The sequence below is a fragment of the Triticum aestivum genome, chromosome 1B (genome assembly GCF_018294505.1).
Source record: "Triticum aestivum cultivar Chinese Spring chromosome 1B, IWGSC CS RefSeq v2.1, whole genome shotgun sequence".
Classification (NCBI taxonomy): Eukaryota; Viridiplantae; Streptophyta; class Magnoliopsida; order Poales; family Poaceae; genus Triticum; species Triticum aestivum.
The window spans coordinates 163,804,974-163,877,062 of NC_057795.1; the positions used below are offsets into that span (position 1 = coordinate 163,804,974).

Consider the following 72,089-nt stretch of genomic DNA (forward strand, 5'->3'; position numbering starts at 1 on the left):
ATACTGACGACCATTGTTTGTCTATATAGCTGTGTTATTTTCTTCCCTCATGCAACTGCAACATGGGGTCAGCGACAAGTAGAGGGCGTTCTGCTATGCTCGGAGTAGAGGCGAGCAAGAGGCCGGCCTCCCAGACTGACGCCGACATAGTCACATAGACGAGGAGTGGGGGATCTGCGTGGATTTCAACAACAGCAGGGGTTGTGGTGCCCAACTTCAGCCATGATATGAGCATCAAGTGCTACCGTCAATGGTGAGAACAAAGAACCTGATCCCCTCAAATATTTTTGTTTTGTTTTTCTGTCATGTTCAACCGTAGCAACCATGTCTGAGTTTGGTTTAATGCGGTCTTCAGAGCTAGCTTAGTCAATACTAAAAGTTCCATGTTATTAAGTGCTTCACCAGTCACCACCGGAGCCTCTTTGTTCAGATGTCTATGCCATATAAGTAAGTTGTTGTGACCATCATTTATGGAAAATATGCAGCAACCTCTGTATCTGCTTGTGCTTGGTTCTTAGGCCTTGTGCTTGGGATAAACACATGCTTCTCAGTTCTGGCAGTGTTTGCACTTTGCAGTTTTGATAGCCTTTTATCTCTTGATAAGTTAGTAACCGTTGATAAATAGTACTCAATTCTATAGATATTTGAATTGTTATTATGTTTTGCTTACTACGACATTATAGATTTTGCTCTGGATATTTGAAGACTTACATGCTGCGTCAGTGTCCAGCCTGACGCATGCCGTTTGGGCCTTCCAACTTTTATTCATCTGCCTGTATTAGGAAATTTATGAAAATTATTTGTTCTTTTGTTTATCATGGTTTCTATTCTTTTTTTTCCGAGAAAACGCAAAAGCCTTGCGTTTCTTTTCATTGAAAAGGGGGAGGTTCAGTTACAGACATCTGAGGATGTGTGGATTACAGCAGGTGGATTAATGCACATCCCAGGTTTGGGGCAGCACAAGTCGGAGACCAGGTGCCCCAGCTGCCGCCCATGAGCGGGCCTCGTCCTGAATGCTATCTAAGAGCATGTTAAGGGATAGAGTCGTATTGTCGAAGACGCAGCTGTTCCTGTGTTTCCAGACCATCCAAGGCACGAGCAGCGCGACAGATTTCAGGGCCTTGCGAATGATCGGCGGCGTGTCTTCCTTGGCATGGTTCCACCAATCCGTAAGCGACAGTTCCTGTGTTGGGATCGGGGCCGGTATGCGTAGCCAGGTCAGGGTCTCGTGCCATGCCTGTCGGGCTAGGGGGCATTCCAGCAGCAGATGTCGCATCGTCTCCGGTTGCTGGTCACATAGGAGGCAGCGGGGATGATGCTGGAGACCGTGGCGCGCCAGCCTCTCTGCCGTCCAGCAGCGGTCCTGGTTGGCTAACCAGTGGAAGAACTTGACCCGCGGCGGCGCCCAACACTTCCAGATTAGCTTCCAGGAATGACAGCTCGTTGATCCATGGAAGGTGGCCGTGTAGCAGGACTGCGCGGAGTAGATGCCACTCGCCGTCCATCTCCAGATCAACCTGTCCGGTGTGGTGGAGAGCTCAGTGCGCTGCATGATCTGCCAGAGCTGCAGATACTGACCAATCTCGTGGAGGCCGAGGTTGCCTTGGATGTCGCGTGCCCAGGAGTTGCCATTGAGTCCGTCCACCACGGTTCTCGTCTTCCGTCGTCGCTTGGGGATGCAGCCGTAGAGGTTAGGCATGAGCTCGCGCACGGATTGGCCACCTATCCATCGGTCCTCCCAGAGCAGGGCGGTCTGCCCATTCCCCATGAGCGTGAACGTGGATGCCCAGAACAGGGCACGTTCCGTGGGCGAGAATTGAAGGTCCAACCGCTGCCATGCTCGCTCCGGGTCCGTTCTGGAGAACCATAACCAGCGTAGTCGCAGGGCGAGACCGGCGCGCTCGAGGTCTCGCACGCCCAGGCCCCCAAGCTCGATGGGGCGGCAAACTCTGTTCCAGTTCACGTGGCAGTGTCCGCCATTGGCAGCGGCGCGTCCAGCCCAAAGAAAACCACGCTGAATCTTCTCGATCTGCTTGAGAGTTTTTTTGGGGGGCGCGAACGCAAGCAGTTGGTGCACTGGGATGGCACTCAAGACCGACTTAACCAGCGCGAGGCGCCCGGTTTTAGTCATCAGCCAGGCCTTCCAGGTCGGTAGGCGCGCTGCAACCGCATCAACCATGGGTTGTAGCTGGGCGGCAGATGGGCGGCGCGTGGACATGGGGATGCCGAGGTAGGTGATGGGGAGAGTCGCCACCGGGCAGCCGAGGTGCGCGATCATCTCCGTGGCTGCTTGGTCGCCGTGCAGGATGGTGGCGGAGCTCTTGGTGAAGTTCACCTTCAGGCCGGAGGCCCTGCCGAACAAGGCGAGGATCTCCCTGGTCGCAGTGGTGTCATCCGCCGTGGCGTGGCAGAAGACCATGACGTCGTCGGCGTAGAGGGAGATCGCCGGGATGTGGCGCTGTGGGTGTAGCGGCTGCAGGATGCCCAGGCAGTGTGCGCGTCGTAGGAGCCGCCCCAGGGTGTCGACCGCGAGCACCAAGAGCTGCGGGGACATGGAGTCGCCCTGCCGGAGCCCTTGCCGGTGCCATATGGGTGGGCCGGGCTCGCCGTTCAGGAGGATGCGTGTGCTCGCAGAAGACAGGAGGATGGCCGTCCACTCCAAGAATCTGTTCCCGAATCCATACTGGCGTAGAACCTCAAAGAGGAATGGCCATGACAGGGAATCAAAGGCGCGCGTGAGGTCGAGCTTGAGCATGACTCTAGGAGCTCCCAATTGGTGCAGCAGCTTGAGTGACTGCTTGACAAGGACGTAGTTGTCGTGCAAGCTCCTTCCCGAGATGAAAGCATTTTGGTTGCGGCTAACCAGGTTGTCCAGCTTGGCACCGAGGCGGATCGAGAGCACCTTGGCGAAGATTTTGGCCACAAGGTGAATCAGGCAGATCGGCCGGTAGTCGCGCAGCCCATGGGTGTCGGCTTTCTTTGGCAGCAGCGTCAGCAATGCTTGGTTCAGCTTGTAGAACCCCCTTCCTCGCAGGTCATAAAGTTGCTGGAACACGTCAAGGAAATCCTGCCTGATGGTAGTCCAGCATGCGCGTAGGAATTCTGCTGTGAACCCGTCTGGGCCTGGCGCCTGCGGGCGGGGAGGCGCTTGACAGCCTCCCAAATCTCCTCGGCGCTGAACGGCGCATCGAGGTCGGCGAGGTCGGTCGGCTCAATGAGCTGTGACAGGTCCAGCGAGTGCTCCCGGGCGGTCGCCGTGCCCAGCAAGGTCTCGAAATGGGCGAAGGCCCCCTCGGCCATGTCAGAGTGGTTTCTATTCTTACATAAGCCAACATCCACAGGTGTTGGTATTTCATTTCCGTTCGACGTCATTAAATTACAGTCTTACCTATTTTGAAATAGTTCCAGTGTGTGCTTGATGCATTGTTCCCCTTAGTTTTTGGAGGAACACATGCTATTCCTGGTGCTTTTGGTTGTGAAAAAACTTCCTTTAGTCGGGCACTTTAATTATGAGGTATTGAGGTGATCACCTTACTGCCATGTTGTTATAGCTGCTGAAAAAGCTCCTTTTTATAGTATTTTCTTGGTACCATCTCCATAATACTACTGAGTTTAAATCTCCACAATACTACAATTTTGAAGTTGTGGTTTATGTGGGATGCGGTGAAAGAGGAAATGAGATGGCCGATGTTCTCATGGATTTCCCCCAATCGACAATGACATTGACCGATGAACGTGAAGAGAGGAGACACTCCAAGTGTGTGGCGACCTCACCATGGTCTCCTTTTTACTCTAAATTGAGAGCTGACAACAACAATCTGACGACCCACCTTGGATAGAAGGTACACTGGGGATGTGTTCTGGGGGACAAGGAGGAGCTTGTGATTTCGAGGTCGGCCTGTCCGTCTAGATTTTCGGCATTGTCGTCATGCTCGCCAAGCGGGGAATCATGTGCGGACGACACGGTAGGTTTTTCGGCAAATCTTGTGCCACTGGCTAGAATCTCGCCTCGCTCAACCCGTTGGCTCTCATCACCGACGCACGAGGAAGACTTGCATTCCGGAGTTTTCTCCCGTGGCAATGCACGGGCATGTGTGCTAGTACATATAAGTAAACCTAGATAGATTACCCAGCCCTAACTCATCAACTTCATCGAATAAAGGATTTCATATTTGATTAAAAATAATATTTAAGCTCCATCTAAAGAAATAAAACCTTGCGAAATAAAAAACCAACCCCTACATAAAAAAAACATTTCCTAACTAAAATACTATGTCCTTAATGGCACCTAGACATCTCCACAAGGAATGTCCAGCATATGCATTAATTTTTCAGGAGCATAGGTATTAATATTTCTAAATACTTACATTTTTTCAAATATCACAACAGTTACTAGATAGATGTATTGGAATAGTGATATGTGACAAGCAAGGCAACTTTAGATAGTAAAACCTAACAAGTATTGAAAATAACACATATCCAATTAAGTAATAATCATCTAAATTCTATTCCCAAAACACCCAATAGATGTTTCAATAATTTTAGTTCTACATTGTATTTTAAAAACATAACTATCCCGTGCGTTTGAAGGGGAGCCTTGGCGCAGTGGTAAAGCTGCTGCCTTGTCCTGGAAACAGCCTCTTACAGAAATGTAGGGAAAGGTTGCGTACTATAGGCCTAAAGTGGTCGGATCCTTCCCCGGACCATGTGCAAGCGGGAGCTACATGCACCGGGCTGCCCTTTTAACTAGCCCGTGCGTTACCCAGTGGACCATGACTAGTAGTTTCTAATAGTCAATGTTGCTGGTTATAGATTCTCATCTTTTCGTATTTCTCAGCTGGGGTCCTGTCCTTGCGCAACAAGTTTAGTGCCTGGTTCCTCACTTCATGAAACAATCTTGTGGTCTCCAAAGGATGATCTGGGAGCAGTTCTGGCACAAACGCCATCAAATATGCACAATAACTTGATATTTGTTGGGCAACGGTATGGTTGAGTACAGAAGTTTCTAGCTCTGCAGTCTCAAGAGACTGTGCCATGACACAATACTCAGTTGCAACATGCCAAATCAACATGGTTCTGGCAGGAGTTTCGTGATTGCATTCCCATAAGGGAATTTCTTCACCTTGAAAATTCCGTCGCAATGATGATATTCCCCACGACAGTTGACCATTGCTCTCTTTGAGAGTTTGAGCAACGGCCAACTTGATGTTGTTTGTCAATGGAATGCGATCTGCGCTCTTAACACCACGATGTTCAAATCCTCGAGGGAAAGCTGAAGTATAGGCATGAAGGGACTGAAACAAACAAGACAAAGACCCCACCAGGTCAGCAATGAATGATTTTCCGTGCAAATCCTTAATTAGTGAGTGCTGGCCAATCTTATTCTGCCAATAACCAAATAACTGTGGGAGATTTTTCCTGAAGTATAGTCCTGGAAGCGGAGTACGGAGCACAAATCTTGGAAGCGGCTTGCCGTTCCTAAAGACAATCCGATTGGCAAGTTCTACCTTAGCCCAGTCGGATGAAATAAGAACATAAAGCTGTAGCAGCTCCAGTGCGAAACTCAGCATGACAAGTGCTACACATATCAGTATGCCTGTTCTTCCCCATGGCACCGTACTAGGTGAGCTGAGAGACTCCTGTTTATAGTGCAGGAGATGCTTGATCAATGCAGCTATTCCTGAAGGATATATGGCACCAACACAAAGATAGCTCATGAAAAAGTTAATGCCACCATGTCCACTGAATAAGGAATGAGTGGTGGAGAAGAAATGATCGTAGGTGAAAGCCAGCTCTGTCTCAATTATCCTATATGCAGCTTTGTAGTTTCTCTCCACATCCAAGAGTAATCCTTTGAAAACCAGGTCATGCGTTTTCTGAAGCTTTGCTTCAGGGCAATCGGCCCCAAAGAAACGCCTCCGTAATAGCTGAAACAAGGCAAAGGAAAGGCACAGTTCCTTCAGACGTAGACCTTCACTTCCACTGAACGGACCTGATAAGGAACTCCATACCATACTAACTGTAATATGGTTCGGTTCGTCCTCATCATCACTTTTCTCCTCCCCTTCATCATAATAATCATCCATTTCCTTCATCTCCTCCTCCTCCTCCTCCTCCTCGTCATCATCGTCCTTCTCCTTCACCTCCACGATCTCCTCCTCCTTTTCTCTATCATTTTCATCATCCTTTTCATGCTCCTGCTCCTCCTCCTCCTCATTCTTCTCGTCCACCTCCAGTACCAGCTTCTTCTCCTCCTTATCATCATCATCGTCATCATCATCATCATTCTCCTTCACCTCCACAATCTTCTTCTCCTCTTCTTCTTCATCATCATTCTCCTGTTCGTCCTTACGGTGCTCTTTCTTCTCATCGAAAGAAAAAACAAGGTAGTTGTACCCTTCAAGAGATACTGGATCATAGGTTGGTTCTACCAAGTGCTCAGTCTTCATATGCGTTTGGAGGTATAAGCTCCCCTTGTCTGAGAAGCTACTTGCCATGATATTCGCCCAAGTCCTTCCACCATTCATGGTCAGAAAGAAGATCAGCATGAATATCCCGATCAGGGAGTAAATGAGAGTGTACCAACCTCTAAACCCGGATGTGTGGGGGATGGTTATGGCCATGGACATGTAGCTCGCCACAAACAGGACATGCCGGAAGAACTGGCCGGCATACCGCTTGTTGTCATCAACATTGTAAGCTGTCATCGTGTTCACTCTCCCCAAAGCGACGACAACAAACAGAGTAGTGAGCAGAGATTTGGTCTCTTTGAACCGAGAGTTGTACATAACACCAAGGGTATATGCCACCAAGGGTTGGCTGGCAGAGTATGCCATCCATAGGGGGTACTTGATATAGGCGCTATTGATGCTGCGCCTGCACCGGCTGCCCACCACCTGTATGGCGCCAATGACGACGTAGAGTAACAACAGGAGCTCAATCTGGGTTCCCACCATCTTCTCGCTGTGCCACCATGAGGTATGGCCCCCTTGCGCCTGTGCAGGTTCTGGTGCCGGTGCAGCTTGCGGCAGCTCATTATACAGCTGGTTTGCAGGATCGAGTGCCATATTGCCTTGTTCAGCCAAGCACCTTCTGCTATAGTGCTGTTAATTCAGCTTGGCTAGATGGAATAATCAGCAGCTAGTGAGGACAGGCAGCTCGATCGAGCTTGCTGAGTATGAAGTTCCAAGTGTGAGCCAAGCATACAAGATGTATATATACTAATATTTTCACTATCTCGCATGTCGTACTCCTTCCTCAGTAGTTTCGCTGGAACTCGGAAGTATCAGCTTGGTATTGGAGGTTAATGACGGGTAGTGAAATGGATGGCACCATCATTGAGGAAGAATCCAATGATATATACATATTACTAATGTGATGCCGTTTCGGCGAAGTTGCATGCTCATGTAGGCGACAAACATGTTTGGCCAGAGGGCATACTTCTTTCCCATGATTCTCCGAAAGAAGAATTTGTGTTTGACGGACACCAATATGCTATGGCCTAATGGTGTATACTCTATTCTATTCTGTGTATAGTGCACTCAGGCAAAACAGAAGGTTCCTCGTTTTATTTTAATTGCTATGCCTCACATCCCTTAGAATGCACTCTAAAAACAAAAAAACAAAAAAAAATATTGGGTGTACTGTAAACAAAATAGGAGGGAGTATTGGCCACTTGTGCTCGCCTCCCTGGTCGCCCCGTGAGCGACTCCGGAGGCCCTCCGTGCCGCTACCCAACATCCTACGTAAGGTTCACTAATTATATGAACTTTTGTGGAAACAAGAATATACGTGAAACAAAAAATGGCTTTCGCGAACAAGGAAAAAATCTCTCTCATATTCACTAAAATCCTGAATCATGGCGAACATAGGGGGAAAAAGAATGGTTCATATAATTAGTTTCCGCTCTCGCTCTCGCCCTCGCCCCCGCCTCTCCCACCTCACCACCGCACCTCCACCTCCCCACTGCTCCGGCGCTCCTCCACCACCTCCCCTCCGTCGCTAGCAGCCACCACATCTCCGCCGCAGAGGTGCGCCTCGGGGGCAACCGCGCAGGGGCCACTCCCTCTGCGCCGGGCGTCAGATCTGACGGAGGCCGGGTTTGGGGTTGCGCTCCGGATCTCACCGGAGAGGGCTGAGATCTCTCCACTCGGCCCGCTCGTGAGATCAACCCATGGCGAATCAAGGAGATGGGGGAAGAGTGGCCTCAGATCAAGAGATCGAGAGACTGCTGGAGGAGACGCGGAGGCTGCAAAGGGCGGCGACGAGGGCAGCCAGGGATGCGGTGATCTCTGCGGGTCGCGTTCGAGATGCTCGGCTTTACTTGGCCCTAAGGGCGATGTCGAAGATCAAGGAGAGAGGGACAGGCTCTTCGCCAGAGGTCAACCTCTTACTGCAGATCTCATTCTGGATTGGGCGATGGAGGAAGCTGCTTCGACCTCCCGAGCGCAGAGGAGGAAATGGAGGGTGTTCAGGGAGCTGCAGGTGGAAGAGCAGTGACGGATTTTCAATCTCAGAGGGAGCCGCAGATTAGTTTGGATTTGCAGGATGATGGAGGATTCGTTTTCTCTCTGGTGGTCAGGGCAAGCCTGAGAGCTGCCGAGTCACCCTCGCTGATCTGCGGCGACAGCGATCAATCCTTCCAGCCTTGCCGTCCCCCTCACTGGATTCGGATCACCGATAAGGGAAGAGGGGCTCAGAGAGGGAAAAGGGGGAGGAATTTGAATTCCATACGCTGTCTGGGAAACGCATTTCCCCTTTCCGCCTTCCCTAAGACAATCACAGAAAGTAGCAGCGGGGTTGACATCACCTTTTTCAGCCAGCTGTGGGAGGCAGATTATAGGGTTCCCACCCCGCCGCCAGCCACCACATCCGCAGAAGGCACCGACCAAAATTTCGAGGGAGAGGCCATGGCTGAGCAAGGGACAGGGAGGGGGAAATCCAAGAACAAGAGTGGACGGGGAGGGAGCAGCAATCCACGGCCCCCTGGTTGGGGGCTTGATCAGAATCCTTCCCCCCAATTCAAATTCCCGTTCGGATACCCAACTCCACCATGGGGCTTCCCGAATCAGCTCCCAGGAAATTATCCTCCACCACCAGGACAATGGCAAGGCCCTCCACCCCCGTGGGCTGCGCAGCAACAAGGGTTTGGATTTGGAGGTCTGGGAGGCATTCCACCGCCAGGGCCAGGAATCCAGGTTCAGCAACCCCAATCGCAAGCGCAGATGGGCGGACAGGGGCAGCAAAATTTCCCCAAAGGGCAACCAAACCCTGCAGGCCAACAGAAGCAACAACAACAGAGAGGTCCGAGCAAGCAAGCAGCAAAGAGATCTGCGAAAACCCTGCTCGACGTTGCGGCAGATCTGAAAGCTTACTCTGCTGATATCTGCCTCAACTGTGGAGATCCTGGTCACCCAGCTGTGGACTGTGCTAAGCCCAAATCCTGCCAAATCTGCAAGATGATCTCTCATGCTGCTGATGTATGCCCAGTGAGGAAGCAACCGCACCAGACAGCAAGATACATTGGAAGCGCGGCCCCTGGACTTGGCTTCTACCATGTGGAGCTGCCTGATGTCAATGCTCAGAGAATTGGGACACTGCAAAACATTGGAATCGTCCATGTGGAGGAGGGCGGCATTACAAAAGAGGAATTAGCTGCAGAATTCACCATCATCTACAAAACTAGATGGCCATGGCAGATCAGGTCATTAGATGAATGGTCCTTCCTAGTTAAGTTTCCTCCTGAGATTCCTGTTACTCAGGTAGCCGGATACCCCTGCTTTGGGCTCTCAAAAGAAGGGGTCACAGTAAATGTAGAGGAATGGAATGGAAAGGTAGAGGCTCAAGCTGAGGGTCAACAAGTGTGGGTCAGGCTCCTGAGAATGAATCCCAAGTGGTGTGAATGGGCTGTCCTAGACCAGATTGCCTCAGTTTTTGGGCTCTTGGTTGATGTAGACTGGGAACACATGTTCAAAACCTTCTATGAATTAATCAGGATCAAAGTGGTGTGTAAAGACAGTAGTAGGATCCCTCTAGAAAGGCTCTTCTTCCTGGATGGGGAATTCTACATGATAGGGATAGAAGTAGAACCAAACACTGATCAGGGGGCTCTGTGATGAACAACCAAGCTCCTACCAGTGACATTACCAAAGATGCTCCTGGCACTGACAAGAGCCAAAGCTCAAAAAACTCTGACAATGGCTCTGATAAAGGATCCAGGACAAGCACCTCCTCACTAACCTCACTTGGGAGGGGGGTTGGAACCCAGATTGGAAATCAATGTGGACTACCAGGGGCAGGAATGGAGGGTGAAATGCTTGCTTCACCAACTAGGCTGATGGACAGTGTGCCACCTCCGCTACATGAAGCTAGGAGGGAGCTTCTTGATCTCATCACCAAAGATCTGCCAGATGAAGAGCAATGCTTCAACCTGCTTAGAGACATGGACCTGGTTGATGACACTGGGCACTACAACTATGATATAGCTGACTGTGAAGTGGCTGAGGGTGAAGACACTCTTCAAGATCTCTCGGATTCAGGGGCTCCAAGGCCAAGACCAAGAGACTGTTCCACACACAACACAACCACTTAAAGAGAAGAAGAAATGGGGGCCAGTTCCTGTTACCAGACACAACGAGAGGGTTGATACAGGGGGGAGAACCATCTTGGAGAGGGCTCAGAAGCTCAAAGAGGTTCAAAACCTGGAAAAACCTAAAAGCAAAGGTAATGCCAACAAAAACTCTTTCTCTCTTCTTCAAGATGATAAATTTAGCACTGTGGCTGATATTGTTAGAATTGACACTTCTGAAGCCCTAGCTATCAAGGTCACTAATGCAACTGACATGGAAGGTGATGATATTTCTCAGAAGACCCTAGGTTTCTCTTCTGAGATAACATCACCAAGCCATGTAGTTGACAATAGATTTGTTGACAGTAGTTGCATTTCTAATCTTTCTCTAGATGACATGATCATTGATGAGGAGGTGTGGACTAAAGTCTGCAACCATATAAGGGGCAAGCACTCCAAAAAAATGTAGGATTAAATGAATTGTCTCTTCTGGAATGTTAGAGGGATAGAAGCCCCTGGTAGAAAACCTCTCATCATTGATACTGTTAACAAGCTCTCACCTGCTCTGATTGGTTTCCAAGAAACCAAAAAAGAGGTGATTTCTGATTCCTTTCTGAAATCCATAGTAAGTAATAGAGATTTTAGTTGGGGATCCCTCCCTGCTAAAGGTACTGCTGGAGGTATTTTAGTAGGTTTTGATAATAATATTTTTGAATTAATTAACTGGGAGGTTAGAGATTTCTCTGTTTCAGCCTTCCTAGTTTACAAACCTAAGCAAGTTAAAATTAGGATCATTACTGTCTATGGTTCCCCCTATGAAGAGGGTAAGGATGACTTCATTTCTGAGCTACATTCACTCTTTATTGAAGATCATCCTCCTACTCTCCTAGGGGGAGATTTCAATCTAGTTAGATACCAGGCTGATAAAATTAATGGTAGAGTAGATCCTAAATGGTGTGATAAATTTAATGCCTGGATAGATATTTGGAGTTTAATGGAAATTAAGATGTCTAGTAGAAAGTTTACCTGGGCCAACAATCAGACAGACCTCATCATGTCTACCATTGATAGGCTGTTCCGTAACACTGAATTAGACAGTATCTTTCCTCTTTCATCCTCCAAAGCCCTCCCTAGGATTGGGAGTGATCACACTCCAATCATATGGGACTCTGGAGTAGGGGTGACCCCTAGGACCAATATTTTCAGATTTGAAAAATGGTGGTTGATGAGGAAAGATTTTAAACATCTTGCAGAAAAAAACTGGAATGAACCTACTAAAGGTTCTTCTGCCATAGAAATTTGGCAGATCAAGGTTAGGAGGTTTAGGAAAGTCTCTAGGGGATGGAGCAAGAATGTTGAAGGTGAGCTCAGAAAAGCTAAAAAAGATCTCATGGATGAATATGATGTATTAGACATCAAAGCTGAGACTTCTGAACTTTCCGAGGTAGATCAGCAAAGGCTCAAATTCCTTAACCTAGAAATCTCTAAGCTTTGGCTGAAAGAAGAAACCAAAGCCAAGCAGAGATCCAGGGACAGATACATTACAGAAGGAGATAGGAATACAGCCTATTTCCAAGCTGTAGCTAACCAAAGGAGGAGAAAAACAATGGTCCATCAACTCGAAGGCCCTAATGGCTTAGTCTCTGAGGAGAAAGAGATGATGGACATTGCCTCCCAACTTCTATAAAGATCTCTTTAAGAAAGAAAGTAGAGAAGGTTTCAAACTCAAGGATGATTATTTCAAGCCTGAAGAAAAAGTCTCTAAGGATGAAAATTCCTTACTTCAAGCTGAGTTCACAGAGGAAGAGGTCAAGAAAGCTGTTATGGGCTCATACTCTGATGGGGCCCCTGGCCCTGATGGACTCTCCTTCATGTTTTACCAGAATTTCTGGGATCTGATTAAAAAGGATCTCATGGCTCTGTTCCATGATTTCTATTTAGGAAAATTAGACATCTATAGACTGAATTTCGCCATCATCACTCTCATTCCAAAAGAGAAAGATGCAGTCAATATGAAAAAGTTCAGGCCAATCAGTCTACTTAATTGTAGCTTTTAATTTTTTTACTAAAGTCCTCACCAATAGACTTTCATGCATTTTAGACAGGCTCATAGCTAGTAATCAAACAACCTTCATTAAAGGGAGGTACATCCTAGAGAGTGTGGTTACTGCACATGAGATTTTGCACTCTGTTAACAGCTCCAAAAATACTGGCCTAGTACTAAAGCTAGATTATGAAAAAGCTTTTGACATGGTCAACCTAGATTTTTTGGCAGAGATGCTTAAGCTTAGAGGGTTTGGAGAGCTTTGGCTCTCCTGGATTGATAAAATCACGCATGGGGGTTCAGTTGCTATGAAGCTCAATCAAGTAATTGGAGAGTTTTTCACCACTGGGAAAGGACTGAGGCAGGGAGACTCTCTGTCTCCCCTTCTCTTCAACCTGGTAGTAGACTCACTCACCAAAATGCTAGATAGAGCTGCCACTGCCAATTTGATTAGGGGGCTTGGGAGTAGGATCTACCCTGGAGGAGTCATTTGCCTGCAATATGCAGATGACACAATCCTTTTCTCTGAAGCAAACCAGGAAATGGCTAATAACCTCAAACTGGTCCTCCATTGCTTTGAAAAGGTTTCAGGGATGAAGATTAACTATAGTAAAAGTGAATTAGTACCAATAGGGCTATCACAAGATGACACTAGTATCTTTGCTGAGATCTTTGGCTGCCCTATTGGTAATTTTCCTATTAAATACTTAGGGGTGCCTCTCAACTATGATAAACTTAGGAGGGAAGATATTCAACCATTGATTGATAAAATCCTTAAAAGGATTGCTGGTTGGAGAGGTAAGCTTCTCTCATATAGAGGAAGGCTGATCCTAATTCAAGCTTGCCTAGCTAGTATACCTATATATCTCCTTTCTTTCTTTAAATTTCCCAAGTGGGCTCTGGATCTCATCAACACTCAAATGGCTCACTGCCTCTGGAGTGATTTTGAGGGAAACAGAAAACTCCACTTAGCCAACTGGGGGATGATCTGCATGAAGAAAGAATATGGGGGATTAGGCATTCCAAACCTTAAAGAAGTCAATATGTGCCTCCTTGGCTCTTGGCTCAAAAGGTACATTCAGGGGGAAGGGAAACTGTGGAAAAAGGTAATTGATAGCAAGTATAACACCAGTTCACCAAATATCTTCTTGAGCTCCTCCACCAATGCCTCCATCTTTTGGAAAGGGGTGGTTTCTGTGATCAAGAGCATCAAATTTGGATATAGATGGGTAGTGGGGAATGGTTCTAAGATTAGGTTTTGGGAAGATACTTGGATAGGCACAGCTCCCCTTGCTGTGCAATTCTAGGATCTTTACCTCATTTGTGAGGAGAAAAATGTTACTATCCAATCTACCTGGGATGGGGAATCCCTCAAACTTTCATTTAGGAGGTCTTTTTCTCCACCTATGATGGAGAAGTGGTATGAGCTACTAGAAATAGCCAAAAGTATTAACTTCTCTGATGATACAGATGCCCTGATCTGGCAATTAGAAAACAATGGTGTTTACTCGACTAGCTCTCTTTATTCAATCATTAATTTCTGCGGGGTGCAGCCAGTCTTCATTCCTGCTGTTTGGAAATTATCTGTTCCCACCAGGATTAACATTTTTCTGTGGCTCCTGGGATATAATAAGCTTATGACTAAGGATAATCTGCTTAAAAGACATATAGATAGAGGTAAAGAATGTCTTTTCTGCTCCTGTGATGAAAGCATCACTCATATTTTCTTTGATTGTGTGGTGCCCACTGCTATCTGGAACATCATGCACAGTTTCTTTAAGAAACCAGACACCCTCTCTTATGAATCAGTAGCGAAACTATGGGTTTCTAACAAGAAACATCTAGTTTTGAACATGGTTAATGCTGCGGTTCTCTGATGCATCTGGAAATTTAGAAACAACATGATTTTTGACTATCTTCCTTGGATTGATTTCAAACAGATAGGGTGGAGCATCCTGCAGGCGCTAAGATCATGGATGATACTTCTGCCCAGCAACAAAGAGAGCTGGGAGCCTTTTTGAATCACCTGCTGCATTACCTCAAACAGCCTCTGAGGATAAAAAGTGGATAACCTCTCTGGACACGCAAGCTTGCTTGGGGGGTCTCAGTCTGTCAGACGATGAAGGACCAGCGTCCCCTACCAGCGAGAAGACAGGGAAGCACAACATCATCAGCCCAATCTCAGTTCTGGAGATGGGGGTGTGGTCTCCATCACCCGGGGCGGCGCCGATGAAAAGGGTCAAGAAGATGATGTCCACGGGCTCAGTGAAACCGAAGCTGCAGATCGCGATGTAATTCGTCTCTAGTTCACCTTCGGTTGCCTGCGAGCAACTCTCATTCGAATAGTTTGTTTTTATCTTCCTAGTTTCTTGTTTGCCTTCTGGTACATGCTGGACATGACGTTTTCGGACCTATCTGGTTTCATTCTGAGTAATGGAACTAGAAAATGACTGATAAATATATTCCTAAACGAATATCACATAACTTTTGTACATGTGCATCAAGGATTTTCTTGTTGGAGTTGAAAGTGATGAACAAAACGTGAACAAAAAAAGATAGAATCAACAAATTTCGTATAATTATAACCTTTTCATCTCTAAAGTGTTTACGCATGTACTTTTGTAGTTTTGTTTATATCAGTCCACTTTTTAATTCACTATGGTTTATCTTTCTGTTTGTAGATTTTTCAATGATATCATTCGCTAAAGCAAGGTCTGAGCTCACATGAAAGCACCACAGCTTCAATGCGCCTCAAAATCTGCTCAGTGATTGTAACGTAGTGTCAAAATCTGCTCAGTGACTCTGTCTGCAGGCTGCACTGTCTTATGGTTCCTGATGTGGACAGTATAACTCTGCTCAGTGACTGTGTCTTCAGCCTGCACTGTCGAATGGTTCCTGATTTGTACAGTAAAACTCTGCTCTGTGACTGTCCGCAATCTGCGGGCAGCACGGGGGTCGTTTCTGGCAGCGACGCACCGGCAGCAATAGCCGACGGAGTGGCAGAAGGGTTTTGGTTATCCATCCCGGCCGGAGTCGTAGGCATCGGTGGTGGCTGCGGCAAGTAGGGATGGCAGCGGCGGGAAGGGGTGGCCGCGCAGGCGGGAGAAGGAGGTGGTGAAATTTTTACTCGGCGCGGTTTGCGAGTTCGGCTAGGTCCGGTTAGTCATGTAGTTTACTCCTCATAACTGATTATAGGGATTGGTTAGAGTTGATCTTCACTAAGGCTTGACTCATTGACTAACTGCAGCATGACTAACTACAACAAGGACTATAACTAACAACCAAGACACTGTGAGTTTTAGAAAACAAAAAATTAGAAGACAGGCCGCCTTTTCAGCAAGGGTCCAGAAAGTTGTGAAAAATCATGAGAGAATGTGCACCTATCTGTCAGATTCATGAATGTACATAGCAACTCCAATGTGAGCCACAAGACTCTCATATGTCGGGAAGCCTTCTTGTGGTGCTGGTATGAAATTTTCCTTTCCCCCAAAAATCAATTTGCAATAGGAGCTTCAGTTAGTGACATTGTGCCTGAAGGACTTCCACTGGTTCATTCTCTACTTTGGCAATATCATCAATTGGCTTGTTTATAAGCTCATTCTCATTTTTCCTGTTGAACCCACACATAATGGGCCGAGATAATGATGGAAAAAGTATACCTTCTAGCACTGTTGCTGTCGTTCCTGAAAGGGCAATTTTCACCTGTTCGTCATTCCTGACTTCACTTGCAAGGGTACCGAATGTGTGCATCTGGCCATAGAACCGTCTTGAGTTTTGCAGTAATCTGGCTTCTTGTAGTTGAAGGTGAACGTAAGCTCCTTGATGTACTGAGAATATGCCACCTCGTCTACCCCCACCGTTTAGTGCCTTTGAAGGTTATTCCAGCTTATTATAAAAGCCAACAAAAGAACTGGCCCTGAGAACTCCTCAACATAGAGGTTTATTATCCAAAATAGAAACTTCACTGGTTGACGCTTGTGTAAATCCTTCAACTACTTCGGATAATGCATCACCACAATAAAAGGGACTAAACTGGTGGGGTTTGACGAGGTGGCATATTCTCGGTACATCGAGGTGGCATATGCATCACCACCAGTTTAGGGACCATTACGTAGCTCGATTAAGCATAGGAACATCAAAGTTTACAACGAAATAATCAATGACCAGTTGACCTTGATGAGCAACTTAACAGCACCAACAGTAATTTCCCCTTCCGTTGAACCGTTGACTTCTGGAGTAAAAACAAGAGTCCGTGTGGCCGAGGCAGTTGCAACATCACAAGCCTGTGTAGCAAGCATTAACAAAAGCGTCTCCTCTAAGCCAACAGTTACAACACGGCGCCACAACTGGAGTATTCCACTAACATCACAGATAACACCACCTGCTTTGCTATCATGGAGCACAAGACGATCCTGAATGGTGGAGGTGCAAGCTGTGATTTCTCCACAGAAATCTCCATTGAGGACCTTGATTTCAAGGGTAGCCTCCACAGCATATTTAACTACTGCAAATTTCACCTCCAGGTTGCTCAGCCTGCTATCAAGGTCGGCACATCCAACATGACTATGTTCCCTCACTCCCCTTAATATGCCATCGATCGTACACAGTCCCTTGCTAAGTTTTTCGTCTTTCTTCCCTTGCTCGTCGATGATATTAAGATCTACCTCAATATATATACCATCTAGTAACACGAGTCCACGAGTTGGGCCAGTCAAAATCAACGACTGATCCTATGAGAAAAGGTCACACAACAGATTAACAGTACAGTCATCTGGATAATGCAAATGGTAGTTAAATAAGCATAGAATGAAATAAGTTACCATACATGCCAGTATGAGACTATTTTTAAAGGTCTAAACTGACATCTAATTGTATGTGAGCATGTTCAGTTCCACTCTGCTCAATGCCTTGATCAAAACATATATTCTTATGATATTATGACCATTCCTTTTGTTTATGATCGTACTAAGGGCCTTTTTTATTTCAAAGAATTTTCATAGAAATTTTGGAGGATTAAATCCTTAAGATATTTACCTACGTGGGTTGTTTGATTTGTAGGTTTGAATCACATAGGAACTTTTTGATTCCTTCGCACTACATTCCAAACTAAATTTCGATTGACTCAAACCTCTTGGAAAGAACCCTTTGTACGATCATATTGAAATTGGATGAAGTGGTAATGAAGCATTACATGAAAATGTAAAAGAAGGAGAAGAAGGTGATGATGAGAGTGACATTGACTACCAGCCTTTATCAGAGCACAGTTCTGCTAAAGAATCAGAGGCAGAACAAGTAAGGAAATTAGCAAGGAAAATTAGGAGGCAGAAGAGAGCAAAGAAATTAGGGGATGTTGTTGGGCCTGTCATCAAAGATAATAATGTGATTGAAGGATTGTCTGGTGATGAGAAACTGGATGGCATAGAAGATGATGTTGTGTCATCAGATGATGACTGTTCTTTTGATGAGGAAAGTGATGGTGAGGGGGCCACACAACTAGTGAGAAGGAAAAGTGAATGGAAGAAATATGACAGCAAATCAGAAATGCCTACATTTGAGATAGGAATGGTTTTCAGAGGAAGACATCAAATGAAGAAAGCTCTAATAAAATATGGCATTAAGAAGCATGTGCATATTGCTTTCGCAAAGGATGAAAATCATAAAGTTGGTGCAAAGTGTACTTGGCCTGGCTGCAACTAGATGATATATGCTTCTAAAACTAGTAGAAATAAGTGGCTACAGGTGTGTACCTTTCTAGATGAGCACCATTGCATTCCAAGAAGAGATAACAAACTGGTCACATCATCTGTGATTGCTACAAAATATGGCAGGCTTATAAGAGCAAACCCAAGTTGGAAGTTAGAAGATTTGAGAAAAACTGTACTTGAGGACTTATTTGCTGATGTCATAGTTGCACAGTGCAAGAAGGCAAAGAGAATGGTCATGCAGAAACTGTTGCATTCCACTGAAGGAGAGTACTCCAAATTGTTTAATTATCAGTTAGAGCTCCTGAGAACTAATCCTGGAAGCACAGTAGCAGTGAAGTTGGACCAAAATGAAAAGGATGGGTCATATGTATTCCAAAGATTTTACATGTGTTTTGATGCCTTGAAGAAAGGTTTCTTAGCAGGTTGTAGAAAAGTTATAGGCCTTGATGGGTGTTTTTTCAAAGGTGCTTGCTATGGACAGATGTTGTGTGCTATAGGAAGAGATGCAAATAACCAGATGTATCATATTGCTTGGGCTGTTGTGGAGAAAGAAAATTATGAGTCATGGTTCTGGTTTCTTGCAAAAATAAACCAGGACTTGAAAATAAGCAATCAAGGAGATGGATATGTATTTATGTCAGACCAGCAAAAGGGATTTATAGGGGCAATGGAGGACATTTTTCCTAAAGCTGAGCATAGAATGTGTGCAAGACACATATATGCTAATTGGAAGAAAAAACACCCAGACCATGATCTTCAGAAAAGGTTTTGGAGATGTGCAAAATCACCAAACAAAGTGATTTTCAACTACAACAGGGCAAGGCTTGCACAATTTACTATTGAGGGTGCAAAAGATATGATGAACACTGATCCAGTTCATTGGAGTAGGGCCTACATGAAGCTGGGGTCGAATTGTGATTCAGTTGATAACAACATGTGTGAATCTTTCAACAACTACATCCTGTTAGCTAGGTACCTTGCTATTGTCTCGATGCTTGAGTGGATCAGGTGCAAAATTATGGTAAGGGTACAAGAAAATAGAGGAAAGTCAGTTAACTGGAAAGGAACTATATGTCCCAACATTTTCAAAAAATTGAAGCAAAACATAAGGAGATCAGGTTTCTGTCATGTGCTGTGGAATGGGAAAGATGGATTTGAAGTGCAAGAGCATGAGAAATTCAAATTTACTGTTAACTTGCAGCTCTGGACTTGCTCTTGTAGATATTGGCAGCTGTCAGGTTTACCATGCTGCCATGCCATTAGTGCTATCTACAAAACAGGACAGAAAATAGATGATTATATTGCTCCTTGTTACTCCATAGATGTGTACAACAAGATATATGATCATTGCTTACAACCTTTGGAGGGAGAGGAGAGTTGGCCTATTTCAACAAGTCCAAAGCCACAACCACCTGGTCACATTAGCTTGCCTGGAAGGCCTAAAACAGAAAGGAGGAGAGAGGAAGGAGAAAAACCTAAGGGTACTAAGATGAGCAAAGTAGGTGGCAAGATCACTTGCAGTTCTTGCAAAAGGCAAGGACATAATAGATCAAGCTGTAAAAACAATGATGCATCTAAACATCATGGAAATGCACATTTGGTCAGAGAAGCTGCAAAACAAAAGAAGCAAGACAAAGAAGCTTTTGATGCTCTTCAGACTCACAAAGCTATGCTTCAAAAGCAGCTTAAGATCATACTTGTTAGTATTAATGAAAATTTGGTTGCATTTTGTTTGTACTAATGAAAACTTGTTTCCAGGCTGCTGATATAAAAGGCAAGGCAGTGGTTGTGCAACCTAGGCCACAGAAGATGGATGTTAGAAGAAAACCAGGCACTCTGAAGATCAATGAGCCTACTTCACAACAAAGATCACAACAAAGCTCTGAAACTAGACTTCCACAACATTATGTGTTCAACCTGGCTGCATACAAGGAGGCACTAAATGCTAAGAAAGGGCGATCCATTTGAGGCACTATTTTGTGCACAAATTTTGTGCTACACTTGTGCTATATTTCTGCTTATGTTCATTTGAGGCAGGATTTCTGCTAGTATAATTTTCTTGATTGAAACAAAGAGGACAACAGAGTTGGAAACATTAATACTTAAACATCTTCAGTACATTTGTTCCCTGCATTTGTTCAGTACATAACTTAACTGCATTTCACCACTACTGAACTTACAAACTTAACTGCATTTCTCCAGTACATAACTAGAAACTTAACTAGAAACTCTCAGTGGATACTGAACTAGAAACTTAACTACATCTTCACTTCTGCAGCCACCATCGGTGGGTGGGGGAGTGGTGTCTGCCCGAGCGCTGGCTTTAAATGGGTGGGTGGGTGCCTGTGAAATGCAGTGGCTGCTGAAATTTCAGACAACAGTTAACTTCAGAAAAATTCAGTTAACTTCAGACAAATTTAGACAAAAGTTCAATTAACTTCAGACACAACTTCCTATTTTGAAATTTTAAACTCAAATACATTTGTTGCCTGGAGCTTACATAGGTGGTTGACAACACACACAATGCATCCTACATAGTACATCACATCTTCAAAGCCATGATAACAACACACACAATGCAGCAAAAGATGGCAAATTTGTACATAAACTTGCTTCTCTGAAATTCTTTGGCAAGAACATCCATTTGTTGAGCATGATGCGCTTTCAAATCCAGCACATAAACATCAGCATCACCAATGCTGCACTTAGCATCCATGAGAGCATGCTCCAGCTGTGATTTCTCAGTCTTGAGCTTCCTAACCTCTGTCTTCAGCCGATTAACAACATCTCGCAGATCGCCCACTAACATACTGAGAAACTGACCCAGTGGATCATCATGCCACTTGAAGTACCCACAGTCTCGTCCCTAATCAACAATTTGTGCAATTTTGTCAACAGACTCGTGCAAAGACTATAACTTTGTTGCTCAAGAAAACAACGGCCGGCACAGATTGACTTACCAGAGACTGGCTGCAGTTGTAGTATCGACGACCGGGTTGGCAATGCTCCACGAAATCCACCTTGGAGCCTTAACGTTGAAGTGGCACAACTTCTTAGGCGAGTACGCCATCGGTGGCTCCTGATATGGCACCGGCGACTGCCCTGAGAAGGCCATGGACTGCGGCCGCCGGTGACTGCTTGATGAGCTAGCAGACGAGGCCATGGACCACGACGATGGTGCCGACGAGGGGCCGACGAGGGGCCGGCGAGGGGGCGGCGAGGGGGACGGCGACAAAGTGCTTCGCGGCGAGGGGACGGGGACAGACCTAGGGATTGCAACGAAAAATTGGGGAAAGTTGCATATGTCCAGTCAGCACAGTCCAGTCAGCAAGGAGAAAAGTCAAAACCGCTGAAATCTTGTCCAAAACCACCATGGGGGAGAATTGATCCGGTTTTGGAGAGTTTAGGGGCTGATTGATCCGGTTTTAGACTTTGGGGGGAAATTGATCCATCAGACATGATTTGAGGGGGAAAACGATACTTTCCTCAATTTTAAATGAACAGTTAAAATAAAGTCTCAACATTCATACCGAAGCATATAGTCATATAGAATAGTGAATTTGTGTGAATCGAAACCAAAAATTAATAACATTAGCATTACTCCATCTACGTTGGACGCACTTTCGTAAGCGACGATGAGGATGAGATTACATCGATATAGCATCCAACAATAAGAATGTGAGATCTTAATCAAATTAATCATATATAGTTTTCATTTTGGTTCACGTCGATTGGTGGAGAAATTGAGATATGGCAGATAAAATCGGCATACCGTAGAGCTAAACTAAAGCCCCCAACCTCCTCGTCCCTCTCCCCTCCCTCCTTCTTGCCGCAACCAAAAAGGCGTCACCGGCCAAAGCCTGGCCTACATCGGTGGTCGGGGGGGGGGGGGCTTCATTCTCCCCCTTGAGCGGCGGTGGTGGCACGGGTGTGACGCCCTTGATTCAATCGTACACTAATCATACACGCAAATGTGTACAATCAAGATCAAGGACTCACTTGGAAGATATCACAACACAACTCTAGACACAAATTAAAATAATACAAGCTTTATATTACAAGCCAGGGGCCTTGAGGGCTCGAATACATAAGCTCGAATACACAAGAGTCAACGGAAGCAACATTATCTGAGTATAGACATGAGTTAAACAAATTTGCCTTAAGAAGGCTAGCACAAAAGCAACATTGATCGAAAAGGCAAGGCCTCCTGCCTGGGAGCCTCCTAACTACTCCTGGTCGTCGGTGGTCTCCACGTAGTAGTAGGCACCCTCGGGGTAGTAGTAGTCGTCGGTGGGGTTGTCTGGATCCTGGGCTCCAGCATCTGGTTGCATCAACCAGAAAGAAGAAAGAAGGGGGAAAAGGGGGAGCAAAGCAACCGTGAGTACTCATCCAAAGTACTCGCAAGCAAGGATCTACACTACATATGCAACATTATCAAAGGAAGGCTGTATATGTGGACTGGGCTACAGAAATGCAAGAATAGAGAGAAGGTCTAGTCTATCGAAGACTAGCATTTTTTGAAAACCACCATCTTGCAGCAAACAGGAGGGAGTAGAGTAGCATAAAGTAAAGTAGTAGCAGTGTTGTTGTGACGCCCGGGTAATTAAGCTACAGTGAACCTCTGCTAATGATGCCACGTCACCTCGTTTACTGATGGTAAACTCGTGTTAGTTCAAAACGATTCAAATTCAAATTTAAAATATAGGCAAACAACAAAAGTTTTCAAATAATAAAACTAAAATGTTCTGGTGGTGCCAAATAATACGTAGGTAATTATGGTGGAGAAACCACACTTGTATAAAATATGTAAATACTCAAAATGAATATAATAGTAGCAAAACAATTAGTTAAATGATTATAAAATAATAAACAATTACAAATGGTTTTATATTAGGTGCCAAGTTAATTGCGGTGGTGGCATAAGTATTAAAAATATTTTAGGTGCAACTTGGGTTTTTCATAGACACCGAAATTTAATAAAACAGAAAAGAAGAAAAGAAATAAAGTAGAAAAACAAACTAACAAAAAAAAGAGAAACCCCCCAAACCCCCGGGCCAACCGACCCAGCTAGCCAACTGGCCGGCCCAGTCGGCCAGCCCACCCGGGCCGGCCCACCTCTCCCCGCATAACCCCCCCCACCACCCGACCGAACCCTAGCCACAACCACTCCCCCCCGATCCCCTTTCTCCCCCTCGCGCCGATCCGGATCGGCCCCCGCCCGATCCCGGTCCCCCTCGTCCTCCCCTCATCGCCGGCGGCCCCCGCCGCCCCGACACCGGTCGCCTCCGCCCCCCTGCGCCCCTCGCCGCCGTCCGGACCCCCCCTCCACACCGTCGCCCCACGCGCGGGGCACCCGCCGCCGCGGGATCGTCCCCGACCTCCCCCGCCTCACCGGACCCCCTCCCCGACGCCGGCGGCCGCCTCCCCGACTCCCTCCTCGCCGGTCGCCTCCAAGCTCCACCGCGCCCGCCTCCTAGACCCCGCGGACCCCCTGTGAGCTTCGCCCACTCCCCCCCCCGTCGCTCCCCTCTCCCCCTCCTGAACGACGCCGTCGCCCGGAGCCCCCGTCGCCGGCTCCGGCCGTCCCCCGCCTCCCTCGCCTTCCCCCCCTGCTGCCTGCCCCGCGCCGTCACCTGAACCGCGCCGCCTCGGCCCCGTCACGCCGCGCCCCTCCTACCACCTCGCCCCGGCCTCGCTTCGTCCGCCCCGACGCACCGTCCTGGCCACCCCCCCTTGCTCGTCGCCGTATGGGCAGCTCCTGCCGGCCCGCGTCGCCGGTGGCGCCCTGCTGCTTCCCCGTCGACGTTTCCCCTCCGGTGGCCGCCCGGCCTTGCCTCGGTCCTCCTCGCCCCGACAGTTTGGGCGGATGCCCAGTCGGGCGCCCGCACCCGCGCCCGGTCGGCCCCCTTGGCCACTGCCGGGTGGGGCCCGATACCCTCTGGGCCACAGACACATGGGGCCCGCCCCAGAACGCAAAATAATAATAATAATAAAAATAAATAAAATAAATAAATAATAAATAATAAAATAAATAAAAACAATAAATATAATTAATAAAACTAAAATTATTTAATAAAATTATTAATTAATTAATTAATTAATTAATTAAGTTAATTAATCCGGTTTAATTAAATTAATTAACTAGTTAAGTTTAATTAAACTGTAATTAGATTAACCTAAACCCTAATTAATTTAAATAGAGAATGACAGGTGGGTCCCACTGGACCCACATGTCAGGGTTGACTCAGTCAACCCCTGTTGACTGCTGACGTCAGCATGACATCATGCTGACGTCATAAATACATTTTTTCGAATTAATTAAATAAATAATTAAATTCCAAAATTGTTAAAATCTTTTAAAAATCATATCTTTTAATCCGTAACTCGGATTAAAATATTTTCAACATGAAAGTTGCTTAGAACGACGAGACGATTCCGGATACGCAGCCCGTTCGTCCGCCACACACCCCTAGCATACCGAACACGCAACTTTCCCCCTCCGGTTCACCGGTCCGAAAACGCGAAACACCGGGAATACTTTCCCGGATGTTTTCCCCCCCTTCACCGGTATCACCTACTACCGCGTTAGGGCACACCGAACACAGCGTATTGCCTTGTTATATTTTGTGATGCTTTGTTTGCTCTGTATTCATTATTTCTTCCCCCTCTTCTCTCCGGTAGACTACGAGACCGACGCTGCTGCTGACCAGTTCGACTACGGAGTTGACGACCCCTCTCTCTTGCTAGAGCAACCAGGCAAGCCCCCCCCCTTGATCACCAGATATCGCCTATTCTACTCTATACTGCTTGCATTAGAGTAGTGTAGCATGTTACTGCTTTCTGTTGATCCTATTCTGATGCATAGCCTGACATTGTTGCTACACCTGTTGATACCTTACTCTGCAATCCTAAATGCTTAGTATAGGATGCTAGTTTATCATCATTGGCCCTACATTCTTGTCAGTCTGCCTTGCTATACTATTGGGCCGTGATCACTCGGGAGGTGATCACGGGTATATACTATACCTATATACATACTATACAGATGGTGACCAAAGTCGGGTCAGCTCGAAGAGTACCCGCGAGTGATTCACGGATTGGGGGCTGAAAGGACCTTTGTCCCGACGGCCCTCTGTGTGGATCTTTGTGGCGGAGCGACAGGGCAGGTTGAGACCGCCTAGGAGAGAGGTGGGCCTGGCCCTGGTCGGCGTCCGCGGTTGCTTCATAATAACACGCTTAACGAGATCTTGGTATTTGATCTGAGTCTGGCTACGAGCCTATACGCACTAACCATCTACGTGGGAGTAGTTATGGGTATCCCGACGTCGTGGTATCAGCCGAAGCACTTCAGACGTCAGCGACGGAGCGGCGCGCGCCGAATTGGACTGGAACGCCACTAGGCTAGGTCTGCTTTCGGCCGCGTACGCAACGTGCAAGTGTGCTATGGGCGATGGGCCCAGACCCCTGTGCGCTTAGGTTTAGACCGGCGTGCTGGCCTCTCTGTTGAGCCTAGGTGGGGCTGCGATGTGTTGATCTTCCGAGGCCGGGCATGACCCAGGAAAGTGTGTCCGGCCAAATGGGATCGAGCGTGTTGGGCTATGTGGTGCACCCCTGCAGGGAAGTTTAATCTATTCGAATAGCCGTGATCTTCGGTAACAGGACGACTGGGAGTTGTACCTTGACCTTATGACAACTAGAACCGGATACTTAATAAAACACACCCTTCCAAGTGCCAGATACAACCGGTGGTCGCTCTACCTCAGGGATATGAGGAGGGGATCACCGGGTAGGATTATGCTATGAGATGCTATTTGGAGATACTACTTGGAGATGTTACTTGGCGGACTTCAACCTACTCTCTTCTACATGCTGCAAGACGGAGGCTGCCAGAAGCGTAGTCTTCGACAGGATTAGCTATCCCCCTCTTATTCTGGCATTCTGCAGTTCAGTCCACTGATATGGCCTCCTTACACATATACCCATGCATATGTAGTGTAGTTCCTTGCTTGCGAGTACTTTGGATGAGTACTCACGGTTGCTTTTCTCCCTCTTTTCCCCTTTCCCTTCTACCTGGTTGTCGCAACCAGATGCTGGAGCCCTGAAGCCAGACGCCACCGACAACGATGACTCCTACTACGTTGGAGGTGCCTACTACTATGTGCAGCCCGCTGACGACGACCAAGAGTAGTTAGGAGGATCCCAGGCAGGAGGCCTGCGCCTCTTTCGATCTGTAGCCCAGTTTGTGTTAGCCTTCTTAAGGCAAACTTGTTTAACTTATGTCTGTACTCAGATATTGTTGCTTCCGCTGACTCGTCTATGATCGAGCACTTGTATTCGAGCCCTCGAGGCCCCTGGCTTGTGTTATGATGCTTGTATGACTTATTTTATTTGTAGAGTTGTGTTGTGATATCTTCCCGTGAGTCCCTGATCTTGATCGTACACAATTGCGTGCATGATTAGTGTACCATTGAATCGGGGGCGTCACAAGTTGGTATCAGAGCCAACTGCCTGTAGGAATCCCCTTCCACACTCCTTGGCCGAAGTCGAGTCTAGACATTACAAAACTTTTACTAACTTGGCTGTGTGGCCCATGGGCCCACGTCGCCATTGGGTGGTAGTAGGATCTTTTACTACTCGACCTTTACTCTGGGACTCTGAACTCTCTTCTACTCGGGTTAAACGATTTCTACTAAAATCTGACTTTAGGTTCTCGAAAATACTTTCTCCCGGAGAGCCCCTTCAGTCCAGGTGATCGCCGACTGCACCAGAAGATTTCGAAGTTACTCGCCGAAACTCTTTTGAGACTTTGTGTCCGTTGCTTTTGCAATTCCCTACCATCGAAATATCCCTATGGATAAATACATACACTTGACGTTCTTACTTTTATTCCCAGTTGATCTTGTTATTACAAGATACCCCGAAATTCTCTCTATTGATCCGAGAATATCTTGTGCCTACTGTCTTGCAATTCCTTGTCACCTGAATACCCCTATGGATAATTCTCGCGCTTGCCGAGTATCCGCTCATCCCCAGTTGTTCTTGTGTTTCACAAAAGTCTTCAAAATAATATTCGATCTTCCGAAAACCCTCTGGAGCCTTTGGCTCTTGAAATTCTTGCTTGCTTGCATTATGGTTAATCCCATAACTCTCGTAGTCTTATTGACATTCCTTGTCATTATCATTTTTGAGTCTGTTGACTCAATATGTTTGCGAATACACGCAATCATCTTTGATCCTTATAAGTTACTTTTCCGGCTGAGCTGCCATTCTTTTAACTGGAATTGGTTCTCGACCAATCCAATTGTCGTTGATTGTACCATAAGGCTATTCAACTTATCCATCCCTAATCAGAGCATTGCTTCTGATCCCTTGATTTGGAAATCATATTTCCTTTGCATTTGACAAATGAGTTAGTCAGTTGTTTCTATAATCTGATCTCCTTGCATTCTTCTTCCTCTAGTTGAGTACCGATACTCGTATCAGATCCTTTGTGGACCATCAAGTCCTTTGTTGGATTGTTATCCGCCAGTGTCCTTCACATATGATCACTTTGAGAGTTCTTCCCCTGATACATAATGCCTTTGTTAAGTTGTATCCTCTGCTTGGCCAACCATGCTCTACTTTCGGGCTTGTGTTATTTACTCTTGAAACTTGTGGTATATGCTTCTAAGAAGCCCCTATGGGTTGAACATATTCCTTCTCTAAACCATGTGAACCCGAAAGTTTTCACGAGTCATACTCTTCTGGTGCTTCACCAGATAAAATTTCAACACTGCAACTTCATCGAACGTGAGAAGTGAATGAAAGGTTATGCATTGGAGAAGTGGGAGTCGACCTTGAACTTTGTGTTCATGCCCATAGACACGATGTAGATCTTATCATGGGAGCTTCTCTTAAATTAATTATCCCCTTGGTATAATTTCATCTTATATCTGGGATTTGATGTTTTGCAATCGTGGTTCCGGCCATATTGTTCTTCTTTGATCCCGTTTCTCGGACAAGTTAAATTACTTGTCTTTTGCACATCATTTCACCTGTCAAGCTTCTATTCTACTCTACCTTCGAGTATTACCCCCTGGTATCTCAAGGATATCAACCCATTGCACTTCATCTTATGAATTTCTGATGAAGTAATACCTTTCCCCGTCATAGTCACTCCACGGGTTCTAGGTTGTCGTCAACCGAAAACACCGGGTTGTGAATCGAATCAACACTGAGATTCAGTACTCCCAGTACTTTGTTGTTGAGAATTTTAATACTCCATCAAGTCATTCCTAGCCTGATCGGCTATATCATTATCATGCTAAATTTTAACCGTACTACCTGGTCCTTATTCCCGGAGCACAACTTCGATGATAGCTAAGCTTACGACGATCGTCCTCGGCATATCATTTCGCCTTGAATAACAATCTTTGATTTCAAGTTTGTATTGTACTAGTGGTTTCAAAAACCTTTCGCTTCATCATTCCTTTGACCTGTTGTCATCGTCGATCAATTACACCTTCATGAAATTTCTCGACAATTGTGTCGGATCACCTTCAACACTTTGATTTCTTTCGAGATGTTAACTGTGTTCATGATGAGAAATACCCTCCTTGCCCTCGATGATTTTTATTATCATCGACAACACCCTTGACTTCCTTTCATCGCGAGCTTGTCCACGTTATGAATACCACCTGCTCTCCAGCTAATGTTGTGTTCTGCCTTGAAGTATTACTGTCTTTTCTATCAAGAATGTTGTGAGGAATGCTCCACCTCTTAAGAATTCTTGAAATAGTGGTACTTCTCTCCATCACCTTTTTCTTGGTCCCCGTGTTGTTTCTGACCGTAATACCGACAATTGAACTATGATGTGTGAATTTAAAATTCCTAGCAACCCTATTGCTTTGAAGTGAATGGTCAATAACTCCATTCTAAGTATTTTGGTTATTACATCGCCATTCTAACATTGATCATGCTACCTAAGCCCATATTTCGGGTGCACCTTTCAAACCAATGTTTAATTGTGTATGTTTCCCTCGAGCATACATCATTATATCATCAGATCCGACAAATGTTATCTCCTTGTCCGCATAATTGTGGGAACCCATCTTCTTGGAAATCTCAATGAATTTTTGCTGAGTCCATCAGCCACCTCCTCATCCCCTCCTTGGGGTAATGATGAACTATTGTTTCAGGAACCCGCTCCCATAGTTCATTTCCCGAGAATCTTGCAATGTCATTTCGTCGATTTGTGTTGCGCCTTTTCTTCTCGGACATCCTGAGTCTGAGGCATCATGACACCAATTGGATCTGAATCTCGGTCAGACATGATGGTTGGGACAACTTTCCAAGAGTTAGGATGTTGGTCCTTTGATGACCCGATAACATGATGTCATGCCTAGCACCCCCCCCCCCCGGCTGGAGGACCTATCATTATAGATTCCTTTTCAGCAAGGTTATCCATTCATCCATGAGGAAATTGTAAGACTTATTCTACAAGTTATTCTTGATGGATCCTTCGTGTTTCCAAAGTCTGATCTTCACCTGAAGACCATGTCACTGCTATCTCGAAGCATGTCAATGGTACTCCGATTTTCAACAGGCACGTTTGAAGCACGATGCTATATTTTAATTATCAATTATCCTAACACCGTTGTATGAATAATATCATGAGATTCCTCCCCCCTTACCTAAATGGTTTTCTACTTTATATCCTGTCATGGATATCTTGCTCTGCTTATCCTTGGGAAGGATATACCCTCGAAATATGTGTTTAAACATATTTTCCTTTCCATTGTTCTGTTTAATCTGATGATCATATTTTCCTTCCATTGGTTTGTTTAAACCTTTTCTATGATCTATATGATATAAGCAGTAATAATCCACTGCTTGTGCAAACACCTCAATGTACAACTCTGTCGGTAAGACCTTGTTACTATTGTTGATGACATTCCGGTAACCACCGATGGACGGGAACCTTGCCTATTGGTCCGCCTCGTTTCAACGAGCAGGAAAATGGTTCTCTTCGTCCCTCGCCCTTGGTACCAACGTTGTTGCCGACATAGCTGACATGGTACTCCCTGACATGCCTTGCTATCATGACCGTGCAAGATGTCACTGCTCCTATTAAAAAAAAAAGAGAACCACATGGTGGGCCCATAACCCACAGTTTCACAGGATCGAAACCTGACTCTCCTGTACACCCCCTGTTCCCAAAGTTATTCCTCCCGCGTGGACTCGTATGTAATTCATGAGCCACCTTCCAATGAGATCGTCAATTCTGGCATCGGACACAATAATTATTCCGTTGCTTGAAACCCCTTTTCACCTTCTGCCTAGGCGATGAACGATTGCTTGGCTGCTTGAAACTTCTTATTGTACCTTCCAACTTTACTCTCGATGTGTTTTATTTTGTTCAACTCGAGAGGTACTCATATGCTCATTCATGGGTTAATCCTAGATTATTACCCTTATAGCATTCTGTCGTTGCTGATCTACCTCGTTACCTATTCTTAAATACGATGAAGATCCCGAAGAAAGGATGCCGACTTCATCCTGATGACCTGAAGCAGAGGAATGAAGACATCAGTGTAATGGATTGATCTCTTCAAGAAGAGCAACCAAAGATGAGAAGATTTGTTAGGATTTCGAAGCCAGACCTTTCCCCCTAGTCCCCCTCTTAAATCTCGGGACGAGATTTCTTGTAGTGGAGGAGAATTGTGACGCCTGGGTAATTAAGCTACAGTGAACCTCTGCTAATGATGCCACGTCACCTCGTTTACTGATGGTAAACTCGTGTTAGTTCAAAACGATTCAAATTCAAATTTAAAATATAGGCAAACAACAAAAGTTTTCAAATAATAAAACTAAAATGTTCTGGTGGTGCCAAATAATGCGTAGGTAATTATGGTGGAGAAACCACACTTGTATAAAATATGTAAATACTCAAAATGAATATAATAGTAGCAAAACAATTAGTTAAATGATTATAAAATAATAAACAATTACAAATGGTTTTATATTAGGTGCCAAGTTAATTGCGGTGGTGGCATAAGTATTAAAAATATTTTAGGTGCAACTTGGGTTTTTCATAGACACCGAAATTTAATAAAACAGAAAAGAAGAAAAGAAAAAAAGTAGAAAAACAAACTAACAAAAAAAAAGAGAAACCCCCCAAACCCCCGGGCCAACCGACCCAGCTAGCCAACCGGCCGGCCGAGTCGGCCAGCCCACCCGGGCCGGCCCACCTCTCCCCGCATAACCCCCCCCCCACCACCCGACCGAACCCTAGCCACAACCACTCCCCCCCGATCCCCTTTCTCCCCCTCGCGCCGATCCGGATCGGCCCCCGCCCGATCCCGGTCCCCCTTGTCCTCCCCTCATCGCCGGCGGCCCCCGCCGCCCCGACACCGGTCGCCTCCGCCCCCCTGCGCCCCTCGCCGCCGTCCGGACCCCCCCTCCACACCGTCGCCCCACGCGCGGGGCACCCGCCGCCGCGGGATCGTCCCCGACCTCCCCCGCCTCACCGGACCCCCTCCCCGACGCCGGCGGCCGCCTCCCCGACTCCCTCCTCGCCGGTCGCCTCCAAGCTCCACCGCGCCCGCCTCCTAGACCCCGCGGACCCCCTGTGAGCTTCGCCCACTCCCCCCCCCGTCGCTCCCCTCTCCCCCTCCCGAACGACGCCGTCGCCCGGAGCCCCCGTCGCCGGCTCCGGCCGTCCCCCGCCTCCCTCGCCTTCCCCCCCTGCTGCCTGCCCCGCGCCGTCACCTGAACCGCGCCGCCTCGGCCCCGTCACGCCGCGCCCCTCCTACCACCTCGCCCCGGCCTCGCTTCGTCCGCCCCGACGCACCGTCCTGGCCACCCCCCTTGCTCGCCGCCGTATGGGCAGCTCCTGCCGGCCCGCGTCGCCGGTGGCGCCCTGCTGCTTCCCCGTCGACGTTTCCCCTCCGGTGGCCGCCCGGCCTTGCCTCGGTCCTCCTCGCCCCGACGGTTTGGGCGGATGCCCAGTCGGGCGCCCGCACCAGCGCCCGGTCGGCCCCCTTGGCCACTGCCGGGTGGGGCCCGATACCCTCTGGGCCACAGACACATGGGGCCCGCCCCCAGAACGCAAAAAAAATAATAATAAAAAAATAAAATAAATAATAAATAATAAAATAAATAAAAACAATAAATATAATTAATAAAATTAAAATGATTTAATAAAATTATTAATTAATTAATTAATTAATTAAGTTAATTAATCCGGTTTAATTAAATTAATTAACTAGTTAAGTTTAATTAAACTGTAATTAGATTAACCTAAACCCTAATTAATTTAAATAGAGAATGACAGGTGGGTCCCACTGGACCCACATGTCAGGGTTGACTCAGTCAACCCCTGTTGACTGCTGACGTCAGCATGACATCATGCTGACGTCATAAATACATTTTTTCGAATTAATTAAATAAATAATTAAATTCCAAAATTGTTAAAATCTTTTAAAAATCATATCTTTTAATCCGTAACTCGGATTAAAATATTTTCAACATGAAAGTTGCTCAGAACGACGAGACGAATCCGGATACGCAGCCCGTTCGTCCGCCACACACCCCTAGCATACCGAACACGCAACTTTCCCCCTCCGGTTCACCGGCCCGAAAACGCGAAACACCGGGAATACTTTCCCGGATGTTTCCCCCCCCTTCACCGATATCACCTACTACCGCGTTAGGGCACACCGAACACAGCGTATTGCCTTGTTATATTTTGTGATGCTTTGTTTGCTCTGTATTCATTATTTCTTCCCCCTCTTCTCTCCGGTAGACTACGAGACCGACGCTGCTGCTGACCAGTTAGACTACGGAGTTGACGACCCCTCTCTCTTGCCAGAGCAACCAGGCAAGCCCCCCCCCTTGATCACCAGATATCGCCTATTCTACTCTATACTGCTTGCATTAGAGTAGTGTAGCATGTTACTGCTTTCTGTTGATCCTATTCTGATGCATAGCCTGACATTGTTGCTACACCTGTTGATACCTTACCTGCAATCCTAAATGCTTAGTATAGGATGCTAGTTTATCATCATTGGCCCTACATTCTTGTCAGTCTGCCTTGCTATACTATTGGGTCGTGATCACTCGGGAGGTGATCACGGGTATATACTATACCTATATACATACTATACAGATGGTGACCAAAGTCGGGTCAGCTCGAAGAGTACCCGCGAGTGATTCACGGATTGGGGGCTGAAAGGACCTTTGTCCCGACGGCCCTCTGTGTGGATCTTTGTGGCGGAGCGACAGGGCAGGTTGAGACCGCCTAGGAGAGAGGTGGGCCTGGCCCTGGTCGGCGTCCGCGGTTGCTTCATAATAACACGCTTAACGAGATCTTGGTATTTGATCTGAGTCTGGCTACGAGCCTATACGCACTAACCATCTACGTGGGAGTAGTTATGCCAAATGGGATCGAGCGTGTTGGGCTATGTGGTGCACCCCTGCAGGGAAGTTTAATCTATTCGAATAGCCGTGATCTTCGGTAACAGGACGACTGGGAGTTGTACCTTGACCTTATGACAACTAGAACCGGATACTTAATAAAATACACCCTTCCAAGTGCCAGATACAACCGGTGGTCGCTCTACCTCAGGGATATGAGGAGGGGATCACCGGGTAGGATTATGCTATGAGATGCTATTTGGAGATACTACTTGGAGATGTTACTTGGCGGACTTCAACCTACTCTCTTCTACATGCTGCAAGACGGAGGCTGCCAGAAGCGTAGTCTTCGACAGGATTAGCTATCCCCCTCTTATTCTGGCATTCTGCAGTTCAGTCCACTGATATGGCCTCCTTACACATATACCCATGCATATGTAGTGTAGTTCCTTGCTTGCGAGTACTTTGGATGAGTACTCACGGTTGCTTTTCTCCCTCTTTTCCCCTTTCCCTTCTACCTGGTTGTCGCAACCAGATGCTGGAGCCCTGAAGCCAGACGCCACCGACAACGATGACTCCTACTACGTTGGAGGTGCCTACTACTATGTGCAGCCCGCTGACGACGACCAAGAGTAGTTAGGAGGATCCCAGGCAGGAGGCCTGCGCCTCTTTCGATCTGTAGCCCAGTTTGTGTTAGCCTTCTTAAGGCAAACTTGTTTAACTTATGTCTGTACTCAGATATTGTTGCTTCCGTTGACTCGTCTATGATCGAGCACTTGTATTCGAGCCCTTGAGGCCCCTGGCTTGTGTTATGATGCTTGTATGACTTATTTTATTTGTAGAGTTGTGTTGTGATATCTTCCCGTGAGTCCCTGATCTTGATCGGACACAATTGCGTGCATGATTAGTGTACGATTGAATCGGGGGCGTCACAGTTGTCAACCTCGGCCAGAGATCCTTTCTCGACTCCCTGCAAGAAAGCAATCCCATAGCCATACTATCCAGTTATCATCTCATATCCAAGTCTCATCTCAAGTATCCAATTCTAGTTGTATCGATCGAGATACAACTCCAAGTGTCCGTTACCGTAGGACAGGCTATCGATAGATGTTTTCTTCCCTGCAGGGGTGTACCAACTTACCCACCACGCTCGATTAACTCTGGCCAGACACACTTTCCTGGGTCATGCCCGGCCTCGGCCAAACAATACGCCGCAACCCGACCTAGGCTTAATAGAGAGGTCAGCATGCCGGACTAAACCTATGCCCCCAGGGGTCATGGGCCATCTCCCCGGGAACTCCTGCACGTTGCGTACGCGGCCGGTGAGCAGACCTAGCTACCTCCTTAAAAAAGGCAGGAGCTTACCAGTCCAACCCGGTGCGCGCCGCTCAGTCACTGACGTCTATTAAGCTACGGCTGATGTATACGATGCAGAACGCCCATACTATGCCCACGTGATGGTTAGTGCTATCAGGCCAGAGGCCCCTCGGATCAAATATACAAATCATAGTGGATTAGGAACGTGCGGTAACAAGCAGAGACTCACGAAAGAGGTGACCCCGTTGCCCCGTCTTGAGGACTTGCGGCAAGGGCTAGGAATGCCCGGCCATGCCTCGTAATTATTTCGCGGGCACCCTCCAAGTCAATCCGTCTTCACATCACTCGCGGGTACCCCTCAGGGTCGACCCGCCTCTCCAAGTAACAGCTGTAAAGTCCAAGTATCCGTGTGTCCAAACATCAAGGGGAAAACCCAAGGAATCACCCGCGGTGATTTCCACTCGATGTAATCATCAAGGTGAACGTAGGAGGAACCACCCCCGAGGTTCACACTTGAGGGGTTGCACGACAGAGCCGTATCGGAAGTGGTTAAGGCGGAATCACCCCCAATGACCACGATCGAATATCTACACTACAGGGTTAACATCAGAAGTGTTGTAGAGGTCTCACCGTCGGCACTCGATAGTAATCTAGTAGTGTCGAGCAACTAAGGGGAAAGTGATGTGTGGTGTCGGGGCCTGGTCTTCGATCCCGTTGATCGCGTCTTCAATGATGAAGCAGGGGCAACACGGACAAGGTGGGGGTCACTGATGGATCACTAACCAACCTATACTAAGCAGTTTAGGATCAGCAGGTAAGGTACAATGAGCAGGTTACAAAAGCAGGCTATGCATCAGAATAGGAGAAATCAATAACAATAACAAAATCTAATGCAATCATGAGAGAATGGAATGGGCGATAATGGGATGATCAAAGGGGGGGGGGGGGCTTGCCTGGAAGCTCTGATGAAAGGGAAGAAGTGTCGTCGTCGACGTAGTCGATCACAGGGGCAACATCAGTCTCGGGGTCTACCGGAGAGAAGAGGGGGAAGAAACAGTAAATACAGAGCAAACAAGGCATCAAAAGGCATAACATGGCAATACGCAGCGCTAGGAGTGTTCTAATGTAGTGTTGCACGATACAGGTGAAGGGGGAATTCAACCGGGAAGGTATTCCCGGTTCCAGGCCTGTGTTAGACAGGTGACCAGAGGGTGAAAGTTCCATGTTCAGATAGTTAGAGGCATCTAACAAGTAAACGGACCGCGTATTCGGATTCGTTGGATTTTTCTGAGCAACTTCAAACTTCACTTGAATTTGAATTGACTGGAATTTCAAATGGGATATTGAACTAAGGTGATTAAGCACTGTTTGGAAAAAAGATTAGCTTAATCATAGAGGGTTACTGTAGCATGACACCGGGGGTGTTACAAATCTCCTCCACTACAAGAAATCTCGTCCCGAGATTTAAATGGGGAAGTAAAGAGTAACTTCGGGATAACTGACCCTTATAGGGTTAATTATCTGGTGAACAATTCAGGGAATGAGGCGGAAGTATTTCTCGAGTTGAAACTTAATAAAACATCGAGAGATAAGTATGAAGGTACCATGAGAAGTTTTAACGGGCAAACATTCGATGCCTATTCAAAAAGTGAAAGGGGTTCAGAGCAACAACAACAAAATTTATTGCATCTGATACAAGAATAGATCACTAGGAAGGTGGCTCATGAATTACATACGAAGGCAAGTGAAAAAGGATACTTCAGAATCAAGGATGTATAGGAGTCAGGTTTCGATCCTGTGGAACTGTGGGTTATGGGCCCACCATGTGGTTCAAAAGTAGGAAGGACGCCGACATATTGCACGGTCATGGTAGCAAGGCATGTCAGAGGATAGCCTGTCAGTTATGTTGGCAACAACGTTGGTACCAAGGGCGAGGGATGACGAGAACCATTTTCCTGCTCGATAAGACAAGGCGGACTAATAGGCAAAGTTCTCGACCATCGGTGGCTACCTGAATGTCATCAACAATAGTAACAAGGTATTACTGACGGAGTTTGTACACCGAGGTGTTTACATAAGCAGGGAATTATCACCGCTCAGGTATGTTAGTTTACAAGAAAGGTTAAGCAAAACAATGGAAAGGAAGTGTGTTGAAACACAAGTATTAGGAGTATATCCTCCACAAGAACAAGCAGAGCAGGATAATCATGACAGGACTGTAAGTTGATAACCACTTCAGTAAAAGGGGTGAGGAAATTCATGACGTTACCCATACAACAGGGTTTGGATAATCGATCAAGAAACATTTAGCATTGCGCTTCCAATGTTCATGTTAATGATCGTAGTACCACATACATGCTTCGGGATAGCATTGACATGGTCATCGGGTAAATGTCGGACTTTTGGATTCACAACGGATCCCGCGGGAACTGCTAGAATAGTTTGTAATATTTCATCATCGAAAGGATGAGGATGTGGCCGATGGGTTCAACAGCAATCCGTCGACATGTCAAAAGAATGTAATGCCAAAATGATATGAACAAGTTTGGGTTGGGGGGAAGGCAATAATGTTGTCGATGATAACCCAAATCATTGAGGGATAAGGATGTTATTTCTCATCTTGAATTTGATTGATATCCTGGAAGAGCATCAGAATGTTGATGATGATCATGACACATTTGTCAAGAGATTTGAAGAAGATGTAATCGATCGGTGATGGCATCAAGTCAAAGGAATGATGAAGCGAAAGGTTATTGGAACCACGGGTATGATACAAACTTGAAATCAAGCTTGTTGTTCAAGGCGAAATAATATGATGAGGAAGATCGATGTAAGCTTAGCTCATTGTCAAATATTGTGCTCCGGGAAGGACCAGGTAGCACAATTAAAATTTAGCAAGATAATGATATAGCCGATCGGCTAGGACAGATGTGATGGGGTATAAAACTTCCCAGTATCAAGTACTAGGTGTAATGCCGGAAGGTAAATCCGAGTAGAGGTTGGATGGGGGAAATGATTTGCAGAGTATAGGTATTTTAACTTATCTGGTAAATGGAATCAAGGAAATATGGTCGGAGCCACGATTGCAAAGGATCAATTCATAGATACAAGATGAGCTTGTACCAAAGAAATAATTATTTTTACGAGAAGCTTCCATGATAAGTTCTACATCGGGTCCATGGGCATGAATACAAAGGTTCAAGGTCGACTCCCACTTCTTCAATGCATAATTTTTCATTCACTCCTTGTTTTCGAAGAAATTATAGTGCGGAAGATTTATCTAGCGAAGTACCAGAAGAGTAAGACTCGTGAGAACTCTTGGGTTCACACGGATTATGGAAGGCATAAGTTCAACCCATCAGGGTATTTTTACAAATCTATAGAACCATCAACCAAGCAAAAGATACGAGTTCAAAAGCAGAGTATCGAGGTCAAAGCAGATGATACAATTTACCGAAGGTATTATGTATTAGGGAAAAACTCACAAGATTTTGGATGTGAAGGACATTGTCGGATAACAACCCAGTAGTGGATCGAGCGATTCACGACAGGGTGATGTGAGTATCGCTAATCAACCAGATGAAGAAGGGGATGCAAAGGCATCGGCTTATAGAAACGTCTGAATAATTCGATGCTTGAGTACAAAGGAATTGTGATTTCAAGACGAAGGATCAGAAGCAGAGGCTCTGATCAAAAGATGAGTAAGTTGAATAGACTTAGAGGTGCACCCGATCAAATCTTGATTTGGCAAGAACGAGCTCGTATCCGGATCAATGTCTGAGCCGGAAAGAAAATTTCCAAGGATTAATTGATGGTTGTGTGCATTCACACACTTGCTGAACCAACAGGATCTGAATGTTAACCCCAAAGGATTTTAATGAATATCGCCAGACAAATGGAATTAACCAGAAAGCAAGTATGCAAGAATTCCAAGAGCAATAGGTTGTAGAGGATTTTTGAAAGATCAGATAGCATTTTCAGGTATTTTGGAAAGCATATGAACAACTGGGGATGAACAAACCCTGGTTAAGTGAATTATCTGTAGTTCGAAAAGAAGCTGCAAAGCAGAAGGCACAAAGGATTCTCAGAACAATGGAGAGTACTAGTGGTACCTTGTAATAACAGGAGCAACTAGGGATGAAGGTACAAACGGCAAGGATGTTATTCAGGGGGATTATCGGTGGCCAGGAACTGCAAGGCAGTTGGCAGAGGGTCTTGAGAAACATCGAGGAGTGCCCGCAGAATCTTCTGGCGAAGCAAGCGATCATCGATAATGTCGGGGCTCTCCGGGAGGAAGTGGGTACGAGAACCTAATGTCAGAGTTAGTAAAATGTTTAACCTGAATAGACGAGAGATCAGAGTCCCATAGTATAGACGAGGAGTAAAAGATCATAACACAACCCAATGGCGACATGGGCCCGTAAGCCACACAACCATGTTAGTAAAAGTCTTTAGTGACTAGACTCAACTTCGGACAAGGAGTTGGAAAGGGGCTACCTACAGGCAGTTGGCTCTGATACCAACTTGTGACGGCCTCGATTCAATAGCACACTAATCATACATGCAAATGTGTACGATCAAGATCAAGGACTCACAGGAACATATCACAACACAACTCTAGACACAAATTAAAATAATACAAGCTTTATATTACAAGCCAGGGGCCTCGAGGGCTCGAATACATAAGCTTGAATACATAAGAGTCAACGGAAGCAACATTATCTGAGTACAGACATGAGTTAAACAAATTTGCCTTAAGAAGGCTAGCACAAAAGCAACATTGATCGAAAAGGCAAGGCCTCCTGTCTGGGAACCTCCTAACTACTCCTGGTCGTCGGCGGTCTGCACGTAGTAGTAGGCACCCTCGGGGTAGTAGTAGTCGTCGGTGGGGTTGTCTGGATCCTGGGCTCCAGCATCTGGTTGCATCAACCTGAAAGAAGAAAGAAGGGGGAAAAGGGGGAGCAAAGCAACCGTGAGTACTCATCCAAAGTACTCGCAAGAAAGGATCTACACTACATATGCAACATTATCAAAGGAAGGCTGTATATGTGGACTGGGGTGCAGAAATGCAAGAATAGAGAGAAGGTCTAGTCATATCGAAAACTAGCATCTTCTAAAAATCACCATCTTGAACAGGAGGGAGTAGAGTAGCATAAAGTAAAGTAGTAGTAGTGTTATCAACCTCGGCCAGAGATCCTTTCTCGACTCCCTGCGAGAAAGCAATCCCAGAGCCATACTATCCAGTTATCATCTCATATCCAAGTCTCATCTCAAGTATCTAGTTCTAGTTGTATCGATCGGGATACAACTCCAAGTGTCCGTTACCGTAGGACAGGCCATCGATAGATGTTTTCTTCCCTGCAGGGGTGCACCAACTTACCCACCACGCTCGATTAACTCCGGCCAGACACACTTTCCTGGGTCATGCCCGGCCTCGGCCAAACAATACGCTGCAACCCGACCTAGGCTTAATAGAGAGGCCAGCGCGCCGGATTAAACCTATGCCCCCAGGGGTCATGGGCCATCTCCCCGGGAACTCCTGCACGTTGCGTACGCGGCCGGTGAGCAGACCTAGCTACCTCCTTAAAAAAGGCAGGAGCTTACCAGTCCAACCCGGCGCGTGCCGCTTAGTCGCTGACGTCTATTAAGCTTCGGCCGATGTATACGTCGCAGAACGCCCATACTATGCCCACGTGATGGTTAGTGCTATCAGGCCAGAGGCCCCTCGGATCAAATATCCAAATCGTAGTGGATTATGAACACATGGTAACAAGTAGAGACTCATGAAAGAGGTGACCCCGTTGCCCCGTCTTGAGGACTTGCGGCAAGGGCTAGGAATGCCCGGCCACGCCTCGTAATTATTTCGCGGGCACCCTCCAGGTCAACCCGTCTTCACATCACTCGCGGGTACCCCTCAGGGTCGACCCGCCTCTCCAAGTAACAGTTGTAAAGTCCAAGTATCCGTGTGTCCAAACATCAAGGGGAAAACCCGAGGAATCACCCCCAGTGAATTCCACTCGATGTAATCATCAAGGTGAACGTAAGAGGAACCACCCCCGAGGTTCACACTTGAGGGGTTGCATGACAGAGTCGTACCGGAAGTGGTCAAGGCGGAATCACCCCCGATGACCACGACCGAATAGCTACACTACACGGTTAACATGAGAAGTGTTGTAGAGATCTCACCCTCGGCACTCGATATTAACCTAGTAGTGTCGAGCAACTAAGGGGAAAGTGATGTGCGGTGCCGGGGCCTGGTCTTCGATCCCATTGATCGGGTCTTCAATGATGAAGCAGGGGCACCACGGACAAGGTGGGGGTCACTGATGGATCACTAACCAACCTATACTAAGCAGTTTAGGATCAGCAGGTAAGGTACAATGAGCAGGTTACAAAAGCAGGCTATGCATCAGAATAGGAGTGCTACCTCTTGAGCACTGCGTTGGATTTCCCCGAAGAGGACAGGATGATGCAGCAAAGTAGCGTAAGTATTTCCCTCAGTTTTTGAGAACCAAGGTATCAATCCAGTAGGAGACCACGCACAAGTCCCTCGTACCTACACAAAACTATAGCCACTCGCAACCAACGTGATTAGGGGTTGTCAATCCCTTCACGGTCACTTATGAGGGTGAGATCTGATAGAGAAGATAAATAATATTTTTGGTATTTTTGATATAGAGATGCAAAGTGAAAAGTAAACGGCAAAGTAAAAACAAAGCAAGTAATAAAGTGATAGAGATTGATATGATGAGAATAGACCCGGGGCCATAGGTTTCACTAGTGGCTTCTCTCAAGAGCATACATATTCTACGGTGGGTGAACAAATTACTATTGAGCAATTGACAGAATTGAGCATAGTTATGAGTATATCTAGGTATGATCATGTATATAGGCATCACATCCAAGACAAGTAGATCGAAACGATTCTGCATCTACTACTATTACTCCACTCATCGACCGCTATCCAGCATGCATCTAGAGTATTAAGATAAAACAGAGTAACGCCTTAAGCAAGATGACATGATGTAGAGGGATAAATTCATGCAATATGATAAAAACATCTTGTTATCCTCGATGGCAACAATGCAATACGTGCCTTGCTGCCCCTTCTGTCACTGGGAAAGGACACCGCAAGATTGAACCCAAAGCTAAGCACTTCTCCCATGCAAGAACTACCAATCTAGTTGGGCAAACCAAAAGGATAATTCGAAGAGACTTGCAAAGATAACTCAATCATACATAAAAGAATTCAGAGAAGATTCGAATATTATTCATAGATAAGCTGGATCATAAACCCACAATTCATCAGTCTCAACAAACACACCACAAAAATAAGATTACATCGAATAGATCTCCACGAGAGAGGGGAAGAACATTGTATTTAGATCCAAAAAGAGAGAAGAAGCCATCTAGCTACTAGCTATGGACCCGAAGGTCTAAAGTAAACTACTCACACTTCATCGGAGGGGCTATGGTGTTGATGTAGAAGCCCTCCGTGGTGAATGCCCCCTCCGGCGGAGCTCCAGAATAGGCCCCAAGATGGGATCTCATGGATACAGAAGGTTGCGGCGGTGGAATTAGGTTTTTGGCTCCGTATTTGATCTGTCGGGGGTACGTAGGTATATATAGGAGGAAGGAGTACGTCGGTGGAGCAACAGGGGGCTGACGAGGTAGGGGGCGTGCCCTGGGGGGGGGTGCCCCCCACCCTCGTGACCGCCTCTGTTGTTCCTTGGAGCAGGGTCCAATTCTCCTGGATCACGTTCAGTGAGAAAATCACATTCCCGAAGGTTTCATTTCGTTTGGGCTCCGTTTGATATTCCGTTTCTTCGAAACACTGAAATAGGCAAAAAAAGCAATTCTGGGCTGGGCCTCCGGTTAATAGGTTAGTCCCAAAAATAATATAAAAGTGGAAAATAAAGCCCAATATAGTCCAAAACAGTAGATAAAGTAGCATGGAGCAATAAAAAATTATAGATACGTTGGAGACGTATCAGGCATCCCCAAGCTTAATTCATGCTCGTCCTCGAGTAGGTAAATGATAAAAAAAGAATTTTTGATGCGGAGTGATACTTTGGCATAATTTCAATGTAAATCTTCTTAATTGTGGCATGAATATTCAGATCCGAAAGATTCAAGACAAAAGTTCATATTGATATAAAAATAATAATACTTCAAGCATACTAATCAAAGCAATCATGTCTTCTCAAAATAGCATGACTAAAGAAAGTTATCCCTACAAAATCATATAGTCTGGCTGTTGCTCTATCTTCATCACACAAAGTATTTAATCATGCACAACCCCGATGACAAGCCAAGCAATTGTTTCATACTTTAATAATCTCAAACTTTTTCGACTTTCACGCAATACATGAGCATGAGCCATGGACATAGCACTATAGGTGGAATAGAATGGTGGTTGTGGAGAAGACAAAAAAGGAGAAGATAGTCTCACATCAACTAGGCGTATCAACGGGCTATGGAGATGCCCATCAATAGATATCAATGTGAGTGAGTAGGGATTGCCATGCAATGGATGCACTAGAGCTATAAGTGTATGAAAGCTCAACAAAAGAAACTAAGTGGGTGTGCATCCAACTTGCTTGCTCACGAAGACCTAGGGCATTTTGAGGAAGCCCATCATTGGAATATACAAGCCAAGTTTTATAATGAAAAATGCCCACTAGTATATGAAAGTGACAACATAGGAGACTCTCTATCATGAAGATCATGGTGCTACTTTGAAGCACAAGTGTGGTAAAAGGATAGTAGCATTGCCCCTTTTCTCTTTTTCTCTCATTTTTTTATTTTTTTATTTGGGCCCTTTCTCTTTTTTATGGCCTTTTTTTTGTCCGGAGTATCATCCCGACTTATGGGGGAATCATAGTCTCCATCATCCTTTCCTCACTGGGACAATGCTCTAATAATGATGATCATCACACTTTTATTTTTCTTACAACTCAACAATTACAACTCGATACTTAGAACAAAATATGACTCTATATGAATGCCTTCGGCGGTGTACCGGGAGGTGCAATGACTCATGAGCGACATGTATGAAAGAATTATGAACGGTGGCTTTGCCACAAATACAATGCCAACTACCTGATCATGCTAGCAATATGACAATGATAGAGCGTGTCATATGAACGGAAAGGTGGAAAGTTGCATGGCAATATATCTCGGAATGGCTATGGTAATGCCATAATAGGTAGGTATGGTGGCTGTTTTGAGGAAGGTATATGGTGGGTGTATGGTACCGGCGAAAGTTGCGCGACACAAGAGAGGCTAGCAATAATGGAAGGGTGAAAGGGTGCGTATAATCCATGGACTCAACATTAATCAAAAGAACTCATGCACTTGTTGCAAAAATTTAGAAGTCATCAAAAACTAAAGTACTACGCGCATGCTCCTAGGGGGGATATTGGTAGGAGTTAACCATCGCGCGCCCCCGACCTTCACTCATAAGGAAGACAATCAGTAAATAAAATTATGCTCCAACTTAATCACAAAGCGGTTCACCATACGTGCATGCTACGGGAATCACAAACTTCAACACAAGCATTCTTTAAATTCATAATCACCCAACTAGCATGACTTTGATATTATCACCTCCATATCTCAAAACAATTATCAAGCATCAAACTTATCTTAGTATTCAATGCACTCAAAAGAAAGTTTCACATATCTTGAATACCAAGTATATTAACATTAAGCAAATTACCATGCTATTAACGACTCTCAAAATAATCTAAGTGAAGCATGAGAGATCAATAGTTTCTTTTAAAAAAATCCACCATCGTGCTCTAAAAGATCTATGTGAAGTACTAGAGCAAAAATTATCACGCTCAAAAGATATAAGTGAAGCACTATGAGCAAAACTATCAAGCTCAAAAGATATAAGTGAAGCACTACGAGTATTCTAACAAATTCCAATTCATGTATGGCTCTCTCAAAAGGTGTGTATAGCAAGGATGATTGTGGTAAACTAACAAGCAAAGAAGCAAATGATACAAGACGCTCCAAGCAAAACACATAACATGTGGTGAATAAAAATATAGCTCCAAGTAAATTACCGATGGAAGTAGAAGAAAGAGGGGATGCCTTCCGGGGCATCCCCAAGCTTTGACTTTTTGGTGTCCTTGGATTATCTTGGGGGTGCCATGGTCATCCCGAAGCTTAGGCTCTTTCCACTCCTTGTTCTATAATCCATCAAAAGAATTCACCCAAAACTTGAAAACTTCACAACACAAAACTCAATAGAAATCTCGTGAGCTCCGTTAGAGAAAGAAAACAAAATACTACTTCAAGGTATTGTAATGAACTCATTCTTTATTTATATTGGTATTAAACCTACTGTATTCCAACTTCTCTATGGATTATAAACTATTTTACTAGCCATAGATTCATCAAAATAAGCAAACAACACACGCAAAACAGAATCTGTCAAAAACAGAACAGTCTGCAGAAATCTGTAACTAACGCAAACTTCTGGAACTCTAAAACTTCTACCAAAATAGGAAGTCCTGGACAATTTGTTTATTGATCAGCAGCAAAAATAATCAATGCAAAAGCACGTTCCTGTGATTTAAAAAAATTATATTCGTGCACGCAAAGTTTCTGTTTTTCAGCAAAATCAAATCAACTATCATCGTAGGTTATCCTATAGGTTCTACTTGGCACAGACACTAACTAAAACATAAAACCACATACAAACAGAGGCTTTATGGATTATTTATTCCTAAACATAAGCAAAAAACAAAAAACAAAAATAAAATTGGGTTGCCTCCCAACAAGCGCTATCGTTTAACGCCCCTAGCTAGGCATAAATATATCAATGATGCTGACAAGAAAGACAAGAATTGAAGCACAAAGAGAGCATCATAAAACACGTGATAAACACATCTAAGTCTAACATACTTCCTATGCATAGGGATCTTATAGGCAAACAAATTATCAAGGCAAGCAAAAACTAACATATGCAAGGAGGCGGAAAGAAACAATAGCAATCTCAACATAACGAGAGGTAATTTATTATCATGAAAATTTCTACGACCATATTTTCCTCTCTCATAATAATTACATGTGGGATCATAAGAAAATTCAACAAAATAGCTATCACATAAAACATTTTCAACACGATCCACATGCATGCAAAGTGACACTCTTCTGAAAAAGTGGGATTAACATTAACTAAAGTCATGACCTCTCCAAACCCACTTTTATCAAAAATTTCATAAGATTGAATATTCTCCAAATATGTGGGATCTAGATTTGACACTCTTCCAAACCCACTTTCAATATTATTGCAAACAATATTATCAATCTCATATTCATCATGGGGATTAAATAAATTTTCAAGATCATAAGAAGAATCACCCCAATCATGATCATTGCAACAAGTAGTAGACATAGCAAAACTAGCATCCCCAAGCTTAGGATTTTGCATATTATTAGCACAATTGACATCAAGAGAATTTATAGTAAAATCATTTAAATCATGCTTTTCGTTGAGGGAGCTATCAAGCATGGGTGCAATAGCAACGATCACATTTTTAACATAAGGAACTATAGCAAATTCGTCTTCATAAATATTGGCTTCATGACCACAAGAATAGCAAGCATCATGTTCATCAAGGGATATTTCAATCAAATCATCGGAATCATCATTATCTATAGATTCATGCATATTATTATTTCCTTCCAAAGCAACGATCATTCTGTCAATAAATTCTTGAACATAGACATTATGAGCAAGGTTTTCATTGCAATAATTAAGTATGACAGAATTTTTAGATTTCTTGAGAGTAAAATCATACTTTTCAATCAAATAAGTAACTTCATGAGCACCCTTAAAAACGACAAATTCTTCAATTTGTTTGATATCATAGTAACTATAAACACCCTTTGCATAAGAAGATAAGATTTCATTATCATTGAACTCACATAGGTAGGGAAGGTGTTTTTAGGGTTCTTAGAGCAACAAGTAAAATCACACATTTCACAAAGATTCCAAGCATAACATAGCAAACTATTTATATGATATCGAAAGAGTCTCCCTTTTTCAGATAAACGGTGACGCACAAAATGAGCATGCTCATCTAAAGATTTCCCATCAACTAGGCTAGTTGGGGTTTCAGCACGAGCGCATAAGGATCAAAGATGATCCAAGTAGAACACTTTAAGTGGATCTATATCAATCAACTTTTAGCAAGCAAAGATGCAAGCGTATAGAAGGCACAAGGAAACACAAACAAAGATACATACGGAAAGAAGGCGAACGAAAAGGAGAGGGCAAATAAAACGACAATGGTGAAGTGGGGGAGAGGAAAATGAGAGGCAAATAATGTAATGCGAGAGCTAGGGATTGTGATGGGTACTTTGTATGGTTGACTTGCTTGCGTGAGCCTCCCCGACAACAGCGCCAAAAATTCTTCTTTCTACCTCTTGAGAACTGCGTTGTATTTCCCCGAAGAGGACAGGATGATGCAGCAAAGTAGCGTAAGTATTTCCCTCAGTTTTTGAGAACCAAGGTATCAATCCAGTAGGAGACCACGCACAAGTCCCTCGTACCTACGCAAAAGATAGCTACTCGCAACCAACGCGATTAGGGGTTGTCAATCCTTTCACGGTCACTTACGAGGGTGAGATCTGATAGAGAAGATAAATAATATTGTTGGTATTTTTGATATAGAGATGCAAAGTGAAAAGTAAAAGGCAAAGTAAAAACAAAGCAAGTAATAAAGTGATAGAGATTGATATGATGAGAATAGACCCGGGGGCCATAGGTTTCACTAGTGGCTTCTCTCAAGAGCATAGATATTCTACGGTGGGTGAACAAATTACTGTTGAGCAATTGACAGAATTGAGCATAGTTATGAGTATATCTAGGTAATATAGGCATCACGTCCAAGACAAGTAGATCGAAACGATTCTGCATCTACTACTATTACTCCACTCATCGACCGCTATCCAGCATGCATCTAGAGTATTAAGTTAAGAACAGAGTAACGCCTTAAGCAAGATGACATGATGTAGAGGGATAAATTCATGCAATATGATAAAAACCCCATCTTGTTATCCTCGATGGCAACAATACAATACGTGCCTTGATGCCCCTTCTGTCACTGGGAAAGGACACCGCAAGATTGAACCCAAAGCTAAGCACTTCTCCCATTGCAAGAACTACCAATCTAGTTGGCCAAACCAAAAGGATAATTTGAAGAGACTTGCAAAGATAAATCAATCATACATAAAAGAATTCAGAGAAGATTCAAATATTAATCATAGATAAGCTGGATCATAAACCCACAATTCATCGGTCTCAACAAACACACTGCAAAAAGAAGATTACATCGAATAGATCTCCACGAGAGAGGGGGAAAACATTGTATTGAGATCCAAAAAGAGAGAAGAAGCCATCTAGCTACTAGCTATGGACCCGAAGGTCTGAAGTAAACTACTCACACTTCATCGGAGGGGCTATGGTGTTGATGTAGAAGCCCTCCATGGTGGATGCCCGCTTCGGCGGAGCTCCGGAACAGGCCCCAAGATGGGATCTCGTGGATATAGAAAGTTGCGGCAGTGGAATTAGGTTTTTGGCTCCGTATTTGATCTGTCGGGGGTACGTAGGTATATATAGGAGGAAGGAGTACGTCGGTGGAGCAACAGGGGGCCCACGAGGTAGGGGGGCGCGCCCTGGGGGGGGGGGGCGCCCCCACCCTCGTGACCGCCTCTGTTGTTCCTTGGAGCAGGGTCCAAGTCTCCTGGATCACGTTCCGTGAGAAAATCACGTTCCCGAAGGTTTCATTCCATTTGGACTCCGTTTGATATTCCGTTTCTTCGAAACACTAAATAGGCAAAAAACAACAATTCTGGGCCGGGCCTCCGGTTAATAGGTTAGTCCCAAAAATAATATAAAAGTGGAAAATAAAGCCCAATATAGTCCAAAATAGTAGATAAAGTAGCATGGAGCAATAAAAAATTATAGATACGTTGGAGACATATCAAGGAGCAATCAATAACAGTAACAAAATCTAATGCAAGCATGAGAGAATGGAATGGGCGATATCGGGATGATCAAAGGGGGGAGGGCTTGCCTGGAAGCTCTGCTGAAAGGGAAGAAGTGTCATCGTCGATGTTGTCGATCACAGGGGCAGCATCAGCCTCGGGGTCTACCGGAGAGAAAGGGGGAAGAAACAGTAAATACAGAGCAAACAAGGCATCACAAGGCACAACATGGCAATACGCAGCGCTAGGAGAGTTCTAACGTAGTGTTGCACGATACAGGTGAAGGGGGAATTCAACCGGGAAGGTATTCCCGGTTCCGGGCCTGTGTTAGACAGATGACCGGAGGGTGAAAGTTCCATGTTCAGATAGTTAGAGGCATCTAACGAGTAAACAGACCGCGTATTCGGATTCGTTGGATTTTTCTGAGCAACTTCAAACTTCACTTGAATTTGAATTGACTGGAATTTCAAATGGGATATTGAACGAAGGTGATTAAGCACTGTTTGGAAAAAAGATTAGCTTAATCATAGAGGGTTACTGTAGCATGACACCGGGGGTGTTACAACGGGGTGCGGTGCTTTGGGCGGGACGCGGCGATGATTCTTCATGGGGAGGCGTCGAGGGCATGGGCCTGTGTCGGAGTCGCGAAGGTTGCTCGAAGTTCGTCGTGCGGGGTTGTGTCGTCTCGCCGGATCTAGTGCAGAAGTCTTGTTCGTGCGGGTTGGTGGCATCGACTTTGTTCCGGCATTGCTCTTAGCATGAGCTGCAACATAAAGGTTGACCAGTGGTGTCTCACGCCGCGCTGCAGTGCTTGGTGGCGGTCCGGCGGGGCTGTGCGGTAAATGCCTGATGTCTACTACACATCTTGTTCTTGTAGACTCGTGTTGGGCCTCCAAGCATAGAGTTTTGTAGGACAGTAGCAAATTTTCCTCAAATGGATGACCTAAGGTTTATCAATTCGTGGGAGGCGTAGGATGAAGATGATCTCTCTCAAACAACCCTGCAACCAAATAATAAAGAGTCTTTTGTGTCCCCAACAAACCAAATACAATGGTAAATTGTATAGGTGCGCTAGTTAGGCGAAGAGATGGTGATACAAGTGTAGTAATGATAGTAGATATTGATTTTTGTAATAGTAACAATAAAAAACAGCAAGGTAATGAGTAACAAAAGTGAGCACAAACGGTATTGCAATGCTTAGAAACAAGGCTCATGGTTCGTACTTTCGCTAGCACAATCTCTTAACAATGCTAATATAATTGGTTCATATAACCATCCCTCAACGTGCGATGAAAAATCACTCCAAAGTTCTTATCCGGAGAACATAAGATGAAATTCTTTGCACGGTACGAAACCACCTCAAAGTTATCCTTTCCGATCGATCTACCCAAGAGTTCGTACTAAAATAACACCAAGTTATCCTTTTCGATCTATCTATCTAAGAGTTTGTTCTAAAATAACATCATATGATACACATCAACCAACTCTAATGTCACCTAGATACTCCAATGTCACACGAGTATCCATGAGTTGATTATACGATATGCATCAACCAATTTCAGATTCATAATACTCAATCCAACACAAAGAACCCCAAAGGGTGCCCAAAGATTTCTACCGGAGAAATAAAGACGAGAACGTGCATCAACCCCTATGCATAGATTACCTTAATGTCACTTCTGGAATCCGTGAGTTGAGTGCCAAAACATATATCAAGTGAATCAGTATGATACCCCATTGTTATCACGGGTATTCATAGCAAGACATACATCAAGTGCTCTCAAATCCATAAAAGTATTCAGTCCGATAATAACGAAATCTCAAAAGGAAAACTAAAATCATCACAACAAGATAGATAGGGAGAAACACCATATGATCCAACTATATTCACAAAGATCGCGATACATCAAGATCGTGCCAAATTAAGAACACGAGAGAGAGAGAGAGAGAGAGAGAGAGAGAGAGAGAGAGAGAGAGAGAGAGAGAGAAATCAAACACATAGCTACTAGTACAACCCTTCAGCCCCGATGGTGGACTACTCCCTCCTCATCAAGGTGGCCGCCGGGATGATGAAGATGGCCTCCGGTGATGATTTCCCCCTCCGGCAGGGTGCCGGAACAGGGTCCAGATTGGTTTTTTGTGGCTACAAAGGCTTGCGGCGGCGGAACTGTAGCACCCAAGATGCGATTCTATCCCAATCACGTGATGAATTCATGATTGGGGCACAACCGCATTTCGAACGCATAGCAAGGTGGATATCATTCCAACATACCATGTAATGAATAGGTAAGAATACAAGATAAAGGCTTACAGTGGCCACAAGCTACAACATGAATACATGAATACATCAATACATAGCAATCATCATACAGAAGAGTAGGATCCGACTATGGATGAAATCAAACGAAAAATAAGAATGACATCCACCCAGCTAATCCTAGGCTCCCGACCCGGAACCTATCCCTTGATCGAAGAAGAAGAAGCAGAAGAACTCCAAAACAAGAAAACATCGCCCTCACGTCAGGTCATCGCATTACCTGTACATGCAACTGTTGTTGTAGTAATCTATGAGCCACGAGGACTCAGCAATCCCATTACCATGGGTATCAGGACTAGCAAAACTTAATGGGTATGGAATAGATAAGTGGTGAGGTTGCAGCAAACACTAAGAATTGTATGGTGGCTAACTTCCGAGTACAGAATAAGAAGAGAAACTACGCATAAGGTCGCAATCTATTAATGATCAAGAAGTGATCCTGAACTACTTACAATTCAATCGTAACCCCACCGTATTCTCTTCCAGAACTCACTCGAAAAGAGACGGTCACGGTTACGCATACGGTTGGTGTATTTTATTTCGGATCTGGTGTCAAGTTATCTACAACCGGATAATATAAATTTCCAATTTGCCACATAACTGTGGGCACGGCTCTCGAAAAGATTAAACCCTGCAGGGATGTCCCAACTTAGTACATCACAAACTATCACGATCCGCGGAGGTAAATCTCCATCTCAGGACAACCCGATCAAACTCGGAATCCCGATGCACAAGACATTTCGACAATGATAAAACAAAACCAGCAAGACCTCTACGTGCCGACACCCTGATAATATCCGCGCGTATCTCGTCTTAGGCCACGACAGATGAGCGAAGCTTACGATCGCTGAGACCCAAGTTGCCAAGGGGGTGCCGCAAGGTGCTCTATTTTGGACCAACACTCATGAGGAGCACTGGCCTGGGGTTGTTGATTAATTATCCTCGGGGTCCGGAAAGGCACTATGCAAGTTTTAGTTGTTATTAGGCAAATGGTAAAACCGAAGTTGGGCCTTGATGGAAGAGTTTTATTCAAAACAAACTGTCAAGGGGGCCCGTAAACCCCGACCGTGTTAGGAACGCAAAATCAAGGAACATAACATCGATATGATGGAAACTAGGACGGCAAGAGTGAAACAAAACAGCAGGCAAAAGGCCGAGCCTTCCACCCTTTACCAAGTATATAGATGCATTAATTAAATAAAAGATACTGTGATATCCCATGATATCCATGTCCCAACATGGAACAAACTGCAACTGCAGATGCAATTAGCAACGCCATAAGAGGGGCTGAGCAAAGCCAAACAACGGTTTGCTGGGATGGTGGAAAAGGTTAGAGGCTGATCATGGCATATTGGGAGGCTTGACAAACAAGTGGTAGCTAGGTAGCGCAACATAGCGATAGAATCGAGACAACTAGCAAAACAAACATAGTAGTGGTATCCGGGTAATGATCATCTTGCCTGAAATCCCGCTAGGAGGAAGACCGAATCCATGAAGTAGACGAATAGTCGACCGAATCCTCACAATCACAACATAACTGGAACTATCGAGAAGAAGCATAACCGGAAAAAATCAAACAACATGGTAAACAACCATCACATAAACATGGCATGATGCACAATCAAGTGTGATGCATGTCCGGTTTAAAGAGGCATGGCATGGCAAAGTGCAACAAACAATACTACAAGTTAAGTGGAGCTCAATATGCAACAAGTTGCATATTGACGAAACACCACATTCAGTTATTTGGTCCACTCTCGTTTATGTACCCAACAATATTAAATGTTGTTAAACATGGCAAGAGGGGAAGCATAATAAAACTACCTATGTAGGCAAGTTTAAATGAGGCCGGAACAACAATTAACAATTCTGGAAAATCCCCATATGCATATTCCGAATTTGCTACTGTTCTGCCCTATACATAATTTTAGAGTTGCTAAACATGCAAAGTAATGCCACCATGTTAATCTATGCATTTTTCTACTCCAATTACATATATAGTTTATTTAATTCAGAGCTACGGTTAATTAGTTATGAAATAAACCATTTTAGCATGCCATTTGTGCAAATTAATGCAAACAATAATTTTAGGCATTTTAAACATGGATGAAAGTTGCATAGTATGAAACTAGATGAAATTCTAAGCATTTTACATATATATATTTTTAATTTCAATGCACCATTATTTAGTTATTATATGCATGAGGATGACATTTTAAAGTTGACGCAAATTGAATGAAAATGTTGTCATATGTGATATGGAACATTTATCGCCACGGCGGAAAGAATTGGGTGCCACAGTGGTGAACACGAAAATGGTGCCACGACAAAGTTCCGATGATCTGGCAACCCATTGAGATGCCGGTGGAGAAGATCAAATGTGAGATGGTGAAGCATGCAAGAGTGACGGGGAGTGATTGTTGGGGATCGTTGCAGAAACTAAAAAAATTCTATGCATCACCAAGATCAATCTATGGAGAAACTAGCAACGAAAGAGAGGGGAGTGCATCTTCATACCCATGAAGATCGCGACACGGAAGCATTACAAGAACACGAATGAAGGAGTCGTACTCGTAGTGATTCAGATCGCGGTGGATTCCGATCTAAGCACCGAACAAGGGCACCTCCGCGTTCAAGACACGTGCAGCCCAGTGACGTCTCCCGCACCTTGATCTAGCAAGGAGGAGGGAGAGGTTGAGGAAGACGGCTCCACCAGCAGCACTACGGCGTGGTGGTGGTGGAGCAGCGGTTCTCCGGTAGGGCTTCGCCAAGCTCAAACGAAGGAGGAGAGGTGTTGGAGAGGGGGAGGGCTGCGCCTTGGATGTGGTGCTGCTGCCCTCCCTCCTCCCCTCTATTTATAGGGTGAAGGGGGAAGGGGGTCGGCCCCTCTAGATGAGATCTAGAGGGGGGCGGCGGCCAAGGGGAGGGGGGTTGCCCCCCAAGCCACCCTAGGCGCATGGGCCCTAGGGGGGTGGTGCCCAGCCCACCTAGGGGCTGGTTCCCTTCCACATACATCCCATAGGGCCCTCCGGGGCAGGTGGACCCTCCCGGTAGACCCCCGGAACCCCTACGATGGCCCCGGTACAATACCGGCAAACCCCGAATACTTCCGGTGACCATATGATGACTTCCTATATATAAATCTTCAGCTCCGGACCATTTTGGAACTCCTCATGACGTCCGGGATCTCATCCGGGACTCCGAACAACATTCGGCAACCATGTACAAACCTTCCTTATAACCCTAGTGTCATTGAACCTTAAGTGTGTAGACCCTACGTGTTCGGGAATCATGCAGACATGACCGAGATAGCTCTCCGGCCAACAACCAACAGCAGGATCTGGATACCCATGTTGGCTCCCACATGTTCCACGATGGTCTCATCGGATGAACCATGATGTCGAGTATTCAAGTAATCCCGTATACAATTCCCTTTGTCAATTGGTACGTTACTTGCCCGAGATTCGATCGTCGGTATCCCAATACCTTGTTCAATCTCGTTATCGGCAAGTCACTTTACTTGTTCTGTAATGCATGATCCTGTGACCAACTACTTAGTCACATTGATCTCATTATGATGATGCATTACTGAGTGGGCCCAGAGATACCTCTCCGTCATACGGAGTGACAAATCCCAGTCTCTATTCGTGCCAACCCAACAGACACTTTCGGAGATACCTGTAGTGCACCTTTATAGCCACCCAGTTACGCTGTGACGTTTGGTACACCCAAAGCATTCCTACGGTATCCGGGAGTTGCACAATCTCATGGTCTAAGGAAATGATACTTGACATTAGAAAAGCTTTAGCAGACGAACTACACGATCTTGCGCTATGCTTAGGATTGGGTCTTGTCCATCACATCATTCTCCTAATGATGTGATCCCATTATCAATGACATCAAATGTCCATAGTCAGGAAACCATGACCATCTGTTGATCAACGAGCTAGTCAACTAGGGGTTCACTAGGGACTTGTTGTGGTCTATGTATTCACACATGTATTATGGTTTCCGGTTAATACAATTATAGCATGAACAATAGACAATTATCATGAACAAGGAAATATAATAATAACCATTTTATTATTGCCTCTAGGGCATATTTCCAACAGTCTCCCACTTGCACTGGAGTCAATAATCTAGTTACATTGTGATGAATCGAACACCCATAGAGTCCTGGTGTTGATCATGTTTTGCTCGTGGAAGAGGTTTAGTCAACGGATCTGCGACATTCAGATCCGTATGCACTTTACAAATATCTATGTCTCCATCTTGAACATTTTCATGAATGGAGTTGAAGCAACGCTTGATGTGCCTGGTCTTCTTGTGAAACATGGGCTCCTTGGCAAGGGCAATAGCTCCAGTGTTGTCACAGAAGAGAGTCATCGGGCCCGATGCATTGGGAATAACTCCTAGGTCGGTAATGAACTTCTTCATCCAGATTGCTTCATGTGCTGCCTCCGAGGCTGCCATGTATTCCGCTTCACATGTAGATCCCGCCATGATGCTTTGCTTGCAACTGCACCAGCTTACTGCCCCACCATTCAAAATATACACGTATCCGGTTTGTGCCTTGGAGTCATCTAGATCTGTGTCGAAGCTAGCATCGACGTAACCCTTTACGACAAGCTCTTCGTCACCTCCATAAACGAGAAACATATCCCTAGTTCTTTTTAGGTACTTCAGGATATTCTTGACTGCTGTCCAGTGTTCCATGCCGGGATTACTTTGGTACCTCCCTACCAAACTTACGACAAGGTTTACATCAGGTCTGGTACATAGAATGGCATACATAATAGACCCTATGGCTGAGGCATAGGGGATGACACTCATCTTTTCTCTATCTTCCGCTGTGGTCGGGCTTTGAGCCGAGCTCAGTTTCACACCTTGCAATACAGGCAAGAACCCCTTCTTGGACTGATCCATATTGAACTTCTTCAATATCTTATCAAGGTATGTGCTTTTGTGAAAGACCTATGAGGCGTCTCGATCTATCTCTATAGATCTTGATGCCTAATATGTAAGCAGCTTCTCCAAGATCCTTCATTGAAAAACACTTATTCAAGTAGGCCTTTATGCTTTCCAAAAGTTATATATCATTTCCCATCAATAGTATGTCATCCACATATAATATGAGAAATGCTACAGAGCTCCCACTCACTTTCTTGTAAACGCGGGCTTCTCCATAAGTCTGCATAAACCCAAACGCTTTGATCATTTCATCAAAGCGAATGTTCCAATTCCGAGATGCTTGCACTAGCCCATAGATGGAGCGCTGGAGCTTGCATACCTTGTTAACATTCTTAGGATCGACAAAACCTTCCAGCTGCATCATATACAATTCTTCCTTAAGGAAGCTGTTAAGGAATGCCGTTTTGACGTCCATTTACCATATATCATAATCATAGAATGCGGCAATTGCTAACATGATTCGGACGGACTTCAGCTTCGCTACGAGTGAGAAGGTCTCATCGTAGTCAACCACTTGAACTTGTCGATAACCCTTAGCGACAAGCCGAGCTTTATAGATGGTAACATTACCATCCGCGTCCGTCTTCTTCTTAAAGATCCATTTATTTTCTATCACTCGCCGATCATCGGGCAAGTCTGTCAAAGTCCATACTTTGTTTTCATACATGGATCCTATCTCGGATTGCATGGTTCAAGCCATTTGTTGGAATTTTGGCCCGCCATTGCTTCTTCATAGTTCGAAGGTTCACCGTTGTCTAACAACATGATTTCCAGGACAGGGTTGCCATACCATTCTGGTGTGGAACGTGTCCTTGTGGACCTACGAAGTTCAGTAGCAACTTGATCCGAAGTACCTTGATCATCATCATTAACTTCCTCTCTAGTTGGTGCAGGCACCACAGGAACATCTTCCTGAGCTGCGCTACTTTCCGGTTCAAGAGGCAGTACTTCATCAAGTTCTACTTTCCTCCCACTTACTTCTTTCAAGAGAAACTCTTTCTCCAGAAAGGACCCGTTCTTGGCAACAAAGATCTTGCCTTCGGATCTGAGGTAGAAGGTATACCCAATGGTTTCCTTAGGGTATCCTATGAAGACGCATTTTTCCGACTTGGGTTCGAGCTTTTCAGGTTGAAGTTTCTTGACATAAGCATCGCATCCCCAAACTTTTAGAAACGACTGCTTAGGTTTCCTCCCAAACCATAATTCATACGGTGTCGTCTCAACGGATTTAAACGGTGCCCTATTTAAAGTGAATGTGGCTGTCTCTAAAGCGTATCCACAGAATGATAGCGGCAAATCAGTAAGAGACATCATAGATCGCACCATATCCAATAGAGTGCGATTACGATGTTCGGACACACCATTACGCTGAGGTGTTCTAGGCGGCGTGAGTTGTGAAACAATTCCACATTTCCTTACGTGCATACCAAATTCGTGACTCAAATATTCTCCCCCACATCTGATCATAAGAACTTTATTTTTCTATCACGTTGATTCTCTACCTCACTCTAAAATTCCTTGAACTTTTCAAAGGTCTCAGACTTGGGTTTCATCAAGTAGACATACCCATATCTACTCAAGCCATCAGTGAGGGTGAGAACATAACGATAGCCACCGCGAGCCTCAACGCTCATTAGACCGCACACATCAGTATGTATGATTTCCAATAAGTTGGTTGCTCGCTCCATTGTTCCGGAGAACGGAGTCTTGGTCATTTTTCCCATGAGGCATGGTTCGCATGTGTCAAATGATTCGTAATCAAGAGACTCCAAAAGTCCATCTGCATGGAGCTTCTTCATGCGTTTGACACCAATGTGACCAAGGCGGCAATGCCACAAATATGTGGGACTATCATTATCAACCTTACATCTTTTGGTATTCACACTATGAATATGTGTAACATCATGTTCAAGATTCATTAAGAATAAACCATTGACCAACGGGCATGACCATAAAACATATCTCTCATATAAATAGAAGAACCATTATTCTCGGATTTAAATGAGCAGCCATCTCGCATTAAACGAGATCCAGATACAATGTTCATGCTCAAAGCTGGCACTAAATAACAATTATTGAGGTTTAAAACTAATCCCGTAGGTAAATGTAGAGGTAGCGTGCCTACATCGATCACATTGACCTTGGAACCATTCCCGACGCGCATCGTCACCTCGTCCTTCGCCAGTCTCCGCTTATTTCGCAACTCCTGTTTTGAGTTACAAATATGAGCAACCGCACCGGTATCAAATACCCAGGAGCTACTACGAGTACTGGTAAGGTACACACCAATAACATGTATATCACATATACCTTTGGTGTTGCCGGCCTTCTTGTCCGCTAAGTAGTTGGGGCAGTTCCACTTCCAGTGACCGTTTCCCTTGCAATAAAAGCACTCAGTCCCAGGTTTGGTTCCATGCTTTGGCTTCTTCCCGGCAACTGGCTTACCGGGCGCGGCAACTCCCTTGCCATCCTTCTTGAAGTTCTTATTACCCTTGCCTTTCTTGAAACTAGTGGTTTTATTGACCATCAACACTTGATGTTCCTTTTTGATCTCCACCTTCGCTGATTTCAGCATTGAATATACCTCAGGAATGGTTTTCACCATCCCCTGCATATTGAAATTCATCACAAAGCTCTTGTAGCTAGGTGGAAGCGACTGGAGGATTCTGTCGATGACCGCGTCATCCGGGAGATTAACTCCCAGCTGAGACAAGCGGTTGTGCAACCCAGACATTTTGAGTATGTGCTCGCTGACAGAACCATTCTCCTCCATCTTACAACTATAGAACTTGTCAGAGACTTCATATCTCTCGACCCGGGCATGAGCTTGGAAAACCATTTTCAGCTCTTGGAACATCTCATATGCTCTGTGTTGCTCAAAACGCTTTTGGAGCCCCGATTCTAAGCTGTAAAGCATGCCGCACTGAACCAGGGAGTAATCATCACTACGCGACTGCCAGGTGTTCATAACGTCTTGAGTTGCTGGGAAAACAGGTGCTTCACCTAGCGGTGCATCTAGGACATATGCTTTCTTGGCAGCTATGAGGATGATCCTCCAGTTTCGGACCTAGTCCGTATAGTTGCTACCATCGTCTTTCAGCTTGGTTTTCTCTAGGAACGTGTTGAAGTTGAGGGCAAAATTAGCGTGGGCCATTTGATCTACAAGACATATTGCAAAGATTTTAGACTAAGTTCATGATAATTAAGTTCATCTAATCAAATTATTTAATGAATTCCCACTCAGATAGACATCCCTCTAGTCATCTAAGTGACACATGATCCGAGTCAACTAGGCCGCGTCCGATCATCACGTGAGACGGACTAGTCATCATCGGTGAACATCTTCATGTTGATCGTATCTACTATACGACTCATGTTCGACCTTTTGGTCTCTTGTGTTTCGAGGTCATGTCTGTACATGCTAGGCTCGTCAAGTCAACCTAAGTGTTTTGCATGTGTAAATCTGGCTTACACCCGTTGTATGCGAACGTTAGGATCTATCACACCCGATCATCACGTGGTGCTTAGAAACAACAAACTTTCACAATGGTGCATAGTTAGGGGGAACACTTCCTTGAAATTTTATGAGGGTTCATCTTATTTATGCTACCTCCGTTCTAAGCAAATAAGATGTAAAACATGATAAACATCACATGCAATCAAATAGTGACATGATATGGCCAATATCATTTTGCTCCTTTTGATCTCCATCTTCAGGGCGCCATGATCATCGTCGTCACCGGCATGACACCATGATCTCCATCATCGTGTCTTCATGAAGTTGTCTCGCCAACTATTACCTCTACTTCTATGGCTAACGGTTTAGCAATAAAGTAAAGTAATTACATGGCGTTATTCAATGACACGCATGTCATACAATAAATTAAGACAACTCCTATGGCTCCTGCCGGTTGTCATACTCATCGACATGCAAGTCGTGATTCCTATTACAAGAACCTGATCAATCTCATACATCACATATATATATATCATTCATCACATCCTTTTGGCCATATCACATCACACGGCATATGCTGCAAGAACAAGTTAGACATCCTCTAATTGTTGTTGCAAGTTTTTTTATGTGGCTGCTATAGGTTTCTAGCAAGAACGTTTCTTACCTACGCCCAAACCACAACATGATATGCCAATTGCTATTTACCCTTCATAAGGACCCTTTTCATCAAATCCAATCCGACTAAAGTGGGAGAGACAGACACCCGCTAGCCACCTTATGCAACTAGCGCATGTCAGTCGGTGGAACCTATCTCACGTGAGCGTAAGTGTAAGGTCGGCCCGGGCCGCTTCATCCCATGATGCCGCTGAATCAAGATAAGACTAGTAGTGGCAAGTAAATTGACAAAATCGACGCCCACAACAACTTGTGTTCTACTCGTGCATAGAAACTACGCATAGACCTAGCTCATGATGCCACTGTTGGGGATCGTTGCAGAAATTAAAAAAATTCTATGCATCACCAAGATCAATATATGGAGAAACTAGCAACAAGAGAGAGGGGAGTGCATCTTCATACCCTTGAAGATCGCGACACAGAAGCATTACAAGAACACAGATGAAGGAGTTGTACTCATAGTGATTCAGATCCCGGTGGATTCCGATCTAAGCGCGAACAACGGCACCTCCATGTTCAACACACGTGCAGCCCGGTGACGTCTCCCGCACCTTGATCCAGCAAGGAGGAGGGAGAGGTTGAGGAAGACAGCTCCAGCAGTAGCACGACGGCGTGGTGGTGGTGGAGCAGCGGTTCTCCGGCAGGGCTTCGCCAAGCTCAAATGGAGGAGGAGAGGTGTTGGAGAGGGGGAGGGCTGCGCCTTGGATGTGGTGCTGCTGCCCTCCCTCCTCCCCTCTATTTATAGGGTGAAGGGGGAAGGGGGCCGACACCTCTAGATGAGATCTAGAGGGGGGGGGGGGGGGGGGAGGCCAAGGGGAGGGGGCTTGCCCCCCAAGCCAAGGGGCGCCCCTTTAGGGTCCCCCCCCAAACCCTAGACGCATGGGCCCTAGGGGGGTGGCGCCGAGCCCACCTACGGGCTGGTTCCCTTCCACATACAGCCCATAGGGCCCTCCGGGGCAGGTGGACCCTCCTGGTGGACCCCCGAAACCCCTTCGGTGGCCCCGGTACAATACCGGCAAACCCCGAATACATTCGGTGACCATATGATGACTTCCCATATATAAATCTTCACCTCCGGACCATTCTGGAACTCCTCGTGACGTCCGGGATCTCATCCGGGACTCCGAACAACATTTGGTAACCATGTACATACCTTCCTTATAACCCTAGCGTCATCAAACCTTAAGTGTGTAGACCCTACGGGTCCGGGAATCATGCAGAAATGACTGAGACATCTCTCCGGCCAGTAACCAATAACGGGATCTTGATACCCATGTTGGCTCCCACATGTTCTATGATGATCTCATCGGATGAACCACGATGTCAAGGATTCAGGTAATCCCGTATACAATTCCCTTTGTCAATCGGTACGTTACTTGCCCAAGATTCGATCGTCGGTATCCCAATACCTCGTTCAATCTCGTTATCGGCAAGTCACTTTACTTGTTTCGTAATGCATGATCCCGTGCCAACTACTTAGTCACTTGAGCTCATTATGATGATACATTACCGAGTGGGCCCAGAGATACCTCTCCGTCATACAGAGTGACAAATCCCAGTCTCGATTTGTGCCAACCCAACAGACACTTTTGGAGGTACCTGTAGTGCACCTTTATAGCCACCCAGTTACATTGTGACGTTTGGTACACCCAAATCATTCCTACGGTATCCAGGAGTTGCACAATCTCATGGTCTCAGGAAATGATACTTGACATTAGAAAAGCTTTAGCAGACGAACTACACGATTTTGTGCTATGCTTAGGATTCGGTCTTGTCCATCACATCATTCTCCTAATGATGTGATCCTGTTACCATTGACATCCAATGTCCATAGTCAGGAAACCATGACCATCTGTTGATCAACGAGCTAGTCAACTAGAGGCTCACTAGGGACTTGTTGTGGTCTATGTATTCACACATGTATTATGGTTTCCAGTTAATACAATTATAGCATGAACAATAGACAATTATCATGAACAAGGAAATATAATAATAACCATTTTATTATTGCCTCTAGGGCATATTTCCAATAGTGATCTCGATTACCGGGTGTCCCACGAGAGGTGGCAAGGGAAACGAGGAACGTGCAAGAGCCAATTTGGCCACGATGCAAAACATTGGGTGCTTGTCATACGACACACATGCATTCGTCCATGGATGGTCATCTCGATGGTTATACCTTTGAAACGTGCGTTTTGGGAGCGGATCATGTTTTATGGTAGTGGAAGTAGTGGTTCACGCTTTGGAGAGGAACTTGACGAATCCGAGTTCTTTGGGGTAATCGGGTACTCGTTCACGTTGTAGTCGTACATGGTTCGTAGACATCCAGTGCGGCCAGGAGGTACTTGGAGCATCGTTATGAAGGTCGTACACGGATCCAGAAGAGGAACTTGGCGCCCAGGGGCTTCGCGGGTGATACGTCTCCAACGTATCTATAATTTATGAAGCATTCATGCTATTTTATTATCTGTTTTGAATGTTTATGGGCTTTATTATACACTTTTATATTATTTTTGGGACTAACCTATTAACCGAAGGACCAGCCCATATTGTTGTTTTCTTGCCTATTTCAGTGTTTCGAAGAAAAGGAATATCAAACAGAGTCCAAACGGAATGAAACCTTCGGGGGCGTTATTTTTTGAACGGAAGCGGTCCAGGAGACTTGGAGTTGAAGTCAAGGAAGCTTCAAGGTGGCCACGAGGGTGGGGGGGCACGCCCCTGTCTCATGGGCCCCTCGTGGCTCCCCCTACCGACTTCTTTCGCCTATATATTCCCATATACCCTAAAAACATCGAAGCAAACAATAGATCGGGAGTTCCGCCACCGCAAGCCTGTGTAGCCACCAAAAACCTCTCGGGAGCCCATTCCGGCACCCCACTAGAGGGGGGGGGGATCCCTCACCGGTGGCCATCTTCATCATCCCGGCGCTCTCCATGACGAGGAGGGAGTAGTTCACCCTCGGGGCTTAGGGTATGTACCAGTAGCTATGTGTTTGATCTCTCTCTCTTGTGTTCTTGACTTCACACGATCTTGATGTATCGCGAGCTTTGCTATTATAGTTGGATCTTATGATGTTTCTCCCCCTCTAATCTCTTGTAATGGATTGAGTTTTCCCTTTTAAGTTATCTTATCGGATTGAGTCTTTAAGGATTTGAGAACACTTGATGTATGTCTTGCCATGCTTATCTGTGGTGACAATGGGATATCACGTGATCCACTTGATGTATGTTTTGGTGATCAACTTGCGGGTTCCGCCCATGAACCTATGCATAGGGGTTGGCACACGTTTTTGTCTTGACTCTCCGGTAGAAACTTTGGGGCACTCTTTGAAGTACTTTGTGTTGGTTGAATAGATGAATCTGAGATTGTGTGATGCATATCGTATAATCATGCCCACGGATACTTGAGGTGACAAGGGAGTATCTAGGTGACATTAGGGTTTTGGTTGATTCTGTCTTAAGGTGTTTTTCTAGTATTAACTCTATGATAGATTTAATGGAAATAATAGCTTCATGTTATTTTATTACGGACTCTTGAATAGATAGAACAGAAAGGATAACTTTGAGGTGGTTTCGTACCCTGCCATAATCTCTTTGTTTGTTCTCTGCTATTAGTGACTTTGGAGTGACTCTTTGTTGCATGTTGAGGGATAGTTATATAATCCAAGTATGTTATTATTGTTTAGAGAACTTGCACTAGTGATAGTATGAACCTTAGGCCTTGTTTCCTACTATTGCAGTACCGTTTACGCTCACTTTTATCATTAGTTACCTTGCTGTTATTATATTTTCAGATTATAAAAACCTATATCTACTATCCATATTGCACTTGTATCACCATCTCTTTGCCGAACTAGTGCACCTATACAATTTACCATTGTATTGGGTGTGTTGGGGACACCAGAGACTCTTTGTTATTTGGTTGCAGGGTTGTTTGAGAGAGACCATCTTCATCCTACGCTTCCCACGAATTGATAAACCTTAGGTCATCCACTTGAGGGAAATTTGCTACTGTCCTACAAACCTATGCGCTTGGAGGCCCAACAACGTCTACAAGAAGAAGGTTGTGTAGTAGACATCAAGCTCTTTTCTGGCGCCATTGTCGGGGAGGTGAGTGTTTGAAGGTATATATTTAGATCTTGCAATCGAATCTTTTTGTTTCTTGTTTTATCACTAGTTTAGTCTATAAAAGAAAACTACAAAAAATGGAATTGAGTGTGTCTCATATGCTTCATCTTTTTAATATCTTTTGTGAGTATGATGGAAAGGAAAATTGTGCTCAATTGCTAGAAGAAGAATGTATTAAAATGCTTGGTACTAAAGCTTTGAATGATGAGCATGATTGCAATGTTGTTAGTATGAACTCTTTGATTATCCATAGTACTAATGATGATTGCACTAGTTATGATGAAAATGTCTCCTATAAGCATGTCGATTTTTGTGGAGTGAATCGGATTTGCATGTACACACCAAATAGGGAAAATAGATATTGCAAGAGGCATAAGCATTTAGAAACTAAATGGTTGCAAGAAAGGCTTAATGTTAGTGCTGAAAATTTAAGATATCTTTACCGTACTTGTGAACTTTGCAATGAACATGGTCATTTAAATATCCAATGCAAATTGTTTCATGATCGAATCGTGTCCAAAAATTGTGATGACTTGATTTACCTTGAACATCATAATGAACTTAGTTTTCTTTTGGGTTATGAAGAATTGAAACGTGTAACTAAGCATATTCTAGAATTTAATCTTGAGGATTTTCTTGATATTAATCTAGAGGAAATTTATTTGTGTTGTGCGGTGAATTGTATTGAAAATCCTTATATTGCCAATTACCTAAAGAAAAGAAAGCAAATAGAAGATGAAGAGAATACTAATGAAAGGGAAGAGACTTCCCAATATCCTCCTATTATTTCTTATGATGAATCAGGTAACGAGGAGGAGCTTTCTATTCAACCAATCTCATCTATAAGGAGCTCAGAGAAGAAGGTTGAACCCACACATAATGTGAAGAATAAAAATAAAAGAAGGAGCAACAAAGGTAGAAAGGTATCCCTCCCAAATGATGTTGCTCCTACTACTCATTGTGATGATGATAATTGCTATACTATTGGTGCTATCCATACTATTAATGATGAGAGTGATTATGCTTATGATATGAAAAGTCCCAAGCTTGGGGATGCTATGTTTGATGAGGATGACATATTTGAGAATATATTTGCTGAAATTAGTTTTTGTCCCAAGCTTGGGGATGCTATGCTTAATGAAGATGATATTTTTAGCCTCCCAAGTTTTGATATGCAAAGTTGTTATGATGATAGCATGCCTTCTACTCATGATGATTATATTGATGAAAGTGGGTTTGGAAGAGTGTCAACTCTAGGAAGTAATGATCCCACTATTTTGGAGGATGTTGAATCTTATAATATTTATGAAAGTGGATTTGGAAGAGTGTCAACTTTATTTAGTGATGATTCCACTATCTTGGAAGAGGTTTCAATTGATTATGATGAGAACAAAGTTGCTACTTATGATGATTATTGTGATGAAACTTATGCTATAACAGGTAGTGATGATTATATTTATAAAACTTGTCATGATATGATTACCCTTTTTCTGAACATTACTCTTTTAATGTGGAAACAGTTTTTAGTATTCAAGTCTCTTATGATACTCCCACTATTCCGAATGAGAAGAATTTTGCTTATGTGGAGAGTAGTAAATTTTTTGTGCTTGTAGATCATGAAAAGAATGCTTTAGGTTCTGGTTATATTGTTGAATTCATTCATGATGCTACTGAAAATTATTATGAGATAGGAACATATGCTTGTAGGAATTGCAATAATATCAAGTTTCCTCTCTATGTGCTTAAAATCTTGAAGCTATGCTTGTTTTGCCTTCCTATGCTAGTTGATTGTTGTTCCCATAAGTTGTTTGCTCACAAAATCCCTATGCATAGTAATTGGGTTATAATTAAATGATCTAGTCTTATGCTTCATGATGCTCCCGTTATGTTTCAATCCTTATCTTTTATGTGAGCATCATTGCCATCATCATGCCTAGCTAGAAAGGCATTAAAGAAAAGCGCTTGTTGGGAGACAACCCAATATGTATCCTTACTGTATTTGTGTGTTCACATGATTATGCTACTGTAATAATCATGTTTTATAGCTTTTGTTTCAATAAAGTGCCAAGTAAGACCTTTAGGATAGCCTAGATGATATTTGTGTTGATCCTGCTGAAAATCAGAAACTTTTGCACCCAGTAAATTAGTTTTGATAATTCACAGAAATGTTCTTCTGATCTGATTATTTTTGCTCTGGATGGTACACCAATTTCTTAGGACTTCCTAATTTGGTAGAATGTTTGGAGTTCCAGAAGTATACGTTTGATACAGATTACTACAGACTGTTCTGTTTTTGACAGATTCTGTTTTCTATGTGTTGTTTGCTTATTTTGATGAATCTATGAGTAGTATCGGAGGGTATGAACCATATATAAGTTGTAATACAGTAGATATTACACCAATATGAATTTTGAATGAGTTCATTACAGTACCTAAGTGGTTGTTTTATTTTCTTATAATAACGGGGCTTACGAGTTTTCTGTTGAGTTTTGTGTTGTGAAGTTTTCAAGTTTTGGGTAAAGATTCGATGGACTATTGAATAAGGAGTGGCAAGAGTATAAGCTTGGGGATGCCCAAGGCACCCCAAGTTAATATTCAAGGATGGCCAAGAGCCTAAGCTTGGGGATGCCGCGGATGGCATCCCCTCTTTCGTCTTCGTTCATCGGTAACTTTACTTGGAGCTATATTTTTATTCACCACATGATATGTGTTTTGCTTGGAGCGTCATTTTCTATTGTTAGTATTTTCTTTCTGTTATTTAGAATAAATGTTTTGTATCTATATTTTCAATAAAAATGTCAAGGATAGCCTTTACCATGCTTATTTTGCTAGTATACATGTTGCTGTTTGAAAATAGAAAGTTTACTGCTGTTGCAAAAATTCCCTAGAAAATTCAGAGAATGATATAATGTTGAATTTTTTTGCATATTGAGATCTGATAAATATTCTACATCTTAGTATTTTTATCATAATTTTTGGAGTTAGGGAAGTATGATGAATCTTGCATTCTTTACAGACTGTACTGTTTTGGCAGATTGCTGTTATGTTTGCATTGTTTGCATATGTTTGCTTGTTTAATGATTCTATTTGAGGATAGGAGTATTAAATATGCAGAGGCATTTAGTATGCAATGTTGAATAATAATTTTTGTGATTTGTTACAGTAGAAAATGATAGGGTTTTGCATTGGTTTATACTAACTTATCTCATGAGTTCTTGTTGAGTTTTATGTGGATGAAGTTTTTGAGAAATAGAGAAACCATGATATGAGAGGGATTAAGGAGACACAAAAGTTCAAGCTTTAGGTTGCCCAAGGCACCCCAAGATAATATTTCAAGAAGTCTCAAGCATCTAAGCTTGGGGAGGCCCCATAGGCATCCCACCTTTCTTCTTCAACAACTATCGGTTAGTATCGGTTGAGCCTAAGTTTTTGCGTTTTCACATGAGTTGTGCTATCCTTGCAATGTCATTTTATTTTGTTTTGCTTGCTGTTTGAATAAAATACCAAGATCTGAAATTCTTAAATGAGAGAGTCTTCACATAGCTACATAATTATTTAGCTACTCATTGATCTTCACTTATATCTTTTTGGAGTAGTTTGTCATTTACTCGTGTGCTTCACTTATATCCTATGAGTAAATAGTTGAATGAGTTGAATGTCATAAATATGAAATTATATATGTTTCATTTGCTTATCCCATGGGGAGTAATGACTTCACATCTAAGAAGTAGAGGTTGTAAATTTATTGAAGGTTAGCAAGCATTGTATTGGTCATTTGAACAATTCATAGAATATTGAAGGAAGAGAGATTTCACATATAAATATACTATCCTAGACATCTTTTATAATTGTGAGCACTCATTAAGTATGACATGCTAAAGAGTTGATGTTGGACAAGGAAGACAACATAATGGGTTATGTTTTCTCATATCTCAGTAAAAGTATATTGTCATGGATCATTCAAGCATGTTGAGCTTGCCTTTACCCCTCATGCTAGCCAAAATTCCCTGCACCAAGTAGAGATACTACTTGTGCTTCCAAATATCCTTAAAACCCAGTTTTTGCCATGAGAGTCCACCATACCTACCTATGGATTGAGTAAGATCCTTCAAGTAAGTTGTCATGTTGCAAGCAATAAAAATTGCTCTCTAAATATGTATGACTTATTAGTGCGGAGAAAATAAGCTTTATACGATCGTGTGATATGGAAGTAATAAAAGGCACGGACTGCATAATAAAGGTTCATATCAAAAGTGGCAATATAAAGTGACATTCTTTTGCATTAAGATTTTGTGCATCCAACCCTAAAAGCACATGACAACCTCTGCTTCCCTCTGCGAAGGGCCTATCTTTTACTTTATGTCTTTTACTTTATGCAAGATTCAAGGTGATCTTCACCTTTCCCTTTTTCATTTTATCCTTTGGCAAGCACCTCGTGTTGGAAAGATCATGATATATATATATATATATATATATATATATATCCAATTGGATGTAAGTTAGCATGAACTATTATTGTTGACATCACCCAAAGGTGAATACGTTGGGAGGCAACACTATAAGCCCCTATCTTTCTCAGTGTCCAATTAAAACTCCATAACCATAAGTATTGCATGAGTGTTAGCAATTGTAGAAGACTATATGATAGTTGAGTATGTGGAGTTTGCTAATCAAAGCTCTAACATAGACCCTTCCTGAAAATAAGATGAATTGCAGTTGTTTGATGATTGAGAATGAAGTTTGCTAGTTTTCAAGAAAGTTTATGGCCTATGCTTTAATATGTGAATAGCTTGCTACTCGATCTTGAGAAGTTTTATGAGATGAACTACTGTTATGACATATAATCATGCTAGAAAAGGTGATTGAAATTATCATTGATCAAACTTCTGCACCTTCTAGCATTCACACTTCATAAATTCTTTTTTTTTATCATTTACCTACTCGAGGACGAGCAGGAATTAAGCTTGGGGATGCTGATACGTCTCCAACGTATCTATAATTTATGAAGCATTCATGCTACTTTATTATCTGTTTTGAATGTTTATGGGCTTTATTATACACTTTTATATTATTTTTGGGACTAACCTATTAACCTGAGGCCCAACCCATACTGTTGTTTTCTTGCCTATTTCAGTGTTTCAAAGAAAAGGAATATCAAACAGAGTCAAAACAGAATGAAACCTTCGGGAGCGTTATTTTTGGAACGGAAGTGATCCAGGAGACTTGGAGTTGAAGTCAAGGAAGCTTCGAGGTGGCCACGAGGGTGGGGGGCGCCCCCCTACTGGGCGTGCCCCCTATCTCGTGGGCCCCTCGTGGCTCTCCCGACCAACTTCTTCCGCCTATATATTCCCATATACCCTAAAAACATCGAAGCAAACAATAGATCGGGAGTTCCGCCTCCGCAAGCCTCGGTAGCCACCAAAAACCTCTTGGGAGCCCGTTCCGGCACCCTGCTGTAGGGGGGGGGGATCCCTCACCGGTGGCCATCTTCAGCATCCCGCCGCTCTCCATGACGAGGAGGGAGTAGTTCACCCTCGGGGCTGAGGGTATGTACCAGTAGCTATGCGTTTGATCTTTCTCTCTCGTCTTCTTTACTTTGCACAATCTTGATGTATCGCGAGCTTTGCTATTATAGTTGGAGCTTATGATGTTTCTCCCCCTCTACTCTCTTTTAATGGATTGAGTTTTCCCTTTGAAGTTATCTTATCTGATTGAGTCTTTAAGGATTTGAGAACACTTGATGTATGTCTTGCTGTGCTTATCTGTGGTGACAATGGGATATCACGTGATCCACTTGATGTATGTTTTGGTGATCAACTTGAGGGTTCCGCCCATGAACCTATGCATAGGGGTTAGCACACGTTTTTGTCTTGACTCTCCGGTAGAAACTTTGGGGCACTCTTTGAAGTACTTTGTGTTGGTTGAATAGATGAATCTGAGATTGTGTGATGCATATCTATAATCATGCCCACGGATACTTGAGGTGACAATGGAGTATCTAGGTGACATTAGGGTTTTGGTTGATTTGTGTCTTAAGGTGTTATTCTAGTATGAACTCTATGATAGATTGAACGGAAAGAATATCTTCATGTTATTTTATTACGGACTCTTGAACAGATAGAACAGAAAGGATAACTTTGAGGTGGTTTCGTACCCTACCATAATCTCTTCGTTTGTTCTCCACTATTAGTGACTTTGGAGTGACTATTTGTTGCATGTTGAGGGATAGTTATATGATCCAAGTATGTTATTATTGTTGAGAGAACTTGCACTAGTGATAGTATGAACCTTAGGCCTTGTTTCCTACCATTGCAATACCGTTTACGCTCACTTTTATCATTAGTTACCTTACTGTTTTTATATTTTTAGATTACAAAAACCTATATCTACTATCCATATTTCACTTGTATCACCATCTCTTTGCCGAACTAGTGCACCTATACAATTTACCATTGTATTGGGTGTGTTGGGGACACAAGAGACTCTTTGTTATTTGGTTGCAGGGTTGTTTGAGAGGGACCATCTTCATCCTACGCCTCCCACGGATTAATAAACCTTAGGTCATCCACTTGAGGGAAATTTTCTACTGTCCTACAAACCTCTGCACTTGGAGGCCCAACAACGTCTACAAGAAGAAGGTTGTGTAGTAGACATCAGCGGGTTATTCCTTTACTTTGCGTTCGGTGCGGTACTTGTCGAGCCAGAGGCGAAGTCGTGGTTGGATGGTTTTGGCTGCAAAGGTGGTTGCAGCCACGGGAGGCCGTCGGAGAGGAGGGCCATGGCGGGCACAGGTCTGCCGGACCTGCAACTGCGGCTGATGACGACGGCAGGAGAGCTTGGGGTCAGCCATGGTGTCAGCTTGGCCAGGGAGATTGATAACCCACAATTATAGGGGATCGCAACAGTTTTCAAGGGTAGAGTATTCAACCCAAATTTATTGATTTTACACAAGGGGAGCCAAAGAATATTCTCAAGTATTAGCAGCTGAGTTGTCAATTCAACCACACCTGAAAGACTAAATATCTACAGCAAAGTATTTAGTAGCAAAGTAGTATGGAAGTAATGGTAATGGCTGCAAAAGTAACAGTAGCAGTTTTGTAGCAATCGTAACCGTGGCAATGGCAAAGTAACTGAGCAAAGATCAATATGTGAAAAGCTCGATGGCAATGGATCAGTGATGGATAATTATGTCGGATGGCATTCATCATGTAACGGTTATAACATAGGGTGACACAGAACTAGCTCCAATTCATCAATATAATGTAGGCATGTAATCCGAAAATAGTTATACATGCTTATGGAAAAGAAATTGCATGACATCTTTTGTTCTACCCTCCCGTGGCAGCGGGGTCTTAATGGAAACTAAGGGATATTAAGGCCTCCTTTTAATAGAGTACCAGACCAAAGCATTAACACTTAGTGAATACATGAACTCCTCATACTACGGTCATCACCGGGAGTGGGCCCGACTATTGTCACTCCGGGGTTGCCGGATCATAACACGTA

General features: G+C 44.4%; 1 protein-coding gene across 1 annotated transcript; it reads left to right on the plus strand.

Annotated features, from left to right (window-relative positions):
* Positions 1 to 7,787: 7,787 nt before the first annotated feature.
* Positions 7,788 to 15,103, plus strand: LOC123113712 (uncharacterized). Its single transcript, XM_044535019.1, has 2 exons — positions 7,788 to 10,722; positions 14,552 to 15,103. Exon 1 carries the CDS (start codon positions 8,460 to 8,462, stop codon positions 10,113 to 10,115), a length of 1,656 nt encoding a protein of 551 aa, XP_044390954.1. The 5' UTR covers positions 7,788 to 8,459; the 3' UTR covers positions 10,116 to 10,722; positions 14,552 to 15,103.
* The last annotated feature ends 56,986 nt before the right edge of the window (positions 15,104 to 72,089 follow it).

Excerpts from the sequence above, each read along its gene's own strand:
- LOC123113712 (XM_044535019.1), top strand. The coding sequence starts at position 8,460 with ATGGAGGGTGTTCAGGGAGCTGCAGGTGGAAGAGCAGTGACGGATTTT.